This window comes from Schistocerca serialis, chromosome 5 (genome assembly GCF_023864345.2).
Source record: "Schistocerca serialis cubense isolate TAMUIC-IGC-003099 chromosome 5, iqSchSeri2.2, whole genome shotgun sequence".
Classification (NCBI taxonomy): Eukaryota; Metazoa; Arthropoda; class Insecta; order Orthoptera; family Acrididae; genus Schistocerca; species Schistocerca serialis.
In genome coordinates this window covers 90,924,195-90,996,283 of record NC_064642.1, presented here as the reverse complement: position 1 = coordinate 90,996,283, position 72,089 = coordinate 90,924,195, and positions in this window count along the sequence as shown.

Sequence of the window (72,089 nt, the reverse complement as noted above, 5' to 3'; positions counted from 1 at the left end):
CTCCATGTATCACACGTCCGGAATTGAATTAACGAAACAAAAATAACATCGTTGAAGTACTTTCTAGCTGACTATAACTCTGTTACTTATAAGTAGTGCTATTATATCTTGTGAAACACGTACTTAATAGTGAGCATGGCTTGATGTCATATGAATGGGAGATTATTTGGGCCCAGAAAATTCCCGTTGGGTAAGGTATCACATCCATGTTGCATTTTACACTTTGAATTACACGAAATTTCTGTCTTAATGAAGAAATGTCTTTCAATGACAAATTCTTAATCCCCGAGCAGGCATATGGTGCGCCAACCACAAATAAAATTGTTTTGCATCACTCCACTGTTTTTTCACAGTTACGAGGCCACACCTATTCCTTCATTACAGCGCCAGCTAAGACAGTGATAAATTACGTTGTCGTACGTCCAAGTGAGCAACAGATAATATAAAATACTGAGCGAGGTAGGTGAAACAAAATTTACGTTCCGTGCAAGAAAATGACCCAGATTACGAGCTAGCAGCACAATCCCATATTGAAGCTGTTGCCTACGAGATAATTAGTAATATAATAAGAGGTTGACTGAGATCTGACGCAACTGCCCCGTTTTATGCTTCAAGTGGGTCATTACTGTGGGGTAACACCTGCCCGTGACAACAGAGTGATATAAAGGAAGTTTATTTCATTACTGTTTAATTTAAGAGTGTCTTGGCTCATATTGCGTAAGTTTAGTTTATCCTTGTCTAATCAAACTAAGAAAAACAGTGATTTTCCTCAAACATGTTTACCTGGTGACATAAAGACAGATATTATTTACATGTGTACAAACTTCGCCGCGCGCCAGCTCGTGTTACGAAAAACGGCGCGTCTGCCCGAGAATTGATTTTTTTTTTCACCGATATAATCATCAAGAAATTCTACAGTAATTATCAATTACTTGTGGCATTGGCCTTCTTCATATCATGCAAATAAAGCAGTACATCACCCACGAAAATAATGAAGCAACCAGTTAGTCAGTTTCTTCGTCAGCTGTTGTTGAAGTTCTGTGTGATTTTGAACTGAGTTACGTGGTTCCCTCGTGGTGTCCTTATGAGTGCTCCGATGCTTTTTCTGTATTGTTTGAAAATGGCTGAACGGTGTTTCTATTGAAGTTTTAGGTGATCCAGACAACAAAAAATAAATTTTCGTAGACTGATATACAGAAGAACGTACTATGAAGCTAACTCTGTGGACCTGTATGTATAAAGGGCGAAGCCACCCGAAATACATCCAGAATGAATAATTGCATCGAGATGCGTTCTTCGCAAGGTTATAGCGGACGGTATAGCGTATTTCCTGATGTTCGCAAGTCTTTTATTATCGTTCATAGTCTCCGAAATATGACACCGAGTTGTTCGTTTTTCTAATGGAACTGTACACATTGTTCTGTGGAAATTAAAAAAAGCTTCTAAGAGAACCATAACGACCAGCATGTGTGTGACTTGATCAAGATAACAGCGCCGCAAACCGCTGTCCCACCTTCAGAAGAAGGTACGATATTGCAGTGCCTCTGTTATTCCCAATTACGAAACAATGTACCTTTGGACTCCGCCGAATATGGACTATCATCAACTATAGAAAAGAATGACGGCAACGAAAATTTTTGTGCCGGACGGGACTCTCTTGAGAGAGAATTCGGCGAGCACTGAAACGGTCGTTCAAGAAACACAAAATACTCTGTACACTCACCAAACTTAACACTTCCATACTTCTGTCTGTGGCGAAAATTAAACACGAGATCTATTCGGAAGCACTGACGACTCTCGAAGTAATAAAATACCTCTTGACACCACCCTGTGCTACCGTTAACTCCAGCCGAAATTAAAAGTGCATTGTTGTTTCTCCAGAATCACTTTACAGCAGCTAGCAGTGATCAAGTTCAACGTTTTGAGCACATGGTATAACAGCTGTGTTTGCCTACAGTTGGTACGACAGGACAGACAGACACACACACACACACACACACACACACACACCTCTTTCCCTGACGGCGCGAGAGTGATTTGCGGCGCTGTTATCTTGATACTATCCGATGAAGTCACACACATGCTACGTCACTGAAGTTCTCTCGAAAACATGTTTCAAATTCCACAGGAGAAAGCCTATAGATTCATTAGAAAACAAACAAAGTCGGTGTTGTCATTCGACAACTACAAAACGATGAAAATTACTTACGAACGTCAGGAAATTCGCCATATTGTACGCTGTATATTGGCGAAAACCGCACCTGGATATGTTTCTTCATTATGGATGTACACACTAAGACAGAAAAAAACGACCCACCACGAAAAATTTATCCGAATGGGGCGGAATTCGGTAGATGAGATATACATGTACAGACAAACAAACAATTTCAATTTCAGAAAATTTGGATATTTATTCAAGAGAAAGAGGTTCACAAACTGAGCACGTCAACAACGCGTTAGTGTGTGTGTGAATTCCTAAGGGACCAAACTGCTTAGGTCATCGGTCCCTCGACTTACACACTACTTAAACTAACTTTAACTTATGCTAAGAACAATACAAACAAGACTCGAACCTCCGGCGGGAACGCGTTAGTCCACCTCTGGCCCATATGCAAGCAGTTATGCGACTTGGCATTGATTAATAGAGTTTTTTGGTGCCCTCCTGAGGAATATCACAATAAATTCTGTCGTACTGACGCGTTAGATGGTTGGAGTGCCCTGCCCATACTGCTCCAAATGGTCTCAACTGGGGGGAGATCCGAGGACCTCGCTGGCACAGGATGGGTTTGGCAAGCACGAAGACGATCAGTAGAAACCCTCGCCCAGTGCGGACGGGTATTATCTTGCTGGAATGCAAGCCCACGGTGGATCATGAAGGGCAACAAACCGAGCATAGAGTGTCGTCGACGTACCGCTGTGCTGCAAGGGTGCGCATGAATCACAACCAAAGGCGTCCTGCTATGAAAAGAAATATCTGCCCAGATCATCACTCCCGTTGTCGGTCTCTGCGGCGGGTGATTGTCAGGTTGGTATCCCACTGTTCTCCGGGACTTCTCCAGACACGTACAAGGCATACATGTGAATGGCCTGGGTGGAACAGGAATAAGCGTCAGCACCCTGAAGCCGCAGGCTCCTCCACACTGCTCCAGACTCTTTCAACAAATATGAAGATGGTATCTGTTCTTTCGGACATATCTGAAAGAACTGATACCATCTTCATACAGTTAAGGCTAACCGACCATTGACCTTATTCTTCTGTGCTAGATGCACACTCATTGCCCGAACTCTTACGGGACTCGGTAAAATTGTTTGCCGCGAGTAATGAGTGTAGTGGGCAGGGCCACTACGAATGTAGTGTAGTGGGAATGTGGATCTCACGGGGAGCGTGCAAGGGATAAATTCCTGCAGTAGCTATATCTTCTGTGCCCTCGGTAGCTCAGATGTATTCCCAATTAAGTACGGCAATAATGGTACGGAACGGGATCAACTTTGACGGGACTAAAATGTTGCCGGCACGGTAGAGCAGCGTGCTCGCTCAGAGAGCTGGGTGCTCTCTGTAATAATAATAAAAAAAAAAACTGAGTGAAGGGATAAACAACGAACTTCAACGGATGTCATGTGACGTCCTCTACGACCAAACACAATGAACAATAAGGAACAAAATGAAAAAAAAAGATGGATAGAGCGTCTGCTACGTAAGCAGGAGATACCGGGTTCGAGTCCCGGTCGGGGCACACATTTTCAACTGTCCCCGTTGATGTATATCAACAGCTGTCGACAGCTTGGGGTCTTGATTTAATTATCATTTCTTTCAACAAAATTGCGCATACATAACAAAAGTAGAATCTCAAAATTTCATGCACTGGTTGAAGATCCACTGTTACACTAATGTGAACATAATCCTTTACATAAAAATTTGACCTCACTTAGAAGTTGTGAAAACAACAAGTACTGTACCATTTGTTCATCCCTGGGTTCGTATTTTTATTTTTTATGTCAATATTAGAGTTCCTTTAATACAATACACTCAGAAAATGACATGAATAATCCACATCTTAACATTAAGTACTTGGACATCTAACTATTCATGACTATATTATTACAAAAAGGAGTTTAGACGTTGTATCACACAAACAACGCCACCTCGGAAAATAACACAAATAATCCGCAACTTTGCAAATGTGTGGACATCTATCAATGACTTCTATTAGGGATAGGAGTTTACACAAGTACTACACAAATACGGCAGTAGGCACCATGATGGATCTCTCAAATTACTGGTTTCAGGCTTTATCTCCTGGGCTATCGATATCCTTAATTCATCTTTATCCCAAATTTTAAACAAAATTCTAGCACAGGATAGACCAATATTTGCTCTAGCATGGGGTACATAGCCATAATTCAATACTAAACCACAGTACGCCAACCCAACTATCTATAAAAACCAGCAAGATATGGCTGTATGCCTCCGTGACTATAACCACTGTATACAAAGCTCATGCATTAACCAAAAATTCATCTACACACTCCAAATTCTACAGAATTTCGACTTTTTTACATCCAATCATTACCATGTTTCTCATACATAAGTGTTCATCCATCCACAAAGCGCATTTATAATATTCAACACTGTCCATAATTTTTTGTACAAGCCATTTCACATGACTTGAAACAAAGACTTAGTACATGTATAAATCAAATAACGACTGCTTTAAGTACAGAACGGCTACACCCGACTCAACATCTTAAATACTGCATTATTAGTACAGTGCACTGGTATTCAATGAAGTAATAATAACACACATTCTTAGCTGGCACTTAACAGTGACCCATTACATTGATTTGCACCTTACCATTTGTTTCATTCTATAAACTCATTTGAGCACTGGAACTCGCAATGTTATCCTAGCTTTTTCTTGTATTGTCTTTCTGCTCGACAATTTACCACATAATCTTTCCTATCTTTGTCTCTACTCAATGGTGCTTGTATTTCCTGTGCCGCTATCATCCTCACTGGATTGTGGTCAACTGGTTCATCATCAACGTTACGTTCTTATGTTTCCTTGTTTCCTTAACATTTTGTAGCATAAGATTTATGTGGTGACAGTTAAGAACACTACTGCACCGCTTATTATACCGACATGCAGTTTACCTAGTGACGACAAGGTTTATTTCTGTCACAAGGCAGTCACGTATAACACTACTGCGGTTGAAAATTTGCCAATAATGGCCTATATTTACAACCGCAGTAGTGTTATATGTGGCTGCCTTGTGACAGAAACAAACCTTGTCGTCACTAGGTAAACTGCACTCCGATATAACAAGTGGAGCAATAGTGTTATACGTGGCGCCGCTTGACAGGACGTACGTTTTACTATCAGAGACAGCAAAAAATATAAATATTTGTTGTAAAACAAAGGTAGAACGAGGAACAAACGTCCAGCGGCACGAATCTGCAAAATATTAGAAGAAAGTGCACATAAAAATCTTCCTAGAACAGAGCGATAAAGATACCATTTCACAACAGAATATCAAAGATTGACAATAGGATGATAATTGGTCAAGACGAACGGGACGAGGCAGCACAGAATGCGGTAGGTGTCAGTAGTTCACTAGATCAAACAATAGATGGCCCCACAACACGCCAGAAAGCCTACACAGAATACCACACACATGTAAATGAGCAAATCAATATAATGAACACATCACAGACAAAGCAAAGTAGTGAAGAGGACGTGAGTAAGGATAGTGTATGTATTGACGAGTCAATGGATATGTTTCATTCGCCAAAAGTCAAAAGAGAAGTGTGTGAGCCACGAAAAGTAAAATTTGAAAATGAAAACTTATCAGGACAGGAAATCGAAAAATCACCAGATATGACAGAACTGTTAACAATGTTAGCCGCGCAGATTGGAGCACAAGGTCAACAAATTTCGGCACAAGGCCAACAAATAAACGCACAAATTGCAGAACAGGGTCAGCAACTTGCAGCACACAGTAGTAACATTAACTGTCAGATTAAATCACTTGAGAAACTGCAGAGTAACTAAATTGAAATGCAAGGGAACAAACTTAGTACACAAATTGAAGAGGGAAATTCAAGGGTAAGTGCAGTGAGTAATGAAATTGAACAATTAAAAAGTGAAATTAATGTTAATGGTAATATTGCCAATGTACAAGGGCAAATAAATGACAGATTTGACACTGAGATGATAAAAATTAATAATAACTAAAGTTGACAAAAAAGTGCTCTGTCTTAAATCCTAAATATTGACCGAATGCAACACGGAGTTTGCTCAAGAGAGACAATCGGTGGTGCAAACTGAAAAAGAATTATGTAAACAGATAACTACATGCAAAAAGAATTGCGAGCACCATACTTCTGAAATCCAAGGCAATGTGTGCGACTTGGAAATAAAAGTAAAGGAAAGGCGCACCAATGTTACCAAATGAGTGATTAGTATCATACAATTAGAGGGCGAAGAAACGTTCAACTCTGCGAAAAGACACAATGGATGGCGTCCTCTTGATTTTTTTAAGAACTTCGAAACGAATTTTCTGAATACATGACAGATCAGGAAAATATTAATGTAATGATTAGCGCCTTAGCAGACGATGCTAAAAGATGGGGGCTAAATTTGGAAACAGATAGGATATCTTTTGAAGAATTTTAACAGAAACTTGTCGAAGAATATTGGTCTGAACAGAAACAAGACTATCTGTGGCGCGAATTTTTAATGGTCAGGATGTATGATATTAGGGGCAGGCATTCTATGAAAGAATTCTGTGAGACCTGGTATCGAAAGCTTATTCATTTAAGATCGAGACAGACAGAATCAGAAATAGTATGGGAATTGTGGAAGAAGATTCGAAGAAGTATGTGGGAAGCAATCATAAAAGCTTCTCGTCCTTCTTAGGGAGGGTCGAAGACGAAGACCATTGCAAGAGAAATAGTGACGCCCTTCTGATTAATAATAATAGAACGAGAGAAATCCCCGATCAAAGTGATCGAAATGAAAATGAGAGAAGTGGTAGAGGATGTGGGAGTGTGGCATTCTGAGGCAGAGGGTTCGCACTTCGAAGTTTCCAAAACAGAGACGACACGGTAAACTAGTCCCACATTTATTACGGGCCAGATCTGTCCGGATAATGATATGAGGCCCAAACGCAGTAAATCATACTGGAATAATCAAAGTAATGAAAGCAAGCAAAGAGGCAACTATAAGAACCCCTCACTGGGTGACACAAGTAGAATAACAGATATCAGTACGTATGACTCATACCCAATGCGAAAAGTTAACAGGCGGGCATTTATGCTCCGAGCGCCAGAGCACAACGAATTCCGATAGGCGGGCAGCTGGCCGTTGCACGACTGACTTAGCCGCAGCGGAAAGCAGCATGCAATCAGACACTTTAGTAGACATGTTTCGGCGGTTTATGACCCCAAAAACTAACAGAGTTGGAGTATGTCGATTAAAAGTAATAATAAGAAAGATATTGAGCAAGAAAGAGTTGTCAAAGGGCGAAGATGAGCATAATAAAATAAGTGAAATTGAAAATATTTATATGGCCAGTGATATCACAAAGGGGGAAGTACTAGAAGTAGAGGCGGAATCTATAGGCAGAGAGAAAGTAAAAACAGGAAGCGCTGCTGCACAAAGTACGTGTGCAGCAAATATTAAAGAGGTAAATGTTGGAAATGAAGGCACTGTGGAAGAGTCACGAGTTGTCATTATGGTGAAAATGAAGGGAAAAGTAATAAAATGGTTAGTATAAATAAAAATAGGTTGTAAGTTGAGATCCTCTATAGTATAAATGAAGTAGACATTGACAATAATCTTGCACAATTAACTGGTGGTGACAGTGAGGAAGGAAAGGAGTCAGAACACAGCATGCGAATTACTGAAGTGCACAAAAATTATACAAAATATGAAAATAAAACCGAAGTTATTCAAAGTGGCACTGAAACTTTGCCTGTAACCAAAATTCCACTGCATTATCCGATAGCCAGTCAGAAAACCGAAGTTAATGAAACATCAAATGATGATTGCCTCGTTTAAAAGTTGCTTTCTTACTTGAGTCAGAGTGTGAAGAGGAGATTAGTAATAATTTGGATGATGAGGATGAATTCTTGGGAGTGAATTAAAATGAGTATACGTTTACCAAAAGTGGGTATGAAAGAATAAGTGAAGTCTTTTCAAAACAAAACCCAGAAATTGAAACAGTACCGAAAAAGAAAGAGCCACCGGATAATGCGGACCTGGGTATGATTTGCAAGAGACTCCAGATTATACTATACTGGGGGCAAGCCTTACTGTTATGAAGGAATTTGAAATTCTGAAACCAAAAGAACCACCTAACGAAATGATAGCAGAACAAGAGTTGTTGAGGATCTCCAAAAAGGTAGAGATCAAAAAACCACAAAAGCCACCTGATGATACATTACGATGGCAAGTGTTGGAGAGGATTGTAAACGATGTAGAAAGCAGAAGACCAAAGAAGTCACCAGATACAGGTATTTGATCAGTGAGTAACAACTTACCGTCACCATAATCACAAAGTTTGGGGCAGGTTTGTTACAGATTTTGAGAACATTATGAATACTGTCTATCATAAAACCACAGGGTTTACACCTGAAGAAATCCTGTTAAATCATAAAAGTAAAAGTGTTATTGAAGAGGCTTTGCGATTTCCACCCATTGCAGGAATTGACTTGAATCAGAAAAAAGAGTTAGTTAGAAAAGGAATGAAAGAGAAAGCGGCTGCCAGGTCTAAAAGGCATGACAAGGGCCTTAAAACAACTAAATTCAAAATTGGTGATTATGTTTTAGTGAAAATGCATGAAAAACCCAGCAGAATCAACAACGAAATTTCAAAATTTAAATACATTTGTAATGGTCCGTTTGAAGTGCAAGGAGCTCCACATGCGAATGCTTATTTTATTGCGTACACAAAGACCAGAAAATCCTTGTGGGTTCACAACATTGTTGACCTAAAATTGTATCTCCGCAGAAATAAATAATACAATGTAGCCTCAGGGGACGCGCATTCTTTGCATTGTCAGGTTTCTGATGAACACCAGGCGTCCTGAGTTGTTGGCAATACTACTTCCTTTCCATTTCGTGTTGCCAACCTAAACCTTCATCATTCAGAACTATTGACTATCATCTTTCCTTCTTCCCTATTATAGTAAAAAGGAGTAGAGAGTTATAATATGGATAATCAAATATAAAACTTGCAAGTCTCTTTTAATAATCTCTTGCCAATGTCTGTTAGAGTAGGAGTTTGTAAGTAAAGTAAAAGGTGGACAAACAAGGAAAATAGATGACTAAAACACTAATCAGGAAGTATGAAGGATGTTTGTAAAATAAGAAGAGAAGGATGCCATAATGTGATTAATAGGAAAAAATGGTTTTGAAAATGATGTTTGTGTCAGAGGCAGAGGAAATGTGGTGGCCAAATCTTCAATCATTGTGAACTCCAAGCTGAAATAAATATTCAGTAGAGTTGTTCTAATACCGGATGTGCCTTTCTTTTTTGGTTAATGTCTTGATCTCAATGTCAAAACTATAATGCCTAATTTGAAAATTTATTACCAGGTGTTACCATGTTGAAAAGAAATGCGTTCTTACCAGGTGTTCAATACCTGTCTGTAAGTTTCAGATTATACATAACAAAATAATGCAATATATTGTACAAAATGTGCAACTTAACTGGATATGATGTATACATAAAACTGCAATTATGAAATACTGCAGTATGACGAAATAAGCTGCCTGAAAATGTGTTGTTAGGCAGTTGAACAATAATGAAGAAAATGTATAAAGATTGCCTTAAACAGTGCAATCACTAACAGAGTAATGCCTGAACAACTAAGCAGGCAGCAACAAGGACTTGCCAATCTGGGACAAAGACGAAAAAGGCTCAGCGTAGACTGCCATACATCAAGAATGGGCAGTGTGTGAATTTGTAAAGGTTCTTTAAGTATTGTTTTTGTATGTTTTTGATTGTGTCTAAATATATACATACATAGACTGCCAAATGCTATTGCAGGCAGCAAAATAACTTGAATTTTCTTGATTAATATTGTGTGTATTTGTTATAATTTTTCAAAACTGGACTGACTATTCCTACAGAAGTCAGTGAAAATTAATGTTAGACTCAATGTAACTGTATGTATTCCCGTGTAGTTAACAAAAATGGACTGTCTGTTTTAAAATGAATCCAGTAAAATAAGGTTAGGTCAAAAGAAAAAAATTTTAATATAGCTGTTGGTTTGTGTAATTAACTGAAACAGGTATGAACTGCTAGTACTAAGAGTAGTATTGGAAAAATCTTTTCTGGAGGAAATTGACAATGTAATTTTAGAATATAAAGAATAAACTGTAAAATGTTTTTGTGCCAGTTCTATGTATACATTTGTATATGTGTATAGGTGTAGATACAAAACTTTCAGTATTTCAGCATTCTCTGAAAAGTGTAAAATGTTTTGTGCTATTGTTAATGTATGTTCTTGTAAGTGCATATATGCTTTTCTCTAGAATGCTGTACCATTTTTTCGAGTTATGTAAGTGATATAGCATACTGTCTATTTATTAACTTGTAGAGTGAGGATGAACTATTCTGTGCATGTAGACTATTACTGCATGTATCTAGTTTTGAGAGTGTTGTGTATAAAGTGTTTGAGTTCTTAGTGTGTTTATTGTATTTTTTTACCCAATGGATGGATGAATATTTTTGTAGCTGACACCACTCAGATGTTATGGATGTTTTACTGATGTATCCCAGATGGGAAACCTCAATAAAACATGGGGCATGTGTAACACTACAATCAGTATTGTTAATTACTTGTACTGACTAATTTTGCGTAATGTCAAGTGTATATTCTTTATTATGAAATGTCTTTGATCTAATGTAAAGAAGTGGAAAGGTAGTGCAACATGTATACTCTTTGAAAGTTCAGTTCTTTGTATTATTTGGAGGGAAGTGGTATTTAATTATGTATACTTGTGTTGACTTCTTAATAGGTTTAAAAAATGAAATTTTTTAAAATATGTTTGCTGGCAACTATGTATTAACTGGTTCATACATAGGGACTTTGTATTGTATAAAGAGAAAGCCAAAGTAGTTCTCCCTCTGCAACGGGAGTGAGTTGGCGTGCTAGGAAAAGGTGGATGTGGCGCTCAGTCTGGGTGGCATGTGAGAGATCACAGTAGTCAGTCAGTAGCAAATAATTGACGAGTAAACAGCGCAGGTGCCGAGTGAGGCTTACAGTATTGCAATTGCAATGGAATGGTCTCTGATTTAATATGCAGCTGTAAAACGGTGCTCTCGATTTTGGAAAAGCTCTAAAAATGATGTTAAAGGGCCAAGAAGAAGTAAATATAGCTTATTATTGCCAATGGAAAGACCACCTAGCCGCCACATGCTCGCCACCACGATTGTACAACCACTTTGTCGCACATACGAAAGATTTGATCTGTGTTACTGTATGAACCGGTAATGTTGTGTTTGGTTCTGTGAAAATATAATACTAATATTCAAAAAGTGTTTGAACAATGTGTCCATCGTATGCACTTATCCAAGTAGGATCCTCTCCTTTATGTGATAAGATCCGAGAGTGTCTTTTGCATTAAAAAGCATTAACAATTTTGCAGTGCATATTATTGATGTGTGGCAAAGTTTTATGTCAGTACACTTAATGTGCTGGACAAGAATTACTTGTCTCTCAAACATACCGGGCGATCAAAAAGTCAGTATAAATTTGAAAATTGTATAAATCATGGAATACTGTAGATACAAAGGTACAAATTGACACACATGCTTGGAATGACGTGGGGTTTTATTAGAACCGAAAAAATATAAACGTTCAAAAAATGTCCGAAAGATGGCGCTTCATCTGATCAGAATAGCAATAATTGGCATAACAAAGTCAGACAAAGCAAATATGATGTTCTTTACAGGAAATGCTCAATATGTCCACCATCATTCCTCAACAATTGCTGTAGTCGAGGAATAATGTTGTGAACAGCACTGTAAAGCATGTCCAGAGTTATGGTGAGGCATTGGCGTCGGATGTTGTCTTTCAGCATCCTTAGAGATGTCGGTCGATCACGATACAGTTGCGACTTTAGGTAACCCCAAAGCCATTAATCGTACAGACTGAGGTCTGGGGACCTGGGAGGCCAAGCATGACGGAAGTGGCGGCTGAGCACACGATCATCACCAAGATCTTTCACGCGTCTAGCAATATGGGGTGTTTTTTCGGTTCTAATAAAACCCCATGTCATTCCAAGCATGTGTGTCGATTTTTACCTCTCTATCTACATTATTCCGTGGTTTATTAAGTTTTCAAATTTTTATTGATTTTTTGATCACCCGGTATAATAGAGATTATCTATGTTTGAATATTTTGAAACTTAATTAAAGAATGAACTTAAAAATCAGTTTAGGAAAGAGTATTACTTGGAAAAGAGTGTTCCAATTTTTCTGCTTTAAAGTTGTTTTCAAAAACTACTTGCTTCACAAAAAAATGGTTCTGAGCACTATGGGACTTACCATCTCAGGTCATCAGTCCCATAGAACTTAGAACTACTTAAACGTAACTAACGTAAGAACATCACACACATCCATGACCGAGGCAGGATAACCTGCGACCGTAGCGGTCACGTGGTTCCACTCTAAAGCGCCTAGAACCACTCGGCCACACTGGCCGGCACTTGCTTCACAAGTGGTATCATAAAACACTTAGTTTTGAGGATGTTTGAAGTAAAATTTTACTGGAGATTGTCTCTGGTTTTGCAGAAGGTTTGTCAGGACAAAGAGTGCAAAAATAGTACAAAAGTAATGGTCTCAAATGGAAGACTAATCCAATTATACCTTAATGTTACATGATTTTGAAAGTGTAATTATTTTTGATGTTACAATGAAAGGGATAGTTTGTGGGACCACATTTGTTTTCCATCATTACAAAAACGATAAATCATATTAGTAGGTTTCTAGCTAACGAATCTTAAAGTGATTACTGGGAAGTAAAGGTATAGGGTTTGTATACCTTGCCTCCTCTCGTGAAATCTTCTCGGGTGATCAGCCGAGTAAAGGCGTCGTCTTCTCGCAACGTTTCGAAGGGTTTCGTACCCATCATCTTCAAGCGAAGTGTCGAGATGCTGCTGCTGCTCACATCTAATACTTTCCCCTCTTTGGGGAAGTGTGTGTGGGGGAGTTTGTAGTCTGCTTTGCCGTGTATCCCCAGACAGGGCACGCATACTCCATTACTGGCCGGATCAGGGCCTGATAAACATTTACTGCTACTGGGCAGGGAAGGGAGCTGGTTGTGTTCAGGATAGGATATAGGATGGACATTCTGGCGCAGGCCTTCCTGTGGACCTCGTCTATGTGGGGTTTCCACGTACGACGAGAGTCCAAGGTTACGCCAAGGTACTTGGCGGTTCTGCGCCAGGGGAGTTGGATTCCATTTAGGTGAAGGTGGAGGGGGGGACGTTGAGGAGGTTCGCGGGTAATCAGCATTGCCTGCGTCTTCTCGGAGTTGATCGTGATGCGCCAGCGACGGGCCCAAGTTTCTGTGTCATCTAAAACCTTTTGTAGCCTACGGATGACCAGGTCCTTGTTCGCATTTCTCGTGTAGAAGGCTGTGTCGTCAGCGTACTGCGCAGTGTGCACCAGGGGGGCCGTCGGAGTATCCGCAGTGTACAAACCGTACAATACGGGCCCCAGGACCGATCCCTGTGGCACCCCGGCACGAATACGCCTTCTGGTGGAGGTGGCAGTTTCTACTTTGACGGAGAAAGTCCTATTCGTGAGATAGCTCTTAATGAGCTGAACTATGCTCCCGGGAAACCCTTGTGTGTACAACTTGTACAGTAGCCCTCTATGCCATACTGAATCAAAGGCTTTGGCTACGTCTAGTAGCACTATCCCGCAGTAGCCTCTGTGGTTGAAGCCCTCTGTGGCTGCTTCAACCATTCTCATGACCTGCTGTGGGGCAGAGTGGTTCTGCCGGAACCCAAATTGGAAATCCGGCAGAATTTGCTCTCTGGTAATGTGTTCTTGTATGGGTCTTAGCAGGAGGCGCTCATAGATCTTGCTGAGTGTTGGCAAGAGGCTAATCGGCCTGTAGTGCTGCGGGAATAGAGGGTCTTTCCCTGGTTTGTGTATCGCGACCACTTCCGCATGTTTCCAGCAAGCTGGGAAAACACGGGAACGAGTAATCTCGTTGAGGACGTTCGCGAGGTGTGTGATCGCTGTGGGTGGGAGTTTTTTGACTAACTGGTTTGTGACACTGTCGTGCCCTGGCGCCTTTTTTGTAGGGAGGGACCTAATTACTCTTGCCACGTCCTCGGGGGCAAAAAGTATGGGTTCGTCCTCTGGGTCCTCCTCAGCATTGAGGAAGACGGCCAGTTGACGACTGACTACCTCTTCATGTTCTTCATCCTGGGGTTCTGCCGCTTGGAACTGCTTCTCAAAGGAGTCGGCGAGGGCGTTGGCCTTTCCAGCATGGCTGTAGACCAGTCCCCGCTCGCCATGCAGTGGCGGCATCCTAGCGCGTCGTTTTGTGAACTGTTTGGTTGCTTGCCATAGTGTATGATCGTCTACTTTGAGAGATGTGAGGCGGTTTTGCCATTGCTGGTTTCTGTGCTCATTGAGCGCTACCTTCAGCTCTCTCTGTAGACGATTGAGCAGCCTCCTGGTGGCCTGATTTCTGGTGATCTTCCACTCTTTTGCCACTCTGTTCTTGTGTCGAATTTGAGCTAGCAAGTGTTCCGGGAGCTGGATTTGCGGCGGTGGGGCATCCCTTTGTGGAGGGGTGGCTTCTGCCGCTGCCTGCAAGATGGTGCCTGTTAGGTCTTGTAGCGCTTGTTCTACTGTTTCCGCAGTGGGTGGCAGAGCGCGAGCAATATCAGAGGCGACAGTTTCTTGGTATCGCTCCCAGTCTGTTCGTTTGTACGACGTCTGGTACCGTGGGAGTGCTACCCATTCTCCCACATCGACCTCCAGAATCACTGGGTTGTGGTCGGAGGACATTCTGTTGATTGTCCTTGCGGCCACGAACCCTGCGATCCTCCTGGTGAGAGCTATGTCTAACACATCGGGCCTGCTTCCGTTTTTCGGAAAATGTGTGGGCTCGATTGGACCCCATGTTTCGAAGTGGTGGGCACGCGCTAGTTGTTGCAGTTTGGCGCCTGCTCTGGAGGTTACTCTAGAATTCCAATCGGGATGTTTGGCATTGAAGTCTCCCCCTATTATGAGTTTGCCTTCAATTTGCCCTAGAGCAGCTATGTCTCCCTCATCTATCTGGTCATGTGGGGGTCGGTAGACTGCAACAATTGTTAGGGGTCCAGTGGCAGTGGTTACTTCCACCGCCACTGCTTCGATTTTGTTGGTAGCTGGTAAGAATACCTGGTGGTGGGGGATCCCTCTTTTTACATATATGGCCACTCCTCCGCCTTGGGTTGGCCTGTCTTTACGGTAGCTAATGTAGTTGGGAACTGTCGCTTTTACTCCCGGCTTTAGGTGGGTTTCCCCCATCATGCATATGTCGATGGAGAACTCCTTCATGAGTTCTCGGAACTCGACCTCTTGATTAACAATGCCGTCTGCGTTAAAGACGCACATTGTCAGGCCTTGAATATTTGGTCGTCTATTCATGATGGGGTGTCGATACTACTGAGGAAGTCGCAGAGGGGAGCGACTGCTGGACTGTTGCCTGAAGGGCGACGAGGATCTGTGTGTTCTGCTTCTGGGCTTCCCTGAATTCCTTCATCATTTCCATGACGAGGTTCATGGTCTGCACCATTACGCCTAACAACTGATCCATGGGGGGAGAGTGTGTGTGGGGTTCCCTGGGCCTTCCTCCGTCATGGTGGACCTGGTCGTTGTTGCTATGTGTTTCCCGGTGTTGTTCTCGTGATAGTGTCTGGTGTTGTGATGGTTGGGCTACGCTTTCATGGCTCCTCGGTGGAGAAACCACTTCCGCATAAGTCGCCCTCGGTGTGTCCGGCCTTGGTTTTACCCAGGCCTTGTCCGTGTGTGTTGCCATGGTTTGTTTTCTTGTGTGTCTTGGTGGGTTTATGGTGTTTTGTTTGCGTGTGTGGGGGGCGGCCTTTGCGCCCTTTGCCTGTTGTGTGTGTCGTTTGTGGACCTCACAACCTTGGTAGCCCGCCGTGTGGTTTTTGCCACACAGCGCGCACCTTATTTGTGGGTCTGTGTGGTGAAGTGTGCATGTTCTTGTGTCGTGGGCCTCGGCGCACTTCCTGCACCTTACTGGCATGGTGCAGTAGGCGGCGATGTGGTTTAGGCCCTGACACCTGAAGCACTGCACCGTCTTGTTCTTGCGGCGCAGCGGTTCGGTGGTGACAGGCACTGCCAGAACCATCTTTATCTCCCTTTTGTTCTGGGGGATGTCCGGGAGTGTGGCCTGGTATAGTGGCCACTTGCTGTTTATGTTGCCCATCTGTTGGACCCCCTTGACGACGTACCCCTGGGCAGTCAAATCTGTTTTGATTGCCTGGGGGGACACTCGTCTTGGCAGGTCTCGTATTACGATGTCTCTCTCCTAACTTTCTCAGCTGCCTCCGTAGGGAGGCCGCGCATGGCTTGCTCGATGCTGCTGATAATGTCTCGCTTAGGTAGTGTCCTGGGTACTGGAGCAAAATTAAGTCCTCTCGACAGCACTGATATTGTGGTCTCGTCCAGTTCTTTGCCTGCCAGATTGATGACAGTCTTGGCATTGGTTGTGTGGTCGGCATGTTGCCGGGCTCCAGACAGTCTGGTGAACTTGCCACATTGTTTTTCCGTGGTTTTTCTCTTGTGGATCTCACTGCTTGCATATGTGTATAAGGACATACTTGGCTCAGTCAAAGACCACCTAGGACTGCAGACTCCGGGCGTATACAGTATTGAATGTGAATGTGGTACGAAATACATCGGACAAACGCAGCGCTGCATCACGCAGAGGCGCTCGGAACACATTAGAAATGTACGCCTTGGTCAGACAGAAAAATCGGCGGTAGCGGAACATAGCATTAACGAAGGACACACCTTCCTCTTTGAGGGTACGAAGAAGCTGTGTGACGCTAAAGGATTTTGGGATTCAGTTTTCAAAGAGGCTGTAGAAATTCGGTTGAACAGCAACCTGATCAATCGAGACACTGGTTTCCAACTTAGTACAGCTTCGAATCCCGCAATAACTAAAATTAGAAGAGAACGCTCCGGCACGAAGACGGTAGCGGCCACAGACGTATCAGGAACCGGCAGGGGCTCGACGCCCGGTCCGCGCAGCGAACCCTCCACCACTGGCGCGGCGGCCGATTCCGCAGGTACCTGATTGGTCGGCGCCCGGAATCAGTCACTGGTCCAGGAGCCTTTATAGGACCGCGCAACACCGTCTCTCTCCAAGAGTGGAAGATCACCAGAAATCAGGCCACCAGGAGGCTGCTCAATCGTCTTCAGAGAGAACTGAAGGTAGCGCTCAATGAGCACAGAAACCAGCAATGGCAAAACCGCCTCACAGCTCTCAAAGTAGACGATCATACACTTTGGCAAGCAACCAAACAATTCACAAAAAGACGCGCTAGGATGCCGCCACTGCACGGCGAGCGGGGACTGGTCTACAGCAATGCTGAGAAGGCCAACGCCCTCGCCGACTCCTTCGAGAAGCAGTTTCAAACGGCAGAACCCGAGGATGAAGAGCATGAAGAGGTAGTCAGTCGTCAACTGGCCGTCTTCCTCAATGCTGAGGAGGACCCAGAGGACGAACCCATACTTTTTGCCCCCGAGGACGTGGCAAGAGTAATCAGGTCCCTCCCTACAAAAAAGGCGCCAGGGCACGACAGTGTCACAAACCAGTTAGTCAAAAAACTCCCACCCACAGCGATCACACACCTCGCGAACGTCCTCAACGAGATTACTCGTTCCCGTGAGTTCCCAGCTTGCTGGAAACATGCGGAAGTGGTCGCGATACACAAACCAGGAAAAGACCCTCTATTCCCGCAGCACTACAGGCCGATTAGCCTCTTGCCAACACTCAGCAAGATCTATGAGCGCCTCCTGCTAAAACCCATACAAGAACATATTACCAGAGAGCAAATTCTGCCGGATTTCCAATTTGGATTCCGGCAGAACCACTCTGCCCCACAACAGGTCATGAGAATGGTTGAAGCAGCCACAGAGGGCTTCAACCACAGAGGCTACTGCGGGATAGTGCTACTAGACGTAGCCAAAGCCTTTGATTCAGTATGGCATAGAGGGCTACTCTACAAGTTGTACTCACAAGGGTTTCCAGGGAGCATTGTTCAGCTAATCAAGAGCTACCTCGTGAATAGGACTTTCTCCGTCAAAGTAGAAACCGCCAGCTCCACCAGAAGGCGTATTCGTGCTGGGGTGCCACAGGGATCGGTCCTGGGGCCCGTATTGTACAGCTTGTACACTGCGGACACTCCGACGGCCCCCCTGGTGCACACCGCGCAGTACGCAGACGACACAGCCTTCTACACGAGAAATGCGAACAAGGACCTGGTCATTCGTAGGCTACAAAGGGTTTTAGACGACACAGAAACCTGGGCCCGTCGCTGGCGCATCACCATCAATTCGGAGAAGACGCAGGCAATGCTGATTACCCGCAGGCTCGGAAGGCGCGAACCTCCTCAACGTCCCCCCCTCCACCTCCACCTAAATGGAACCCAACTCCCCTGGCGCAGAACCGCCAAGTACCTTGGCGTAACCTTGGACTCTCGTCTTACGTGGAAACCCCACATAGACGAGGTCCACAGGAAGGCCTGCGCCAGAATGTCCATCCTATATCCTATCCTCAACACAACCAGCTCCCTTCCCTGCCCAGTAGCAGTAAATGTTTATCAGACCCTGATCCGGCCAGTAATGGAGTATGCGTGCCCTGTCTGGGGATACGCGGCAAAGCAGCACCTGGACAAACTCCAGAGGCTGCAGAACCGCGCCCTCAGAAGGGCACTGCATCTACCACTCGGATTCCCCATAGACGACCTGCACGCCGCAACCGAAATCCCACTCCTGAGAGAGCGTTTCCAGGATCTGGCAAGGGCCTTCTACGAGGGTTCTTCCAGATCCGAAAACGCACTCATCCACTCCCTAGGTCGGTATGACATGTCCCGCGATAAGCACAAGCGCCCTATGACGATCTTCGACGACTAAGTCGAAGAGAAAATCCCAACACCCAATCCATCATCCTGTTCCTTCCCATATAACACCAAACTTCTCGCCTACCTCAGGCAAGTACCAGACACACTCACAACAATCATCACAAATCACAGACACCAAAAACTATAGAAAAATCACACACACACGTTCACAGGGGAGTAAAAGCCGAAAGGCTACAGACTCCCCCTCACACTTCCCCAAAGAGGGGAAAGCAAAAGATGAGTGCAGGCAGGCAGCATCTCGACATCACCATCAATTCTGAAAAGACGCAGGCGATGCTGATCACCCGTAGGCTCGGAAGGCGCGAACCTCCTCAACGGCCCCCCCTCCACCTTCACCTAAACGGAACCCAACTCCCCTGGCGCAGAACCGCCAAGTATCTTGGCGTAACCTTGGACTCTCGTCTTACGTGGAAACCCCACATAGACGAGGTCCATAGGAAGGTCTGCGCCAGAATGTCCATCCTGTACCCAATCCTCAACTCATCCAGCTCCCTTTCCTGCTCAGTAGGAGTGAACGTGTACCAGGCCCTGATCCGGCCAGTCATGGAATACGCGTGTCCTGTCTGGGGATATGCGGCGAAGCAGCACCTGGACAAACTCCAGAGGCTGCAGAACCGCGCCCTCAGGAGGGCACTGCGTTTACCCCTTGGATTCCCTATCGACGATTTGCATGCTGCTGCGGAAATCCCACTCCTGAGAGAGCGTTTTCAAGACCTGGCAAGGGCCTTCTATGAAGGTACTTCCAGGTCGGGAAACGCCCTCATCCACTCCCTAGGTCGGTACGACATGTCCCGCGATAAACACAATCGCCCCATGACGATCTTCGACGACTAAGTCGAAGAGAAAAATCCCAATACCCATTCCCAAATCCTACTCCTACCCAAAATGCTACAACTATCTCGCCAAACCTCAGGCAAGTACCAGACTCACACAGAACAAACATCACATCTCACAGACATCAAAAAAGTACAGAAATAATCACACACACAAGTACACAGGGGAGTAAAAGCCGAAAGGCTACAAACTCCCCCTCACACTTCCCCAAAGAGGGGAAAGTATTAGATGTGAGCAGCAGCAGCATCTCGACACTTCGCTTGAAGATGATGGGTACGAAACCCTTCGAAACGTTGTGAGAAGACGACGCCTTTACTCGGCTGATCACCCGAGAAGATTTCACGAATGGAATACGCCGAGAAAGTCTCAAATTACATTTACCTTGCCTCCTTATTGCTTTTGTATAGAAAATGTGTGTATTAATTGTACTTGACTATTATCATGTGCTATCTTATCTTGTGTGGGTTGTGAAGAGCAAGTTTAGGTTATATTAGCTAAAGGCAAAAGTAATGATTAAAGTAAACAAGAGAAAGGGCTAATTTATAAATCTTGTGACTGCTTTACTGCTAAAGTGACAACTGCTGCTACTCACTATGTGATTTGTCAATTTAGGTGTGTTAATTGCACTTCACAGAACAGTACTTACTAAAAGTTCGTTTTGAATGAGTAAAATTAGGTTCTTTACAAATAATGGTTTTACGTTATTGTGCCTAATTACGTTGAAGACGAATGTTAAGATTCCTCGTCTTTAATCTCACAGTCTTTGAAATCAAATGAATGATTTTATTACCTTCCTCTTCCTCGTAAATTTTGAGTGTCTTGAAATTTACATGCTGCTGTACTTCAATCACTGGCAAAGGTTAGCGGTCGCCTCAAAACAATTATCCGCTGAAATTCATTATCATAAGTCGTCAATACGATTAATCTCACTGTTTTATATATTTTATCTTAATTCTTTTATTGGCTATGTAGACTAGTCTGGGGGTACGATGCTTTAGGTCCGGATCATAAGTTTTCCTAACAGGTTTCAGTGATACATGTGTTGCATTACAGTTAAATCAACATTTATTTGTTAGGTTACGTTTTGTCTCTTGGATTATTATTGCAGAGTTAATAAACAGGTTGCATTCATGATTCCAGCATTTGTAGCTTCATAGTTAACAAATCAAATCATCTTGCAGCATACAAACATCTGCATAACACAACATCTGATCATGACCACTTCATGTTAAAGCATACAACATTACGCTTTACGCATTACGCTTTAAATTTAAATATTTTTACACTTTACATTAGGTCTTCCTTGAAATAAATAAATATTTTGTTTCTTACATATATTTATGAAACATGGACAAGTAAAGAGTTTGCATTCTAAACAAGAAATTATAGCTTTTTAGTACAATTTCAGTTACAATAGATTTGAAGTAACATTTCTGTAACATGCAATTGCTTAAGGTTGGTGTTGCAAGATTCTAAATGCAAAACACACATAGAATTTATTGAATGTTAAAATCTCAATGGGATTGCTTCAATGTACGTCAGATTAATTTTTTTAGTTTTCGTTTCATTAAAGAAACATCATTCTTCCTCTGATGAACCCAATATACTTCCATAAAAACCTCAACTTCTCAATACGTAGCTCAACAGGCGATTTTTTTACTTACAAAGTTAGGAATATTTGTTTAGGATAAAAAAAAACTATTTATCAAGTAACATAACGGTCGAATATTGTCATTACTTAAGTTATGAAATAGCTGATTTTGTTGTATTTATTTTTAATGTTTACGCCTCAAAAGAGGCAAGCATAATATTGAATATATGTATATATACATTTAATTGCGATCAATCACTTATTAAATATTTCTTTACCTCCATTAATTCGTTGCCGAGCCTTTTTAATAACTTTTATGGTGAAGCATGCAGAAGATGAACATGAAGAGGCTCGAAGACTAGTTAGAGGAACTAAAAGAATATTTCGTTAGTGACCAGTCGCACTTGTATGTGTCTATATTAAATTAATATACAGTCATAGTGTTCTACAATATCCACAACAGTGACCTTCATAAGTAAAATACATGATTCTAATTTGATTTTTATGCAGAATGCATTTCCAGTAGAAAATTTAGCAGTTGTGTATCCACTTATTTTATAATTCGTGCGTGAAATTATTCCAGAAATCTTCCTGTTCATAGACATGCTACTTTAAAATCCGGCAACTGTTGATACATCTACTGAGGTTCAGTGTAAAACCGGCAGTAAAGCGAGCCAATCAGATAACAAATGGCAAAAATAAATACAAAAGGTTGTTTGTGGTATCTTGGCAATATTTAGTGTTCTATCACTACTCTGCGTTGCAGATTGATGTCGTACAGCATTTCGAATCCAGCAGTTTATGATTATGCGTGAAACTGTAGACCCCAGGGCCGACAAATGAATGTTCGTTCTACTGCGATAAATGACACAAAGGCTCGTATTAACAGCGCAAACCGACAAATAGATAGAAATATAAACGAATGACAGACATTTACTGTGGACTTCTGTATCATTAACAACTACCACGAAACAATTTATATTTTATGGCCTGTCATTCAGGAAGCTGCACGGTGTAATAAAATGTCATTTGGGACATTAAAATTCATGCAGTCCTGACGCGAGAGCTATGCAATGACCTCGTATTTCAGACTGTAACGAAACAATTATTCTCCAGTACCCTTTCCTTCACGCCGAGCCTACAGCAGAGATGTAAATGCGGCAGACAGCTTGCTGTGTGGCGCCATTCCGAGCGCTGATGCTAATGCGGACACGCATCGGAAGATGTTCGCTTCGGTCAACACAGGTGTTGCGACGGCGGGGCAGCGGCCTGCAATCTGAAAGACATTCACACGGAGCGGCGGCGGCCGCAATTTCACGGCAGTTACAGCGGTAGAAATGTAACCACAGGATGGGCGGGCGACACCTCGCGGCCATCACGATCGCACCGGCCGCCGAACGTCTCGGTAGCACTCGGTGTGTGCGGTCACGTAACGCTGCCGCAGGCGCCGAGGAGATGGAGCGCGGAGGATGGCGGAGACGTGGCACATACGCGGCGTAAGGCGGGCAAGAAGAGTTCTGCGACTGTGAAGTGCGTATAAAGAAGAAAGCGGACAGACTGATCTAGTCCGCATCGTGTGTCCACTATACTCAGCAAACAACTGTACAGTGTGTAGCAGAGGCGCCTGCAGAGAGTCCCACAGGATTCAGTTTTGGGTCCACTGTTATTCCTTTAACAGGGCTTTCTGAAAGCTGTTGTTCAATTACAACTTACGTTGTCCACAGGCGGCTATACAAGTCTGAAACCGCTTAGTTTGTATGGAAAACATTTTATACAAATCTTCAAATGAAAAGGCAGTCAGTGTTGCAGGTATTTATTTTAAAACTGACCGGTTTCGCGCAAGTGGCGCGTCTTCAGAATGTCTCTAAATTAACAAAAACGTATACAGGGTGCTCCATTGATAGTCACAGGGCCAAATATCTCACGAAATAAGAATCAAACGAAAAAACTACTAAGAACGAAACTCGTCCAGCTTGAAGGGGGAGACCAGATGGCGCTATCGTTGGCCCGCTAGATGGCGCTGCCATAGGTCAAACGTATATCAAATGCGTTTTTTAAATAGGAACCCCCATTATTTATTACATATACGTGTAGTACGTAAAGAAATATGAATGTTTTAGTTGGACCACTTTTTTCGCTTTGTGATAGATGGCGCTGTAATAGTCACAAACGTATAAGTACGTGGTATCACGAAACATTCCGTAAGTGCAGACGGTATTTGCTTCGTGATACATTATCCGTGTTAAAATGGACCGTTTACCAATTGCGGGAAAGGTCGATATCGTGTTGATGTATGGCTATTGTGATCAAAATGCCCAACGGGCGTTTGCTATGTATGCTGCTCGGTATCCTGGACGACATCATCCAAGTGTCCGGACCGTTCGCCGGATAGTTACGTTATTTAAGGAAACAGAAAGTGTTCAGCAACATGTGAAACGTCAGCCACGACCTGCAACAAATTATGAAGCCCAAGTAGGTGTTTTAGCTGCTGTCGCGGCTAATCAGCACGTCAGTAGAAGACAAACTGCGCGAGAATCGGGAATCTCATAAACGTCAGTGTTGAGAATGCTACATCAACATCGATTGCACCCGTACCATATTTCTGTGCACCAGGAATTGCATGGCGACGACTTTGAACGTCGTGTACAGTTCTGCCACTGGGCACAAGAGAAATTACGGGACGATGACAGATTATTGGTACGCGTTCTATTTAGTGACGAAGAGTCATTCACCACCAGCGGTAACGTAACTGGCATAATATGCACTATTGGGCAACGGAAAATCCACGATGGCTGCGATAAGTGGAACATCAGCGACCATGGGTTGTTAATGTATGGTGCGGCATTAAGGGAGGAAGGATAACTGGCCCCCATTTTATCGATGGCAATCTAAATAATGCAATGCATGCTGATTTCCTACGTAATGTTCTACCGATGCTACTACAAGATGTTTCACTGCATGACAAAATGGCTATGTACTTCCAACATGATGGATGTCCGGCACATAACTCGCGTGCGGTTGAAGCGGTACTGAATAGCATATTTCATGGCAGGTGCATTGGTCGTCGAAGCACCATACCATGGCCCGCACGTTCACCGCATCTGACGTTCCCGGATTTCTTTCTGTGGGGAAGGTTGAAGGATATTTGCTATCGTGATCCACCGACAACGGCTGACAACATGCGTCAGCGCATTGTCAATGCATGTACAAACGTTACTGAAGGCGAACTACTCGCTGTTGAGAGGAAGTTCGTTACACGTATTGCCAAATGCATTGATGTTGACGGACATCATTTTGAGCATTTATTGCATTAATGTGGTATTTACAGGTAATCACGCTGTAACAGCATACGTTCTCAGAAATGATAAGTTCGCAAAGGTACATGTATTACATTGGAACAACCGAAATAAAATGTTCAAACGTACCTATGTCCTGTATTTTATTTTAAAAAACCTACCCGTAACCAACTGTTCATCTAAAATTGTGAGCCATATGTTTGTGACTACTACAGCGCCATCTGTCACAAAGCGAAAAAAGTGGTCCAACTAAAACATTCATATTTCTTTACGTACTACACTAATATGTAATAAAAAATGGGGGTTCCTATTTAAAAAAACGCAGTTGATATATGTTTGACCTATGGCAGCGTTATCTAGCGGGCCAACCATAGCGCCGTCTGGTTTCCCCCTTCAATCTAGACAAGTTTCGTTCTTAGTAGTTTTTTCGCTTGACGCTTATTTCGTGAGATATTTGGCCCGGTCACGATCAATGGACCACCCTGTATATTACAGATGTTGTGACCTCGAGCCTGTCAGACCCCTGCTAAGCAACTACTGACTTAAGAAACTTACAAAAAGAACTATCGAGAAGTAAACATCGAACAGAGCATAATCGCACTCGACAAATATAAATCCGAATGCTTGAAAAGGTATATAAAATTGTGTAAAAATTACTTCTAAGATAGATAACTATAGCTCGCGCACAATACGGCGGCCAATGCGCAGTGACTAGTTTTCGTCCAGAGTGCTGGCAGAATTCATTCCTTTGTTCGGAAGTGGCGGCCAACAAGTGTTTTCCACCTTTCGGCCAGTTAGCAATGACAGAATAGAAGTGCACGCCCTGCAATTGTTCTCAAACGATTTTATAGAAAGTATTCAGTAAATAAAAATATCATTTGTGCATTACTTATAGCTTCATATGTCAGGTTCATGATTATGTGCCAAATCATTTTGTTAATGGTCATAGTTATTGTGATATTTACGAGGAAGTAAAATCAAATTAAGCAGAAGGGATAGATAACATTCCATCAGAATTTCTAAACTCATTGGGAGAAATGGCAACGAAGCGACTATTCACGTTGGTGTGTAGAATGCATGAGTCTGGCGACGTACCATCTGACGTTCGGAAAAGCATCACCACACAACCCCGAAGACTGAAAGAGCTGAAAAGTGAGAGAAATATCGCACAATCAGCTCAACAGCTCCTGCATCCAAGTTGCTGATAAGTCCAATATACTGAAGAATAGAAAAGAAAGTTGAGAACGTGTTACATGACGATCAGTTTGGCTTTAGGAAAGGTAAAGGCGCCAGAGAGGCAATTCTGACGTTGCGGTTGAAAACAGGCCAACGAAAAATTTTTTTCAAATTTTTTTAGTTTGATAGCTGATCTTTATAGATTTTTATGAAATGTTTGTTTTGTATCACCCATAGTTTTCGAGTAATATGCTTTTTATTATATAGTATAAAGATGCTATGCTATACGGTAAACGGGGAAATTAATGAAAAGCTTTGTTACAATATAAGCATCGTTTTTATTTACAGTAAGATACTTAAAACAATGATATGTGTTAATAGAGGTTTCACTTGTCAGCTGGAATTGGTTTGTATGTTCTTTCTCTTTTTTCTTTGAAGATTCTTGTGTAGCTTTTTCTACGATGAGTCGCTTGCTGAACTTCTCCGTGAAGTGACGAACAGTAGTCGCCCATCATGTTCGTGTTCCAGTGGCCTTGGTATCGTTTTTCCATCACTTTAATGTCCTGATGAAAATGCTCTCCTTGCTCCTCACTAACATCTCCCATATTGTCTGGGAAGTAATCCTGGAGAATGGTCAAAAAGTAAAGTTTCAGGCTCATTAAACATCCTAAAATTTTAAACTTCTTTACCATTGTAGCTATAATAGAAACATATTCTGGGTCTTTTTCATGCCCTAAGAACTTTGTAACTGCTTGAGTGATACCCATGCTTCTTTCTCATTTAAGGTCATTATGAATTCAAAGTTAACATCAAACATCAATTTTCTAATGCCAGGTCCGACAAAAACGCCTTCTTTTAGTTTAGCTTCTGAAAGGTGTGGAAACTTTTGGCAGAGATACTTAAAACATCGTCCATCTTTAGGCAAAGACTTTACAAACTGTTTCATTGGGCCTAACTTTATATGTAGAGGTGGTAGGAGTACGTTTTTTTTGATCTACAAGGTTTTTGCGTAGAATGTTCTTATCACCAGGTTTTAAAGACAGGCCAGGTCTTTCTGCACAAGAAACATGGAAATTTTGTAAGGCCACCTTGCCGACCCAGGAGCACGCATGTTACTTTTAGATCGCCACATATAATCCAACCATGAGCAGAATAGCCTATCTTATTCAGCACTATTTCTAGTTTTTCATAGCTTTCTTTCATATGGCCAACAGGTATAGATGCAAATATGTTACCGTTGTGGAATAAACAGCCTTTAAACTAGTTTTGAATGAATCAATAAACAGCCTCCAATCTTCCTCTTTGTATTCAATACCAAACTCATTCATCAGACAGGGAATGTCTGAGCAGTACACTAAATCACCTTCTTGTTCAAAAAACTTGGAAAATTGCTGATCTCTCTTTCTATACGTATATATATCCTGGTTCCAACTGCCAATAACTTCTTTTCCTTTTGTCTAGAGCCAAGCAATTCAGCTTTATCTTTCGTTAAGTCCAGATCCCTAACCAAATCGTTAAGCTCGGTCTGAGTAAACAATTTGTGCTCTAGACTTTCAGTATTTCAATGGAATTCATCAACATCTGGTTCATCTAAATCACATTGCACATCAGAAAATACTTCTGTAGGATTAGAATTTAAATCATCTGGTGGTTCAGGAACCAGCAGATCTACACCATGCCCTACTGGTCGTATGGCGGACGGAAGGTTAGGGTAGCTTATTACCTTCTTGTTTTTCGAATTATGACCAGTAATATCAACACTGCAAAAGTAGCAATCATCAGAATGATTTCTTGGCTCCCTCCATATCATAGGAACAGCAAAACTAAAGACTTTATTCTCCTTTTTGGACCATTTTCTCAGATCTTCAACACACACGTAACTTATGCGACGCCCAAGATTTATTTTGATCACCAAGTTTCGATCTACAGTATGATAGATAAATCTTTTTCTCAAATCTGTAATGTTTCTTTGGTGTCTTTTAATCACAAATTCACCACAAATATAACAAAAACTGTCAGCAGAGTTTTTGCAACCACGATTAGACATTGTACTGAGCACATGTACAGGAAACGGGGAAGTGAGGTTAGGTTGACAGTAAACGGAACACTATCTGCTAACACAAGGGTATATGGAAGGGACAGGATGGTAGGACATCTGTTGAGACATCAGGGAATGAGTTCCGTGGTACTAGAGGGAGCTGTAGAGGGTAAAATCTTTAGAGGGACACAAAAATTGGAATACATCCAGCAAACACTTGAGGACGTAGGTTCCAAGTGCTACTGTGAGTTGAGGAGGTTGGCACAGGAGAGAAATTCGTGGCGGGTCGTATCAAACCAGTCGGAAGACTGACAACTAAAAAAAAGAAACAACTCACTGCACGACATTCGGAAAAGTGTGCAATGAAATTAGAGGCCGCTTTCATTTTGCGTTTGGTGCAATTTACATAACATGTTGTTGCATGTGAAATTTAAATAACATACTGAATTTTTCTTTAGACTTGGGTAGAGGTATCAATCTGTCACCAATCTCGAGAAAACTGATACGATGTAGCATCCTCATCTACAATCGCGCCGCGCCAGCGATAAAGCCAGAGAGAAATATGCACAGCATTCCCTATATTTCATAAACGGCTTCACATATCGAAATGATATTTTGGTGAGTAGTAGCAAACAAAGTGGAGAGTATTTTACTATATCGTTATTACGTAAAACTTCATTATCTACCGTGTTATTTCAGTAACTACAGACTTTTTCAGTGAAAGAATGTAATTTTTAAGGGCCATCCATAGCTGGTGGAACTAGAAATGCCATGGATTTTGCAACAACGTAAGTGAAGGCATTACACCTTTTTTGTAGCGAGGATGTGGTTTCTCATAAGCTACTGAGCCTATTTTTCCTCAGTTCATCACTTAATAAACTTAATAAATCACCGACTCCGAATAAACTTAATAAATCACTGACTCTCGCAACTGCCTCCACACAACATGTTAGTGAGATGAGACTGTGTAAACTCCGCAGTGTTTAGGAAAAAGAAGCAACGTTCAACATGGCAACCAGAAAAAGCTGTAGGTTTTACTCATAATTCCCCAATCATGACGCTTCTCTGAAAGTAGAAATCGTTAACAAGCCAGACGAAAAAAAATCGCTGCATTTTCGGCGGAATTCTTTTTCGGTACTAACGAAAGCAGAAGTCACAGTAGATGTTTTTGAATGGTCACAATGCAAGTGTGGGCGTGGAGGGGCCCCACTTAATATTTACATAAGGTGTGAGTGTAGGCTTCAGTTTAGAACGGCACTTCCCCTCCAATGCTCCCTATTTCCCCTACAACGTCTGCCCATAGCCCGTAGCCATCCACCCCCCCCCCCACCCCTCCCCCGCACTATCACTCTCTCCATGCATGCCCTGTCATTTGAGCATCTGCCGGCCACGACATTCTGCGCGGACTACGTTCGAATAATAGACTTCCCGTGCTTATGGGTACAAAGAACCTAACTGGGAGTGTTCTCCGATCGCTGGTAAGCACATCGCATCCTGTGCTCGACCACCACGGCCCTCGGGGTCACAGCACAATTTTAAAACATTTGAAGATGGGAATGTAAGATCCCAAAACCAGTCGTGTTCTAAATAAAAGAACCTTAAAAATGTAGCGGTATTTTCAACCTCCGGCATAATGCTGAGTTGTGGATGTCCCTCAGACAGGATCCTTTCTTTCATGATTGATCAGTTGCTCAAAACATTATTATACAGGTACATAAAGCAGTTGGAAACTGACACTAAGTTGAATTAATCACGGGATGAATTGGCAGAGATATATGCAAAGGAAAAACCAACAAGTCGCAGACGAATGAAATAATTTATGGTGAGACTGAATTCATTATTGTGCTTTACTGCTTGAAGAAGTGAATGAAAGGTTGCGATTTTTTTTTATTTAATCAACTCAGCAGTACATTACTTTTTTAGTTACTCACATACTTTCATACAATACAATATACTTAATATCAACAAATCTAATAACACGAAGTTTAGCTTGTCCACGATGGACTAACTTGTTACATGCGTAATGGCCTGTTCCATTATTGACGTAGAAACAATCAGTATCTTGGCCATGCAGAAGCAGTTTTAATATCATCCATTAACGGTTAATGGTATTTATTACAAAAGAAGCACTATTGTTATTTATTAATCTCTAAATATTGTGGTCAAAACTTGAATAAAACAAAAAATGGCAGAGGCAAATTCTGTTATAACTTGTGGGGAAGAAAGTATCGCAGTAGAAATTAATTCAAATATGGGGCTTATTAATGCTGTTGCGTGTAAGGCCAATACGCGCTCTGGAAGCGACTCATTTCAGTCAGGTATGCAATCAACAACGAGTAACGAACAGATCGCCAATGTAAGGGTTCTACGTTGTAATATCCACGTCTATATTTTATTCAAAACAATATTGACGACTACATTGTATGTGGAATGTGACTAAACTTTGATCCTGTTCTCGTAATACCAATAAAAAGGATTTCATCGTTCGTAAAATAATAAATAATTATTGTCAACGACATAATTTAATATTTGTAAAAGTTATATTTCAGACAATACTCATGTAAAAAGGTGATGAAAATCTCAATGTTTTGTTATTTATGATTTTTGTGGAAAAATCCTTTTTGTTGTTCGAACTGTTGCACTCACAGGATGTGACTGATGTCTCGTAACACAGAGGTCTGTAAAAAACGGCATCATGATGCTAACCGATATTTGAAAATAAGAGTTTATGTGTTATTGAAACGGATCTTCTTTGTTTGGAGTTTTATTTCATTGTAATTCTCCTTCTGTATAAATGTTAAGTTTACTGCTCAGCTACAAAAGAGCGCAGCCTTTAGCGCTATTGATCTACAGCGGAGATTATTAGTAAATGGAGTAAAACACAGCCTGAACCAGAATCGATGAGTGATTGTCTTATGTTAGCGGCCATCTTAGTGAAATATTGCAGCGGCAGTTTTAAATTGATTTTCTATACATACATAAATGTTGTTGGTCGTAATTGCGATAATAAGTGTGTATTGGTGGCCGAGGACCCACTCTGAGGTAATAAATGCCTGTTAGACCGTGAATCCATTGAACCTCTATGAATGCAAACAGTATCTTAAATAAAAATTCTTATCTGCTGATGATGAAGTCTGGTTATTTCGTAACAACTTTTATGAAATATTTTGGCAGGAAAATACGTTAGTGTTGTGTACGTATGTATTGTGTGACAAAACTGTTCATTTGCTTAACGAAAAGTGTTACTACCTTGAATAACAGTAGCGTTAAATTCGAAAAACGGTGTGCAACTAGCAAAGAGTATTTTAAACAATAGCACTGAAATTATTAAAAATCATTACTCTTCTTTAGTTCAGATTGCTTATCATACATTTTTCTTGTTTACTGGTTACACATCTTTGCTTCTGTGAATGAATTTAGGGACGTTTACACTGCTTGACAGGCAACATTGCTACACATTCCCTTGCGTTGATTTATTTAACAAAACAAAGATCATTAGTTGGGAAAAACAGTAATTAAATAAAACTTCATGTTACATTAATAGTAGGTAAGTTTTATTGTAACTTTGCAGAATTTGAAAAACACACGCAAACAACTACATCACATTGCAAGTGACGGCAGTCCTAAATATCAGTAGTATATTTTCAAATATAATTTTTCTGGTAGATATTTTGCTATTATTATTTGTATATGTTTTAGTTGTAAGATATTTTGTGGGATTTATTGTTATTGTCACTGATATACTTTTGGGCAATATTAGTATCAAACATGGTTAGACCGAAGATGCAAGTAAAGTCGAATGAGCATGCTGATGAATAAATGGCATCAGAAGCTCAAATAGATCAACCTTTGCAGTGCAAGTCCTTGATGATGTAAAAATAGATGATAACGATTTATTACCTGATATTTCGGCCGAAAATGAAACTGCGGAGTTGTCAACACAGACAGACATTCCTGCAGTTAAACCTTTAAACACAGACGGACATTCCTGAATTTAAACCGTTAGAAGTGAATGATGATATTTCTACCGGCCAAGGGGCATAAATTAGCAGTTCTCGAGCTCTACCACTACCGGATGTTAAATTGCTAGCATTATTATTTGAAAAGTTTAATATCGTGGAACAGGAAAGCGCAGGCAAGAAAAGGCTATAAAAGAACAAGAGCGTGATAGGAAATTCACGGAACAAATAAACAATATCTTTATCGAACGAGATAGGGAAACTAGACAGAGAATTAATCAGGTGTTAGTCGATCGCGATACAGCAATTACGACTCATTTTAACAAAGAAACCAATCCAAAAATGACTTGTATTAAACCGTTGGCAAACATACCAACTCAATTGAATAATCTTCAAACTGAAGTAGATAAGTTGGAAACACATTTCAAAGCTTTGACTACTACTGTGGAGTCAATACAGAATGATATCCACACAGAAGTACCGAAACAAGGAAGATTGTATATGACGCAGAGATATATAAACAGAAGACAGGCTGTTTGATAAAATACTTTGAAATATACAACCTCTGACAATAAACTTCGGTGAGTAGTCATGTAACATTAACCTAGGTGAACTATGAAATACAGTTACCTTACTGTTCTTCGAAATAGTTATCTCCCGCAACTATGCACCGCTGAGCTCTGCGATACATGTCCTGGAAAATTTGCACGAAGTTCTCCTTTGGGATGGTGTCCAAAAGCGGCATCACGTTTCGTTGGACGTCAGGAATATCGTCAAATCTCTTTCCTTTCAAAGCGAGATTGAGTCGAGAGAATAGGAATAAGTGTGGAGGATTGAGATATAGGAAGTTTGGTGGATGTTCAAGTTGCACCAACCCCTTTTTTGCCAGGAACTATTTGACGATATTGGCCGTGTGTGGGCGAGTGTTGTCCTGAACAAAAAACCAAGAACTTGTTGTGCATACTGGGGTCATACCCTGCGTAGACGTTGCACGAAAGGGTCATAATTTCAACGTACTGTGCAGCGTTCAACGTCGCTCCCTCAGGTAGAAATTCCTTGTGGCTAATACCTTGACCATGGTAAAAGCCGATGAGCATCGTTTTGATGTGTTATTTTTCGGCCCTGACCTTTTTCCGACGAGGTGATGTCGGAGAACGCCACTTCATGCTTGACCGTTTCGTTTCAGGGTAGTATCGGAGACACCAGGTTTCATCCTCAGTGACAATACGGTTCAAGAAACTGGGTGTCGCATCCACCATTTCGACAAAATCCTGTAAAGCTTCTAAACGTTCCTGCTTCTGATCGTCAGTCAAGTGATGTGGCACAAGACGACAACACGTTTTCCTCTTCCACAACTCCTGTGTAAGGATTTGTCGCACGGATTCACGGTTCAACTGCACTTCATCCGCTATCATGCGCACAGTTAGTCGACAGTCTATCGTGATTAATGTCCTCACTTTCTCAATGACGGCGGTCGCCGGTCGTCCGCTACGGGGATTGTCAGAAGCACTTCCCCGGCCTCCTCCAAAACGGGCGAACCACTCGTACACACACTTCATGGACAGTGCTTGATCCCCATAAACATATACCAGCATTGCATGCGCTTCTTTCGGTATCTTGCCAAACTTAAAACAAAACTTTAAACTGATCCTTGCCTCGTTCATTGCCTTGTTCTCAGTTCAGAACCAAAGCACTAAACAAGCACTTCGTCCAACAGGTCTAAAACGGAACACACACAATGCTCAACTGAACTACAGTGGAGGCAGGTTGTCAACACCGGCCATTCGCCGGTGCAGCGTTGTGAGTCGCCAGCGTTGCCGGATCGACCGTTCTGACTTTATACACCGAACTTTATAGTCAGATTAATTAATTACGACAAGGAACTGGGATGGACCAGTAACCAAACGGGACATGTTACGAGTATTGAAGGCTAGATTGCCAATAAATGTTAAAGAGAAACTGTTTAACGTCATAGATACTGACCTCAAGGAATTTTTATCTGTGGTAGACTCGTTAGGCTTGGTCCAAGAAGACGCCAGAAAGAATTCTGATGCAATAAATAGTGCCAACTGTTCGAACAGAAATCGTTCCTGGAATGGAAGCAATGGAAATAGTGGCGAAAACAGAAACAAAACCCATGGCAAAGGAAAGTATAACAGTAAAAATCATTACAACCAAAAATCTTATCACCTTAGTAGTAACAATAATCACCAGGAAACCGATGACTACCAGCATTCAAATGGTAATCAAAGCCTATATAGTAATGAAAATGCCAACATTAATAATAATTCTAAACTTAAAAGACGAAATGAAAATAAACCGAAGAGTCCATACAAGGATAAACCAAAAATCATGCGTGGTGACAATGAATATTGGCAGCAACCAGGGCCAAGTCATTGGCAGCCGCAACAAATTTTTTTGAATCCGGATCAGCCAGTAAATTACATACAGACCTATACCAGCCGAATAACCAGTATCCACAATGGTGGGACCCGAGTGGACTACCACCGACTGTAGAATCACAAAATGTGAAAACAGTGGAGGTATCCTCGGACCCGAAACAGGATATACCAAAGTCAACAAACTAATCTCGGTCCCTGTAGGCCTTCGGCATGAGATCGACACCAAGAATGAAGGCAAAAGGTCCTTGCAAGAAAACGTCAATGTGATTCTCTATCAGTATGGTAAGAAAATCGAAGATGAACTCTATCAAGAATCTACTGTCGCCGGCCGGAGTGGCCGTGCGGTTCTAGGCGCAACAGTCTGGAACTGAGCGACCGCTACGGTCTCAGGTTCGAATCCTGCCTCGGACATGGATGTGTGTGATGTCCTTAGGTTAGTTACGTTTAATTAGTTCTAAGTTCTAGGCGACTGATGACCTCAGAAGTTAAGTCGCATAGTGCTCAGAGCCATTTGAGCCAATCTACTATCTGTGATAGGGAAGGAAAAAAGAGTATTCAGGCAAGTGTCAATGGAACCATCAATGGTGTAGCAACCATTATCCTCCTTGACACAGGTGCGAGAGTATTGGTGATGAACGCACAATTTTTTCAAGAAGGTAACGCAAATAAAAAGACTGCTGATTTTGCCTGTTATGAACTGCAATGTTATAGGAGGGCCGGGAAAGAAGGCACAAATTGTACAGTACCAGACACAGGTGGAGATTTCCTTTGGAAATGATAGCGTTATATGCACATTCCTATTAATGGAAAACTTATCAATACCGATGTTACTGGTCCTGCAGTTTTTATGGGACAGAGAGGATATAATAGATCTCGCCCGGGGAATATGTGTAGTCAAGTACCGGCAGTGACTAACAATGTTGAAGCTGATTCGGGAGTTAGGTGCGAGCCTTCCGCTGACAAGAGGATTAGACATCTGTCGGCAAACAAAAATGTTGGTGTTACAATATGATCATCCACAAAAGTGTCATACTAACCGAAAGAATGATGTACCCAATACCTTGAGTGACATTGGTGCATCAATAGAGGAGAAGGTGAAAGAGGCATCTTTCATTGACGCTTCACAGGCTGGACAATTAATAAAATTGCTATCCAGACCCCATGAAATATTTATAGATCGACCAGGTATCATAAAAGGTTATGTCTATGATATGAAAGTCTATCCATATGAGACCTATTACAGAGTTTCATATTCGGTACCCTGGATGAAGAAAATGCCAATTATTGTACGAAGGACCATTCAGAATAATCTCAATCCCACATTATGGATGTTATTTACTAGAAGACGTCAGTATAGAGAATCTAAAGGGACTGTATTGTCATAGAGACATTAAGAAACATTTACAGTAGGAAATCACTTTTGTGTCACTGTAAAGAGAATAATATGTCCCGTGCAAATGCACGGTTGCGCAAATATAAATATGTAAATAGTAGTTATAGTGAAAATGTCATCATAAGTAATTTCATGAATTCATATGTACTAATCTGTAAGCTTACATGTCAGTAGTTACACTGTAGTATTCATGAAGTGTAAATCCCGTAAGGGGAGAATAATGTTTTTACGGTAAAAATTTTATTTTGAAAAAGTCATTTACTTGATAGAGGTTCGTGTTAATGCAATCTCAGTACACATACTTTTCTTATCTTTTCTATGTAGGTTGTAGAAATTGCCAATCACCTATGTGAACGCACACACGTGACGGATGTTAGTTGCGTGTTAGCTCACGTGTTTTCCTTCATCCGCATTTGCTCTTTACGGAGCATTTGATTTTTATGTACCGTTTTGGGTAGGGGAGCGAGTGGCTTGTTGTAACAGTTTTCATGAAAACTAATATATCTTGAGATCCATTAATGAAACTGCTACTAAATAAAGATGGATGGATGCTGTAACTCTTTCTCTACCAAATCAAGTAAAAATAATACCATAACTATTGGTCATTATTTTACAATCAATTATTTGCTAGCCGAAGTGCGGTGTTACAACTTACCTCGTGCTTGGGGCAAGTTGTAACGTCTACTGGGGCAAGTAGTAACTACAAAAAAACAACAATAATATGTCTAATCATTTATTCTTTGTTTATTGTTAACAAAATTGACATCTTTTTAAAGTAGGTATTATGTAATTCTTATCAAAAATCAACTTAAATACACTTTTTAAGTAATCAACACCTAAAAATTACGTAATTAACAGTTTTATTTAGTTAAACACTACTTATAACCATCATGGCACTTTTCAATCACAGTAAGTAATTAAATTATTTATATCTAAGATTTGCTTCGTAATTATCTTTTTTTAATGTCTATCCAACGAAGTATTGCACTTACATATGAATCAACATTTGGTGGGTTTCATTATAATTAAATTCAGTCTTCTTCTGAGCTACAATATCTATAAAGAGAGACTTGACATAATCCGAAAGTCTGACTAGCTTTCCGAATACTGCATTTTTTTCCTACAACTTCAGCTGCCACTAACTCGTACACTTCTTGGTTTTGTGTTGCTCGCTCTGACTTTCTTTTATACACCCTCATTCTAGAAGAAAGGAAAAAAAATAAATAGGTATCTACATCATAACGTGGGGCATGTTGTAACACGTTACAACAAGCCCCAGGATTTTGTTACAACTAACCACATGGTATGATTTTTAACATTTACCAAGACAACTATTTAAACAATTTATCAATCTGAGAAACTGTTACACATTATCATAGATAGATAAATTTGAATGTAAATAAGATATAGACAGTTTGCAATCAGTCGATAACAATAACGCAAACCAAAATGTTACGACAGTACAATTTTATATTACCTGGCAAAAGTGAAGCGCTTGCACACTTCCGCTCACTGCGCCGGCCGGCGGGACACTGACTATGGCAACATGATGCGGCGCGGTTTATAGGTCAAATCGAGTCAAAGAAATACGCTAATAAAGTTTAAGATCCTAGTGAAAAGAGCCTGTTACTACTTACCCCTGTTACAACAAGCCCCTCGCCCCCTACGCTTTCCTTAAATGGTTGTCTTTGCCGTTTTCTCTCGTGAGCTTTTCTCTTGTTTGATAAACCGAACATGGCCATCTGTCCCATAATCTGGTAATAATTCTAACAAGCGTATGAATGAAGAAGTATAAATGAATTTAAATAAAGTGTATGCCATCAAATATGGAAATGTGCTGGTATCTACATAGTTGAATGAGATCCTTTGGTCAGAACAGAGTAGAGCATTCCAACAATTGTCTTGTCATATTTCTTTTGACAGTATATGATCTTTGTTATCATGTTATTACAAAATGGAACAATGTGAACATGAACGAAAATCATTATTTTGTAAAGTGTCAACTGTATAGAAGATTGTCTGTTGTGTGGTGCATGAAACACTAGCAGTAATCGGGACAGTGAAGTGTGTATCCCAAGAACTATAAATGTCTAGTGGACAAGTGATAAACTGCGTTTTCTTTTAAGGAAAGCGATGAACAGTGATTATAGCTGTAATCAGCGACGATATGAGCGCTAATAGAGTGTTGATGTTAGCAGCAATGACATGGACGTTGAAAAACTGTTAACAGCATAAAAATTTATATAAAATTTCAGACCTTAAATAAAGCTGTTACGACTCACCTTCGCGTGTCAAATGTTATGAGACACAGCCAGCCGCGCGGCAACAATATACTGCAGCGCCTCGCACAAATGTTTGCTTACCACAGAAAATAAACAAGACTGAACCAGACTGAAAATGGTGCAGTGTCATACTTATGCGTAGCAAATTATGGTTGCCAGTGATTAGATTAGATTTGATAAGATTAATACTAGTTCCATGGATCATGAATACGATATTTCGTAATGATGTGGAAGATTCAAATTTTCCAATACATGACAGAACTAAGTTAATTTAACTACATAATAAAATTAATATAAAAACCTTTTTATTTTTTGTTTTTTTGTTTCTTTGTTTTTTTTTCTTAATTTATATCAAAAAATTCCTCTATGGAGCAGAAGGAGTTGTCATTCAGAAATTCTTTTAATTTCTTCTTGAATACTTGTTGGTTATCTGTCAGACTTTTGATACTATTTGCTAAGTGACCAAAGACTTTAGTGCCATTACAATTCACCCCTTTGTGTGCCAAAGATAGATGTAATCTTGAATAGTGAAGATCATCCTTTCTCCTAGTATTGTAGTTATGCACACTGCTATTACTTTTGAATTGGGTTTGGTTGTTAATAACAAATTTCATAAGAGAGCATGTATACTGAGAAGCTGCTGTGAATATCCCTATATCCTTAAATAAATGTCTGCAGGATGATCTTGGGTGGACTCCAGCTATTATTCTGATTACACACTTTTGTGCTATAAGTACTTTATTCCTCAGTGATGAATTACTCCCAAATATGATACCATGTTCAAGCAACGACTGAAAACAGGCGTAGTAAGCTAATTTACTAAGATGTTTATCACCAAAATTTGCAATGACCCTTATTGCATAAGTAGCTGAACTCAAACGTTTCAGCAGATCATCAATGTGTTTCTTACAATTTAATCTCTCATCAATGGACACACCTAACAATTTTGAATATTCTACCTTAGCTATATGCTTCTGATTAAGGTCTATATTTATTAATGGCGTCGTACCATTTACAGTATCGAACTGTATGTACTGTGTCTTATCAAAATTCAGTGAGACTCCGTTTACAAGGAACCACTTAGTAATTTTCTGAAAGACATTATTGACAATTTCATTAGTTAATTCTTGTTTTTCAGGTGTGGTTACTATACTTGTATCATCAGCAAAGGGAACTAACTTTGCTTCTTCATGAATATAGAATGGCAAGTTATTAATATATATTAAGAACAACAAAGGACCCAAGACCAACCCTTGTGGAACCCCTTTCTTGATAGTTCCCCAGTTTGAGGAATGTGCTGATCTTTGAATATTATGAGAACTGCTTATTTCAACTTTCTGCACTCTTCCAGTTAGGTATGAGTTAAACCATTTGTGCACTGTCCCACTCATGCCACAATACTTGAGCTTCTCTAGCAGAATTACATGATTTACACAATCAAAAGCCTTTGAGAGATCACAAAAAATCCCAATGGGTGGTGTTTGGTTATTCAGATCATTCAAAATTTGATTGGTGAAAGCATATATGGCATTTTCTGTTGAAAAACCTTTCTGGAAACCAAACTCACATTTTGTTAGTACTTCATTTTTACAGATATGTGAAGCTACTCTTGAATACATAACTTTCTCAAAAAATTTGGATAAAGCTTTTAGAAGGGAGATTGGACGGTAATTGTTGATATCAGATCTATCCCCTTTTGTATGCAAAGATTTAATTAAGCTCACAGGCACATGCTTCTATATGTTTCTCTACACAAAACTTTTTTGTTTCTATACTTTTTGCACAACGATAACTTTTGACATATATGGCAACTCCTCCTTTCTCCATATTTTCTCTAATTACATGTGCAGAGAGCTTATATCCACTTACATTTACCGTATCCATATCAGTAACAATGTGATGCTCAGACAGGCATAGTATATCTATTTCATCCTCAGTTTCTAAATCTTCTAAACAAACCAGAAGCACATCTATTTTATTCTTCAAACTCCCAATATTTTGATGAAATATACATACATTATTTTTAATTATACTTTTATGAGAACCTTTCCTTATTCTAACATTTGCAGTACTCTCCTGTCTGAGTTTCTCATTGTGCTTAGACCTAGTTCCTATACCAATGGCCACATGGTGTTCAGAGAGGCAGATTATGTCAGCTGGGTTGGGTGACTTTAATTCATCAATGCAATTACCTAGGACTGAGATATAACTTGGAGATAAAATTTCTGGTGATTGGTGAAAATTTATAATTGACAGCTGTGATTGGTGATCCAATGTGCTAGAATTATGCAGTTTAATTTCTTTCCTAAACTGAAGATTTGATTCAATCCTGACCTCTCGTAGAACTTGACATTTTTCTGTCTTACCTATCCTAAAAAAGGTGCTGCTCCAACACCTGTAACCACTGGTATTTTACCATTCATGGCAGTGCCTCCCCCCTTAAACTTCCTGCTATTACCCCAGCCAGTTTACCCTTCCCTTTCCTGTTGAGATGTAGGCCGTGCCTGGTATAGTCCCACCTACTGAAAGAATCAACAGGAACCACACCAATATGAGCCCCTTCACCTGATCCAAGCAGCCGTTCCAACTCCAAATTAACTCTCCCAACAGAAGAGTTCAAATGAGGCTGGTCATGGCGTCTCAGGACAGATACAAACTCAACACTGGTGTGTCTCGATGCCGACACAATCTTTACCAGGTCACGCTCTATACTGTACCCAGGATCTCTGTCGATACTGTTCCCTGGCCCTCCTACAATAACCACGGTGTCTTCCCTGGTAAATCCTTTACAGAATGAACCTAAATCCTCTGTCACCTGTTCCAGACTAGCACTTGGTTTGAAAAATTTGTGACCTGGTATTCTGGTCCTAATTCCTCCTGCAGAAGTTGGCCTACACCTCTGGCATGAGAACTGCCTAACAACAAAACTTCCTTCCTTTTCGATGACTTTGCTACATTCTTTTTCAATTTCCTATTGAAAGCTTGTTGTGTCCTGTCTACACCTACCTCTGCTTGAGGCTCATCAGTTTCTAACTCGGGCAACAGGTCAAACTTATTTTAGACATTCACCACAAAACTGTCAGACTTAGTTTTAGGCCTGTTCCTTCTGTTACCTGTTGCCACTTCCCGCCTCTCTTTGCCCGTTCTCCCTCCTTAACCTGTCCAGATCTTCCCTAGCCTTATCTAGCTCAGCCTGAAGGGCAGCAATTTTCCCCTCCTGTTCCACTATCTTCCTATCTCTGCTGCAAATACTACATAACCACTGATGAGCCTGATCCACTTTCCCAACACCCACGCCACTGCAGTCCCCCCAATGAAAAAAACTACTGCATCGATCACACCAAACCCCCGAACTAACAATTCTACGACAAGTCAGACACTTCTCACCATGGCAAAAATAACACTTTAGCCAGAATAAATCAATTACATTACCGAAAATCAAAAAAGGCGTTACAAAAATTAAGCCTATTCACAAATGTATATAAGAAAGTTTCTGATTTAATATTCCGCTGTTTTTCAGAGATCTGTATTAAAACAATGAAGGTATACGCTATTTATTATATATTTCACTCGATGGAATGAAAAAAAGGACAATTAAACGAGATACTTTAAGTTTGATTCTCCAAAAACGTTACGAGAATTCGGCCTATAAATCACTACATTCAAATGAACAGTGTTAAGATGCAGATCATCGTCCGAAAACAAACGGTATGGATCCGTGCGAATGAAAGTGAACTTGAAACTACCACTTCTTCCACAGGAAGTATTTAATAATTACCTTGTTACTGATACCACTTTTCAACATTTCATGTAGCCATCTTGTACGAGAGGGACGTGGAACGAGCGAAACAAGACCTGACGAAATAATACTTCCAGACAGTAACAGTTCCAGACCAGGGTGCGGCTGACGGCAGCTGATGCTCCATCCACGTGGTCGGGAGCATCCAACAGTGGTCTCTATCTACCTTCGATCCAGCGGCTCGAAGCGGTGGTGGCTACACGACGTTGTCGGGGAATCGTGATATGAACTTTTGTTATTTTGAACTACATGAACTATTAACTGTTAAACCCCACTGAAGGAATATTTTGACCTCAGATACAACTAAACATAAACATAAATTTTCGTGTTCAAAAATATCTTCTGTTACAATCATGTCAAGTTGACACATAAGAGTAGGTTACTGTATTCTCTTCAAGCAACTTGTACGGTTTTGTTCCCAGTTTTCAGGATCCAGTGAACCCAGATTGGGGGGGGGGGGGATAACTTTATCCGCCCCCCGCCCCCACACCTATGAACCATGGACCTTGCCATTAGTGGGGAGGCTTGCGTGCCTCAGCGATACAGATAGCCGTACCGTAGGTGCCACCACAATGGAGGGGTACCTGTTGAGAGGCTAGACAAACGTGTGGTTCCTAAAGAGGTTCAAATGGCTCTGAGCACTATGCGACTCAACTGCTGAGGTCATTAGTCGCCTAGAACTTAGAACTAATTAAACCTAACTAACCTAAGCACAGCACACAACACCCAGCCATCACGAGGCAGAGAAAATCCCTGACCCCGTCGGGAATCGAACCCGGGAACCCGGGCGTGGGAAGCGAGAACGCTACCGCACGACCACGAGATGCGGGCTCCTGAAGAGGGGTAGCAGCTTTTCAGTAGTTGCAAGGGCAACAGTCTGGATGATTGACTGATCTGGCCTTGTAACACTAACGAAAACGGCCTTGCTATGCTGGTATTGCGAACGGTTGAAAGCAAGGGGAAAGTACAGCCGTAATTTTTCCAGAGGACATGCAGCTTTACTGTATGGGTAAATGATGGCGTCCTTTTCGGTAAAATATTCCAGAGGTAAAATTGTCCCCCATTCGGATCTCTGGGTGGGGACTACTCAAGAGGACGTTGTTATCAGGAGAAAGAAAACCGGCGTTCTACGAATCGGAGCGTGGAATGTCAGATTCTAACATTCTGCATGGTGTCTGTTTGTTCTGTATCGTGTCTCCCTACCACTTTCGCACAACGACGCTCTGAGCCTGTTTTTTTGGGAATTGACTAGTTTGAACCTGGGACCTGTTGCTGGTAGGGAGACGCCAGACCACACATGACATGTAGAGTTCAGAAGAGTTCAGTGAGACTAGCGATGATATAACCAAATACTTAATGATTTCAGCGTCAGCTCCACTGCACTCCCTGTAAAAGAATCTTAATACTAACTAAATTTAGTGGAAGGGGTTCAAGGCTTTCCTATTTTTAATTAGCTGGTAAAATAACGTCGAAAACGCAGTTAAGTTTACCATTGGAAATTTTATTCTACTCTCAAAACATTGATAAAAGGAAATGTTTTAATACAGGATGGTAAAAACCAACTGCGTTCAACAAAAATGTGAACGAATATTCCCTGAATGGGTTTCCAAGTTCTACAATGGATCGAAGGATGACCTATGCCATATCACATCTATAATCTAGGTTTAAATTAAGTTTCACAAAAGAGAAAACTATCAAAATGGTCTACAGTGACCCTCAATTATCTTTAATTACTTATCTAACTTGTCGTAAATTACAGTGGCTGACGTGGCTTCTCAATAACTATATAACAGAAATATCATCGCGTTTCAGATTTTTACTTCAAGTGGCAAATGTGAACACCATGAGCTTTAATTGACGATCGACACTAGTATTACGCAAAAAGGGGGTGTAACAGATGAGACTTCTGCAGTTCTGAGTGAAGCTTTATGCGCTGTTATGTGGCATCACGTGCGTTCATTACCTTGTCGGTGTTCGTCAGGGGGCGGCGGTCAGCACAGCTCCGCTCACCTCGCCGTCTCGGAAGCATCTCTCTCCTAACTTCTCCTTACTACAATTTACCAAAGTTGGTTTAAAAAAAAACTATATGGCTGTGTTTTCATCAGACCAATCAGTGTCTCAATGTTAACCTTAAGCTCCGCCTACAAAAATTCTGTCTATTCAATGGGCAAAGTTATACTTTTCGTGCTGGGGCAATGTTTTTAAAGTTTGCAATGTAACAGAGACGCGAAAAAGTCTCATGCTAAAACTTGCAGCTCATGTGGTCCTTTTAGTGTTATCGTAAGATCTATACTGTTCTTCTGGAGGGCTCTACCTTTTAACATGGGCTGAGGGGTGGTCCTAACGTAACAGATACGCGAAAAAGTCTCACGCTAAAATTTGCGGCTGGGGTCACCCTTTTAGTGTTATCGTAAGATCTATACTGTTCTTCTGGAGGGCTCTAGCTTTCAACATGGGCTGGGGATGGTCCTAGCGGTTAGCTGGCGACGTGGGTGTCTGTCCCTTATCGTATGGCCTTCTAACTTAACATGGTTCTGCTCTCAGCTTCTGTTCTCGTTTCTCCCCTCGGAACTGCGTCTGTCTCACGGTGGGGAGGTATGACATGCATTTAGGCATTCTTATGTTTGTCTGTGGTATTCCATTTGCTCACTCGTTACTCATATTACTTTGGTTAATTTAGTGTCACTGTTTATTCGGAGCTATGTGACATACTACTGGATTTGCTTATCATGTCAGGGTTTTCATGGAAGGTGTTGGATTTGCCTGACACCTTACATACCACCAGCCTTCGAGCTTAATTTTTGTACTGAAGTTAGGCAATGATTGAATCGTTGTCGAAGCCAGTCAAAAATTATTCCGTTATCTAAATTTTGTTGCCTACTGTTTAGCCACGTAATTCTGTTCTATGCTATTTTGTATTACTAATTTATATTTTTATATTCTTCTACATTATTATCAAAAATATGTTTATATTGACAAGGGAAGAATATTTCTATTCTATTGTAATTATTATTTTTTAATTATTTTCTTTCTTTATTTAATTGTGAATTTTGTTTTTTAAAGAAGTTTGTTATCGAAAGTGAGGTGTCTTTCCCATCCATTTTCTTAGAAATATTGTTTTTATAAATGTAGTAATTAAGTAAAATCGATTCCTAACACATTTTCTAAATATCATGTACAAGTAAAATGTTTTTGTTTCTAGACACTCATTTCAACTTTGTTACACTAACAAATAAGAATTATTTCCAAGAATTGCTTTGACAAAGAAATATACATACACAAGTATTAAGATACTATCCTAACAAATGGTACAAATGTTAAAAAAAGGGAATACATCCAACAAGATAATTTCTTATTCTTTGTTTTTATAAGGAGAAAATAAGTAAAATATAGTTATTCTTTTATTTTTATGAGGAGAAAATAAGTGGCATATAGTTTTAGTGTTTATAGTGCCTTACTTTTGTTCTTTATATACTGTCCATTTCAGAACTAATGACTTATTTTTATCGATAGTCTATTTTTTATTTAAGTCCATAGTCAATGACTGTTATTTTGTATTTTATTAGCTGCCTGTTGTGCTTAACTTATTTAGTTTTTCACACGTTTCTTTTGCGCAATTGCTACATCACATAATTTTATTTCACACATTCACACAATCCTATGAATGTTTAAGCATGAGGTTGGCGTATGTTTTTTTCATGAAGGTGACGGACTTCAGTGTGATGGATGTGGGCAAGTATTTGATGTACAGCTTCGTTCGTTGTTCCTTGTTGGCTTTGCAAGTGTGTGTTGCTGTTGTGGAGGTCCCATAATGGAATGGGGCTGTGAGTGCAGAATCTCGTGGTTTACTGGTTTTGTATGCGTGAAAGTCATCGTTATGTGTCGCTGAAAGAAGTCGTTTCTCGTTGTATTACTTCGCAGACGACTACTTTACAATAGGATAGGGATTTGGGAAGGTATGTCGTCTATTCTTCACTCATCTTCTTTCTTGGTCTCAATCTTGCGAATCTTCAACTTCTATTCTTCCTGCTTTTTCTCTGCTTCTTACTTGCTTCTTGGTTCTTCTCTGGGCAGGGTATGGAAATATTTATTGATAACTAGTCGCTTTCTCGTCTTAGTAATAGTTTGATAAATTGTTTGGGAGTGTCATTTTTACTTTGTGGAAGTTTTCTTCAGTTTCGTGCATCAGTGTGCTTTTACACATTTTTTTTGCCAGTGGTGGCTTGCCCAAGTGGTCTTCTCATCGGGCTGTTTTTTGCTCGCTCTGCTGAGTTGGGGCGTTCGGAGGCCCTTCTGGCGTTCGGTGTCCTGTTGTGTCTCTGCAGGGTTCCGCCACTGTGTGGTTCCATGTTTTGTCCCAGCAGGGTTCCACCACCCTGTGGTTCAGCTTGGCAGCAGATTTATTTACTGCCCACTTCGGCTACAAGGGCCTTCCATTGGTCTCGCTCTCCTTTCCCTTCTCTCGACGCTTCTGCCTTGTAGGAATCGTGTCTTGCTAATTACGTCCTTTCCTTTCTTGATACTTTTCGGGTTGCAGCTTGTGGGTTGTTGCATCTCGTCCTTGCTGGAGTTTTTACAATGGTTCTTAAAAAGTTTTACTTATAATCATCTAACATATGTCTAGTACCTACATTGTTTTATGCCTTCTTAAAATCTTTACAAATTTCGGCACCCTTTCCACGTTACAATTATAAGATATTTTGAGTCTTAATGTGTACAAGAATCCTCAAATTCGTTTTTTATTTTTGTGTAGTGTCGTGTGTATAGCATTTTAGTATTTCATGCTGTTAGACTATCTACGCTTTATCCCTTCACCTTAATCTATGGTACTATTGGTGTTATTTTTGTTTTTGTTTTCATTGAAACTACTTTCTTTTTCCCACCTTCCTCTCTCTTCATTCTTCTTTCTCCTGACGATCTTATCTGCAACATAATCTTGAAATATTGTGCTGATTATTTACCAGTAATAAAATTAATCTTCAAACTTTTTGATATGGCTCACATGGTGAAGTCCTAAGGTTTTGCCTGTTTTTGGGTTCATTAGTTCCACAGCATTATCATGAGCAATTCGGCTAATTATGACAGGTCCTTTGTATGCAGCATAAAACTTATATATTTTGTGTTTCTGTTTGCTGTGGAGATAGTGTGTTTTTACAAATACTTTCTGACCTACTGAGAATGTTCTTTTAATTGCTGTTCTATCTCCTCTTTCTTTTCTTTTAATGGCTGCCTTTCTGCTGTTGGAGAGTGCTGTTGCTATGACTTGTTTGTGCTGTCTACGTGGTACAATAGGAAATCTAACATTTTCTCTGATTATGTTTGGGGGTTCAATATTTTTAAGTACAGTAACTGGAGGTAGTAGTGTAGTGCTATGTGGCATTTCATTTATTACTTCTTGAAAATCTTTAAGGTATATATCCCAAGTGTTGTGTCTTTTGCCTGCATATAACTGGCATAAAATGCCCATGTCCTTCATAGATCGTTCTGCTGGATTTACGCTAGGTTTGTACTTAGATATGTAGATGGGTTTTATTTTGTGTTGTTTTAACGTGTTCTGCCACTGCACTGATTTGTATTGTGGGCCATTATTCGAAATTATTCGTTCCACTCGACCTACTTGTCTCAGGAAATCTTGTCTAAATGATTTACTTATAGTAAGACCTGTTGCCCATTTTAATGGTGTCAAGGTAACATATTTAGAAGTAAGTTCCAAAACGACAAATATGAAAATATATCCATTTTTTTGTGCATTGGAGGGGCCCCATCAAATCTGTTGCAGCTATTTGTTTTAATCTTTTAGGGATTATTGGAAACATAGGTGGTTTGGTTTGGAAAGTGACGTGTTTAGCCCTCATACATTTTTTGCATTTGACTAATACTGTTCTAATTCGTCTTTCCATATTAGGAAAACGGCTTGTTTGTTTTATTTTTAAAAAACATTTCTTTGGTCCAAAGTGGCCATTACTTAAATGTGTATACCATATGTACTTATTAATTAGTTCATCTGGGATATAAATTAACCATTCAATTCGTTGCAACATTTCGTCTAAAAATAAAACATTGTTTATTACGAGATAGTGCTGTCGAATGTCTGGAAAATCCTTACTTCTCCACTTGTGTTTGATTCCTAGTATTTCAGGATCCTTGTCCCGTTCATTGCCTATGTTTTTCAATGCTGTCGTAATGTAGTTTTGGAAAGGTACTTGTTTCATATAGTACATTGTAAACTGGTCTTGTGCTGCTTCCAAACCTATGTTTTTGGATGCACCCTGCGGACATCGTGATAAAGCATCTGCTAATACATTCGCTGGTCCTGGTATGTGTGTAATAGTCAAGTCAAATTCTTGTAGTATTAACATCCATCTGGCTAACCTCCGATGAGTTAGTTTGGCGGATAACAGAAATTCTAATGCTTTGTGGTCAGTGTATACTTTTGTTTTTCTTCCGAATAGGAAGTATCGAAAACGTTGGGAACCCCATACAATGGCCAATGCGTCCAGCTCCGTGACTGAATAGTTTTTCTCGCTTTTTGTGAATACCCGACTGGCAAATGCATTTGTTCTATATGATCTTAGCCCTGCCTGTTCGTATTCTTGGAATAAAACAACTCCTAAACCTGTTTTCGCACTATCAGTGGCCATATAAAAATTTTGTGTTAGATTAGGATGTGCTAAAATCGGTGCTGTTGTTACCGCATTTTTCACTTTTAAAAGTTCTTCATTGCCTTGTTGACCCCATACCCATGGCGTGTTTTTTCCAGTCAATGCACATAGGCATGGTGTTGCGAGGGGGTCGATCCAAACAAATTTTTATAGACTCCTGTGAGACCTAGAAATCCTCTGAGAGTTTTCTTATTATATGGAGTACAGAATTCTTTGATTGCAGTTAGTTTTTCCGGGTCGGGCATTACCTCTTTCTCGGAAATTATGTGTCCTAGAAATTTGACCTCTCGCTTTCCAAATTTGGATTTTGTTATATTTACGGTGACCACATGCTCTTTCATGATCTGTCAAAACTGATTTAATGTGTCGTTGTGATGTTCCCAAGAGGGTTCCGCTATAATCACATCATCAACATAACAAGTAATTTTTTGAAAAATGTCAGGACTGAGTATAGTATTAAATCCCCTAATAAACGCTGCTGATGATATGTTTAAACCAAATGGCAATCGTTTAAACTGGTAACATCTAGCGAATACGATTAATGCTGTAAATTTTCTACATTCTGGGGCCAATTCTATTTGCCAGAAACTACTCCGCAAATCAGTTGATGAAAATATCTTAGCACCGTGGAAGTTTTGTATCAATTCCTCTAATTCTTCTGGGCGATCTGTCTCTGTGATTGTGTTGATCTGTCTGGAATCGAGCACCAACCTGATGCTCCCATGTCGTTTTTGTACAATATGGAGCGGGCTGTTATATGTGGAGGTAGCTGGTTCAATAATATCGTCATCTAACATGTTAGATATCTCCTGGAATACTTTATTCCTGTAGCGTAATGTGATTGTATAGGGTGGCACTCTAAATGGTTTGTGCTGTTTTACTTCAAACTTGTACTGAAAGTGTTTAATACTGCCAGTCTTAGGTAAAAATACCTCTGCTTTATCTCGTAAAACACCATCTAATTCTCTTTTACTGTGTTCTGAAATACCTTGAACTTCTTGCAATTTTTCGTCGATTTCTTTATGGACTTCTAACATGAGTTGAGGCGATTCCCCCTTTTGTGGATACCATTCTAATTCTTCATCCTCTTTATCTCGCATCATTCTTAATTGTTTGTTTATAATTGGTATTTCTCCTAATTTTAGCTTTTGCTTAAAGAGAAGTGTGACATTCCCGAATCTTACACTACCTTTCCCCATATCTATTATCGCTCGTCTCTCATTTAAAAAATCTGCACCTATAATGAAATCTACAGTTAGTTTAGGTATAATCACGAAGTTGGCTTCGATCTTTTGACCTTGACACGAAAGAGTTAACCTTGTTTGTCTCGTAACTTCCGCAGCATTGTTTCTAATAGGACCTCTTACTTAAATCTTAGATGTTTTCAGAACTGGCAATTCCTCATTGGCATTACACTGCATAAATAAATTTTCTGAGATCGCAGTCAGTTCACTTCCGCTATCAATTACAATATTGACTGGGATATGCTTTACCATGGCCTTCACAATTGGTTGAATTTGAAAGGGTTGGTTCTCTTCTTCTTCTTCTTGCATCAACGAATCCTCCACTGAATCTTACATGAGTCTTTTTAGGAATTTCCCTTGTGCATTCGAACTTTCTGTAGGATAAGCTTCGACTGCTACTTCTCTCTCTTTTGTTTCCTCTTCTCTATTTCCTCCTTCATTTACGCTTTCTTCAACATTCTCTACTTTTTCCTCATCCTCGTCTATCTTCTCCTTCTTCGTCGCTACTTCCACATAATCGCATCTAAATGCTCTATTTATCGCTTCATAACTTCCTTCATTATATACGTTGGGTTGTGTGCCCACTCGTAACTTATTTTCAACTTGTGTCGACTGCGCATTATCCTCATTGAATTCGCTTTCCCTGGTTTCCATCTCAAATAGCTCTGCAATACTCATTACTTCGTCCTTTCCTCCTACATTCGTTGTGTATGCCTCTGGTAATTCATCTTCCTCGTCAGTATTCTCCCAATTAATTTCGTCCCAACACGATATTGTTATTTTCCTGTCTTCGTTTTCATCTGGTCCCTGAGGTTTTGTTTCTTCCTTCTTCTCTTCTCGTGATAAGGTATTTACATCTCTGTTCAAGGTGCTGCAATTGTCCTGGGTCGGTGCGTCATTCTCTTTGGCATGGGCGCTTAGCTGTCAATTCGAACGTTTTTCGGGGTTTGGTGGTCTTACCTCCACCTCTTCTATCTGTATTCTCTTTTCTTGTTCAGCTTGTTGATAGTGTTTTCTTTGTTGATAATTTGTCGGTCTACTGGTTCTCCAGTACCCGTTCCGGTTGTCGTTATTCCCTCTGTAATAGTTGTTGCCGTTCCTCGGTGAATTATAGTTATTGCCATATTCTCTTCTAAATCCATAACCGGTTCTTTGTTGAAATCTATTGTAGTTTCTTGGTGCGAAGTTATCACATGGTTCGTAATTATTGTTTCTTCGTACTGTGCCTTGTGGATTCCACTGCTTTTTGCTTTCGTTTTCACGTGCACTTCGTCATTTTCTTGCGTCATCTTCCGAAAACATGAACTCTAGTTGCCTTAGAATACCTTTAAATGCTTCGACGTCATTGCCTCCGCGACCTACTAATGATTGCTGGTATTTCATTGGTAATTTCATCGCGCATAATTTAATCAACTCTCCGTCACTGTATGGTACGTCTAAGCATTGATTTTTCTTTGCAATTAATTCGAAAAATTTCACGGGACTCTTCTCTCCTGAATTTTCAAAATATGGGTTCTGTAACAATTTGTACTTCACTCTGTTCTGTGCTTCGCTGGACCAATATCGTGAGAGACACTTCTCTCTGAAATCTTCGTACGATCGGCATGTCGCTGCAACATTCTGCATGGTTTCTGCGACTGTTCCTGACATGCGTTCACATATAAAGTCTAATTTGTGTGCTAGCGTCCAGTGTTCTGGTAATCCTACCCGGAATTTATCAATAAAAGTTCGTGGATGTAATGAGTTTCCTTCTCGAACGTGTTGAAATTTTCTGACTGTGAGGAAATGATCGTTGTCGTGCTTCGTCACAGTTCCATATGAAATTCGCGATTCTTCGCCACTTTTGTTTCTGATCATTTCTCCCGTCGTTCTTTCCGGTTGTGGTAGATCCATTGGATATTGTCCACTGGAACTTTCGCCTACCCTTGCGTAGTATCGTTGGAGTGGTACGCAATAATTTTCTTCCATCGGTTGTGAACGTGTAGTTGAATGCATTGCACTGTACTCTTCGCGACCTGGTTTTCCATTGTCACGTATTGGTTGGGTATCTTGTCTGGCTAACCTTGCCGCTTCATTGCACGATCCAAATTGTCTTGAAACATACATTTGTGGTTCCGCATGTGTTTGTGGTGACGTTTGTTCATCAAGAATTTCGAAACGTGTTTGTTGCTGTGCAGGCTGTCTGATTTCACGTATGTTACTTTCCGCCTGTGATTGTAATCGCAAATGCGTAATATCTTCGTTAATTGCTTGTTTTTCCGGTGCTGTTACAGATACGGATGTTGTTGCAGACTCAGTGCTTGTTCGATCCTGTTCACTACGCTCTTCAATGGTTTGCAACAACTCTGTTCGCAATTTCTGAAATTGTCGCTTCGTTTGCACTTCTATTTTGACCATGCGGTTATCATTTCTTTTCAGCGCTGCTTTTGTGATACGTATGTGTAACACACTGTTTTCAACAATTTCACGCGCTGTACCTGCCGCTTGTACCTTGTGAATGTCTGTTCTCAATTGATTGTGACCAGTTATTAAGTTTCCAATCACTCCTCGAGATTCTTTTGCCACGTCTTCAATATGACTTAGGTGTAACTGATTTTTTTTTGTTTTGTTCTTTAATCGCACGGCTTTGTCTCGTGGTTGCTGCATTCTGAATTTGAATTTGGTTCGCTATGTCTTTATTTTGCCTTGCCATGGTTTCCGTAATTTGTTGTAATAATTCTGCCAGATTGGTGGGTCCTATTACGTTTTCTTCCGACGTCCTACGCTCTGTGTTTTCGCCGAAGTGTTGGTTCGCAACCGATTCCATTGAACTGTGCTGTGACACGTTTCTGCTCGCATTCCTTGTACTCTGTGGTGAGGGATCTCCGATTACTTGTACTATGGGTTCTACGTATTCAAGACGCAAGTTAGAATCCTCATCGACTGTCTCTCTACTTTCCTGCTCCTCTGTCGTATGCTGACTTACGTTTTCTATGCCTTGACGTACATTGTCCTCGTTATGGTGCGTTATATGTCCTATTTCTCGCGATACTGCATCGTCTGTTGTACTGTCCTCTATTCTCTGTACATTTTCATGCTGGGTCTCTACCTCAATTCGGTTAAGTTCTCGATTTGCCATTGATAATCTTTCCGAATCCCTTATTTTCTGTTTTACAAGCAACTCACGCGCCCTACTTCGTGTCAACATGCGCTCATACGATCTCACGTGTTTCATAAACTTTTTGTTCACACGACTTGACACTTATTATACCCAAGACTGACAATCCGTTCACTCACTTGTTGGGTCAGAACCAACTTGTCAACGACGTATCCGCCACCTGTGCGCTTGCATTGAGGAGAAAACTTAATTCTAACAATTTTTAAAATTAATAACTTAATTATGCTATTGTCTCTGCTAGAATGTCTCACTATCTATCGCTGCAGCTACTGTTTTCAATTATTTATGTCTTCCAAAAAAAAAAAAAATTTTATTATGTAAATTATTTAACAGGATATTTTTCTGACCTAGTTAGGCATGCGGTCGACTTTCAATCATGGTATTTTACCATCCTGGCAGGGTCGCCATTTTCTAACATTCTGCGTGGTTTCTGTTTGTTCTATATCGTGTCTCCCTACCACTTTCGCGCAACGATGCTCTGAGCGTGTTTTTTAGGGAATTGACTAGTTTGAACCTGGGACCTGTTGCTGGTAAGGAGACGCCAGACCACACATGACATGTAGAGTTCAGAAGAGTTCAGTGAGACTAGCGATGATATAACCAAATACTTAATGATTTCAGCGTCAGCTCCACTGCACTCCCTGTAAAAGAATCTTAATACTAACTAAATTTCCTGGAAGGGGTTCAAGGCTTTCCTATTTTTAGTTAGCTGGTAAAATAACGTCGAAAAGCAGTTAAGTTTACCATTGGAAATTTTATTCTACTCTCAAAACATTGTTTATAAATTGCACTATTGATAAAAGGAAATGTTTTAATACAGGATGGCAAAAACCAACTGCGTTCAACAAAAATGTGAACGAATATTCCCTGAATGGGTTTCCAAGTTCTACAATGGATTGAAGGATGACCTATGCCATATCACATCTATAATCTAGGTTTAAATTAAGTTTCACAAAAGAGAAAACTATCAAAATGGTCTACAGTGACCCTCAATTATCTTTAATTACTTATCTAACATGTTGTAAATTACAGTGGCTGATGTGGCTTCTCAATAACTATATAACAGAAATATCATCGCGTTTCAGATTTTTACTTCAAGTGGCAAATGTGAACACCATGAGCTTTAATTGACGATCGACACTAGTATTACGCAAAAGGGGGGTGTAACAGATGAGACTTCTGCAGTTCTGAGTGAAGCTTTATGCGCTGTTATGCGGCATCGCATGCGTTCATTACCTTGTCGATGTTCGTCAGGAGGCGACGGGCAGCACAGCTCTGCTCACCTCGCCGTCTCGGAAGCAACTCTCTCCTAACTTCTCCTTACTACAATTTACCGAAGTTGGTTTAAAAAAACTATGTGGCTGTGTTTTCATCTGACCAATCAGGGTCTCAATGTTAACCTGAAGCTGCGCCTACAAAAATTCTTTCTATCCAATGAGAAGCGTTATACTTTTCGTGGTGGGGCAATGTTTTTAAAGTTTGCAACGTAACAGAGACGCGAAAAAGTCTCATGCTAAAACTTGCAGCTGGTGTGGTCGTTTTAGTGTTATCGTAAGATCTATACTGTTCTTCTGGAGGGCTTTAGCTTTAAACATGCGCTGGGGGGATGGTCCTAGCGGTTAGCTGGCAACGTGGGTGTCCGTCCCTTATCGTAGGGCCTTCTAGATTAACGTGGTTCTGCTCTCGGCTTCTCGTTTCTCCCCTCGGAACTGCGACTGTCTCACGGTGGGAAGGTATGACATGCATTTAGGCATTCTTGTGTTAGTCTGTGGTATTCCATTTGCTCACTCGTTACTCGTATTACTTTGGTTAATTTAATGTCACGATTTATTCGGAGCTATGTGACACACAACTCGATTTCCTTATCATGTCAGGGTTTTCATAAAAGGTGTTGGATTTGCCTGACACCTTACAAGATCGCTTAATCGGGCAGGTAGGTTAGAAAATTTAAAAAGGGAAATGGATAGGTTAAAGTTAGATATAGTAGGAATTAGTGAAGTTCGGTGGCAGGAGGAACAAGACTTCTGGTCAGGTGAATACAGGGTTACAAATACAAATTCAAATAGAGGTAATTCAGGAATAGGTTTAATCATGAATAGGAAAATAGGAATGCGGGTAAGCTACTACAAACAGCATAGTGAACGCTTTATTGTGGCCAAGATAGATACGAAGCCCACACCTACCACAGTAGTACAAGTTTATATGCCAACTAGCTCCGCAGATGACGAAGATGATGAGATAAAATAAATTATTCAGATAGTGAAGGGAGACGAAAATTTAATAGTCATGGGCGACTAGAACTCGATAGTAGGAAAAGGAAGAGAAGGAAACGTAGTAGGTGAATATGGAATGAGACTATGGAATGAAAGAGGGAGCCGCCTGGTAGAATTTTGCGCAGAGCGTAACTTAAACGTAGCTAACACTTGGTTTAAGAATCATGACAGAAGGTTGTATACATGGAAAAAGCCTGGCGATACTAGAAGGTTTCAGATAGATTATATAATGGTAAGACAGAGATTCAGGAAACAGGTTTTAAATTGTAAGACATTTCCAGGGGCAGATGTGGACTCTGACCACATACTATTGGTTATGAACTGCTGACTAAAACTGAAGAAACTGCAAAAAGGCGGGAATTTGAAGAGATGGGACCTGGATAAACTGAAAGAACCAGATGTTGTAGAGAGTTTCAGGGAGAGCTTTAGGGAACGATTGATAAGAATGGGGGAAAAAAATACAGTAGAAGTAGAATTGGTAGCTTTGAGAGATGAAATAGTGAAAGCAGCAGAGGATCACGTAGTTAAGAAGACGAGGGCTAATAGAAATCCTTGGGTAACAGAAGAGATATTGAATTTAATTGATGAAAGGAGAAAATATAAAAATGGAGTAAATGAAGCAGGAAGAAAGAACTACAAACGTCTCAAAAATGAGATCGACAGGAAGTACAAATTGGCTAAGCCGGGATGGCTAGAGGACAAATGTAACGATGCAGAGGCGCAGATACTGCCTACAGGAAAATTAAAGAGACCTTTGGAGAAAAGAGAATCACTTGCATGAATATCAAGAGCTCAGATGGAAACCCAGTTCTAAGCAAAGAAAGGAAAGCAGAAAGATGGAAGGAGTATATAGAGGGTCTATACAAAGGCGATGTTCTTGAGGACAATATTATAGAAATGAAAGAGAATGTAGATGAATGTAGATGAATGTAGATGAAGATGAAATAGGACATATGATACTGCGTGAATAGTTTGACAGTGCACTGAAAGACCTAAGTCGAAACAAGGCCCCGGGAGTAGACAACATTCCATTAGAACACTGACGGCTTTGGGAGAGCTGGGCTTAACAAAACTCTACCATCTGGTGATCAAGATGTATGAGACAGGCGAAATACCCTCAGAATTCAGGAGGAATATAATAATTCCAATCCCAAAGTATGCAGGTGTTGACAGATATGAAAATTACCGAACTATCAGTTTAATAAGCCACGCCTGCAAAATACTAACATGAATTCCTTACAGACGAATGGAAAAACTGATAGAAGCCGACCTCGGGGAAGATCAGTTTGGATTCCGTAGAAATATCGGAACACGTGAGGCAATACTGACCCTACGACTTATCTTAGAAAATAGAAAAGTCAAATCTTCGTTTCTAGCATTTGTAGACTTAGAGAAAACTTTTGACAGTGTTGACTGGAATACTCTCCTTCAAATTCTGAAGGTTGCAGGGATAAAATACAGGGAGCGATAGGCTATCTACAATTTGTACAGAAACCAGAAGGCAGTAATAAGAGTCGAGGGGCATGAAAGGGAAGTAGTGATTGGGAAGGGAGTGAGGCAAGGTTGTAGCCTATCACCGATGTTATTCAATCTGTAAATTGAGCAAGTAGTAAAGGAAACAAAAGAAAAATTCGAAGTAGGAATTAAAATCCATGGAGAAGAAATAAAAATAAAAATTTTGAGGTTCACCGATGACATTGTAATTACTGTTAGAGACAGCAAAGGACCTGGAAGGGCAGTTGAATGGAATGGACAGTGTCTTGAAAGGAGAATATAAGATGAACATCAACAAAAGCAAAACGAGGATAATGGAATTTAGTCGAATTGAATAGGGTGATGCTGCGGGAATTAGATTAGGAAATGAGACGCTTAATGTAGTAAATGAGTTTTGCTATTTGGGGAACAAAATAACTGATGGTGGTTGAAGTAGCGAGGATATAAAATGTAGACTGGCAATAGCAAGGAAAGCGTTTCTGAAGAACAGAAATTTGTTAACATCGAGTATAGATTTAAGTGTCAGGAAGTCTTTTCTGAAAATATTTGTATGGAGTGTAGCCACGTATGGAAGTGAAACGTGGACGATAAATAGTTTAGACGAGAAGAGAATAGAAGCTTTATAAATGTGGTGCTACAGAAGATTAGATGGGTAGAACACATAACTAATGAGGAGGTACTGAATAGAATTGGAGAGAAGAGAAATTTGTGGCACAACTTGACTAGAAGAAGGGATCGGTTGGTAGGGCATATTCTGAGGCATCAAGAGATCACCAATTTGGTTCAAAAATGGTTCAATTGGCTCCGAGCACTATGGGACTCAACTGCTGAGGTCATCAGTCCCCTAGAACTTAGAACTACTTAAACCTAACTACCCTAAGGACATCACACACAACCATGCCCGAGGCAGGATTCGAACCTGCGAGCGCAGCGGTCGTGCGGTTCCAGACTGTAGCGCCTAGAAGCGCTCGACCACCCGGCCGGCACCAATTTGGTATTGGAGGGCAGCGTGAAGGGTAAAAATCGTAGGGGGAGACCAAGAGATGAATACACTAAACGGATTCATAAGGATGTAGGTTGCAGTAGGTACTGGGAGATGCTTGCACAGGATAGAGTAGCATGGAGAGATGCATCAAACCAGTCTCTGGACTGAAGACCACAACGACAATAACAACAAGTTTATCCGGGAAGTCTCCACCTCATTTTCTAAGACTTTACAGTTACTGAAGTCATTTACACAATCACATCGTCACTAATTGTGTCATGAGTTACTCAGTCTTATAGCTCAACATCTGCATAATCAGAACAGTGTGTTAATGAAGAGAAAGTGAACGAAAGGAACATTAATATGGTGGTCTCATAAAAAGAATTAAATATATGCAGTACATTAACTATTTTCTTTTCAGACCAAGTGGCTATGTAATACACACGCCTATATTTTATTCAAAACACTATTCACGAAAGTATTGTATGTGGAATGTGACCAAACTTTCATCCTGTTCTAGTAATACTAAAAAAAGGATTTCAGCATTTATAAAATAATAAATAATTATTGTCAACAACATAATTTAATACTTGTAAAAAACATATCTCAGACCATAACCATGTAAAAAGGTACTGAAAATCTCAATCTTTTGTTATCTATGATTTTTGTGCAAAAATCCTTCTTCTTTTTCGAACTGTTGTATAAATAGGGTGTGACTGATGTCTCGTAACATAGAGGTCTGTAACAAAACTGTACCATGTTGCTAACCGATATTTGAAAGTAGAGTTTATGTGTAATTGAAATGAGCTTTCTTTGTTTGGAGTTTTATTTCATTGTAATTCTCCTCCTGTATAAATGTTAAGTTTACTGCTCAGCTACAAAAGAGCGCAGCCTTTAGCGCTATTGATCTACAGCGGAGATTATTAGTAAATGGAGTAAAACACAGCCTGAACCAGAATAGATGAGTGATTGTCTTAGCGGCCATCTTAGTGAAATACTGCAGCGGCAGTTTTAAATTGTTTTTCTACACATACATAAATGTTGTTGGTCGTAATTGCGATAATAAGTGTGTATTGGTGGCCGAGGACCCACTCTGAGGTAATAAATGCCTGTTAGACTGTGAATCCATTGAACTTCTATGAATGCAAACAGTATCTTAAATAAAAGTTCTTATCTGCTGATGATGAAGTCTGGATATTTCGTAACAACTTTTATGAAATATTTTGGCAGGAAAATACGTTAGTGTTGTGTACCTATGTATTGTGTGACAAAACTGTTCATTTCCTTAACGAAAAGTGTTGCCACCACGAATAACAGTAGCTTTAAAATTCGATAAACGGACTGCAACTAGCAAACAGTCTTTTGATCAACAGCACTGAAATGATTAAAAATAATTTCTCTTATTTAGTTCAGATTAATTATCATACATTTTGCTTGTTTACTGGTTATAAATGATTACTTTCGTGAATGAACTTAGTGACATTTACACTGCTCGACAGGCAAAACTGCTACACGTTCCCACGTGTTGATTTATTTAACAAAATTTCGATCATTAGCTGGGAAAAACAGTAATTAAATAAAACTTGATGTTACATTAATAATAAGTAACTAGTTTTATTTTAATATTTCTGAAATAGTACAACACAACACACCCAATTACACCACGCGCCACAACCTTCAGCCGACCCTTGCATTCCCGCCAGTACAAGCTTCTGGTGGAGTCGACGTTCGACAAATGTCGCAAAGAATATTAGGTGATTTGAGCATTCTGCGTACCAAAGATGAAATGACCACTCTCTGTAACAAAGATGAAATGCCCAAGGTTAAAAATAAAGCTGCTACAATGATATCAGATGAAATGACTTCAAGGTTCGATGAAGCAACGAAAAATAACACAACCCATATTTCAGAGCTTTCCTCAATTGTATCTGATTTGTAGTCACGGATTAGTGACATTTCCCTAGATACAGAGCAAATACGCCAAGAGAATAAAAACTGGAAGCAACAACACGAAACGTATGCCAGCAATATAATAAAATTTTCAAATGTCTACTAATAAGGACAAGCTCACTGGTGAAAATACCACACTTCATAACAATGTACATACATTTCAGTCTAAAGTACAACGTTTCACTTCAGGACAGGCTAATAGTTTAAAATTACAGTTCGATGACCACATGCATATCTTAAGCAGTAACTATTCCGCATGGATAGATAACAAAGATAAACACTTTGATAAATGTATTAGTGAAGAGCTACTGTGAACGGTGCAACGGTTGGTGAATGAATACTTTACAAGCAATGAGGTTGCAAAAAATAAACAGATTCATGAATACGAACAACTTAAACAAACTTTGGACAAAGATCTGCTGTTTTGGCTACAAAATGTGTCTCCACAATTGTCTAATTTTCAGAAGGAACTACGACAAGTACAGAAAAATGTAAAGCATTTCTCACCCATGGTTGCACCCACACATGAGAGTGCTATTAACGCGCGAACTGCACGAAATTTTGGTAGTTAAAATATGCTCAGTTGCCCACCAATGACTTATCGTATAATCCGGGGGCAGTACCTAACTTGTCAGCGTTATTATTCTAGTAAAATTGCCAGTTTACTAGAACACTGTCAGGTACACATTCCGGAGAAAAAGCAGTTCACCCTGTTATTTTTCTTAAATCAACCTTGTGTAGGGCTTGGACTGACTGGCAAAAGGTTAATTATGTAGTAAGCTACATACAGGGTGAGTCCACCGTATGGGTAACCAAAACCGTGGGCAACTGTATCGACTACGAATAGTTTGAACGAGCTTCCCGAACAAATATTTTTCAGGATCGGTTCAGGTGAGGTTGAGAAAACATGTTTTTGAGCCAGAATTCTTTAATCTACGGCAGGGTAGCCTAAGACGTAAATCTGAAAAGTATATAAATGTGATCCATTACTGGGACGATCCTGTCTCTAAACCGTATGTATTGTGGATACTACAAGCAAAATAATCGTTCGAGATCCGTGAAAGCACACAGAAATTCCGGGGACGGATTTAGAATAATTTGTCTGTATTCGACTCACTGGATTTAGTCCAGGAAGATCCGAGTGAATCGCGAATTCGAAGTTGCTTCCTCGTTGCGAAGGCAAATTTGCTGAGTACGTGGTCTCCTTGACCATTTAGCTAGCAGAATTCGTGATATTCGTTGTGTCAGTTAAACTCTCACGGTGATAGCTGAAATTCACAAATTGCGGGACGAAGTCTTGGCTCTGCAGCAGCAGATGTTATCCCTGAGTTGGTGTGATGAGGAACAATATTGACACCAATATCAATGAGGGACAGCATGAACTGGCAATCTGAACCTGTTTTGAAATTTGCCAAATCCGCTAATGGCCATTCTTAAAGGGGAATCGAGTTTATCTGTTGATAGTTTTGATCAATTAATTGAATTGTGGTGTTTGTTGGTTAAGTTGAATAAGCAGTCTAATGCGTTGCAGGTGCACCATAGCGTGGAACTGCATCTCATTTGTCCGCTGGTTATAGGTCTTCTAGCCAGAATTATTGCTACAGCATTAGAGAATAACGTAACACTGCAGAATTTCAGGAATGGGCTTTCGACTAAGTGTCTTGGTACTCGCGAAAAGAAAGAAATAATAGATAACCATGTGTATCGAGTAGCAGGCAAAAAGAAACTTTGGCTCGTTATATTAATGAAGTGCGTCGTGCTATCTTAGCTATTGTCGTTGTTGTTCTGGTCTTCAGTCCTGAGACTGGTTTGATGCAGCTCTCCATGCTACTCTATCCTGTGCAAGCTTCTTCATCTCCCAATACCTACTGCAACCTACATCCTTCTGAATCTGCTTAGTGTATCGATCTCTTGGTCTCCCTCTACGATTTTTACCCTCCACGCTGCCCTCCAGTGCTAAATTTGTCATCCCTTGATGCCTCAAAACATGTCCTACCAACCGATCCCTTCTTCTAGTCAAGTTGTGCCACAAACTTCTCTTCTCCCCAATCCTATTCAATACCTCCTCATTAGTTACGTGATCTACCCACCTTATCTTCAGCATTCTTCTGTAGCACCACATTTCGAAAGCTTCTATTCTCTTCTTGTCCAAACTGGTGATCGTCCATGTTTCACTTCCATACATGGCTACACTCCATACAAATACTTTCAGAAAAGGCTTCCTGACACTTAAATCTATATATCTTAGCCATGTGTGCTCAGATATCCAAAGCTCAAGCAGAAGCTAATATCTTAGAAGGCATGAGGTTGGAGGACAGGTCTAGGATCCGGTTTTGTGATAAGCTGTTATGTAGTGTTCAATCACATAAATTATTCGTTAGTATTTAAAATGTGTATTATGGCGACAGTAAGCTGGGAGAACTAATGTAGGCTGTTTTCAGAACGAGTGAATAATGTTGATGTTCCACATGATCAGTCGCCTACAGCTGTTATAGGGGTATGTTACCGTTGTGGTAAAGTAAGGCATTTTGTTAAGGATTATCCGGTTCCTAAGAGTAGGTGTGGAAACAGCTGATACCAGAGGAAAGAGATACCTTCGGCATAGCGCCAGAAGCTCCCAGCAGGTTGTCGTAAGGTGTGAGCTGTAAAGTGTGGGTGGTTTCCGTTTATGTGTGCCTTTTACTGACTACTGAAACTGTATGTGCTCTGGTGGATTTCAGCGGTAATGTGTTCCTTCTTAATTATGCCTGGTATAAAAGTTACAGGCAACTACCCAGGTTGCCTGGATTAAGTTTGGTTAATCGGTTGTGTCTTTCTACTGATAGTTGGTCCCTCTACGTGGTGGACCAGGCTCAGTTTGAATATCCCAAGTTTTACATGGTCCTTCAAATATTTGGTTGTGAAGAGGTTGTCTGCTAAGCTTATTCTAGGTTGAAATTTTTTGCAGTTAACTAAGTGTTTGATAGATTATGCTGGTTGTCAGTTTGGCTTTAAGCTCAGGCCAGTGGAAAGTCTTAAAATGTGTTCCCGCGGTGGAGGTATGAAAGCGTGTAGATTGAGCGTTTAGGCTGTAAGGTGGCAGCTTGAATGAATGTTAATTTCACACCTTATATGAGATTTTATACTGCATAACAAGTACAAGGATATCTCACCTGCAATACTTTGGTGGTAGTCAGCAGATTTGAATATGAAAATGTACAGCATGTAATGCAGAGGGTTCACACTCAATTCGCTGGTATTAACACACCAGACCCAAAAAAGCTGCTGGAAGAAACATTTTAGTTTTGAGGAGGCAGACTCGAGTTGTGCCGTCATGGCCCACATACACCGGAAGGCTCCTAACAGGAAGTTGGTGACCCACAGGGAGAGAGACAATGAACATGCCAGGCGACACATCGAGAAGAGCAGCAGCGCTGCTTGCAATGGAGATATTATGTAGAAAACTGAAAACTGCATTTGGGAATTTCCAGCTGGATACAAACAGGCCAGCAACGCAGCTGATCATGTGAAAGACCCGTGGTACGCTTGTAATGTACACGTGTAACTTTTGGGCGTCAGATGTAACCTCCCCACAAAATTTTATAAGAATGACAATATTATTTAAGAATGCTAATGGACATTGCGCTAAGTGTAACCTCTCCACTGAAATTTTAAAGACAGAAATAATAAATGAATGGGAGCCAAACGTAACCTCCCTAGCAATTAAATTTAATGACAATAAAAAATGAGAATCGCAATCTGACCCAAGTATAAGTTCGTCACGAAAATAATAAAAGTCATTTCAGTGTTAAGAAATCAAAGTGATAATGATAATTCGATTTTACCGAAATATCGGTCTTTGCCCTGTGCAAAAATCAGAATTAAATTCTTACCTCATTGTAACTGCTAGTCAAATTTCTGCTCTTATTCTTGCGCACGGCTTGGAGGAACTGCATTGCAAATAATAATATTCACTTTTTTTAATTATTTAACTGAAAACTGAAACTTTTCTTTAAGGGAAGTGGAACAAAATAGTTACTTCAATTTAAAAATTTTTTTATGTAAAATTGCTTTTGAAATCAAAATTATTATTGGGGGCACTTGTTGAAAATTAATTACAATAAATAAACTTTACATTATCTGATGATTATCTTAAGTAACAGTATACCTCATTCAGCATCTTGACCAGTGTTGCCGACAGACTACATCACACAACCGCACTGGGCTGCTACTACTGACCGACTGCTCTGCATGACGACCACCAGCGTACCGCTCGCAACTGTACTGCACGACTACTACTAACAGACTGCACTGGCCTACAGCTACTCGCGTACTGCTCTACATGACGACTACTAGCGAACTGCTCGCAACTGTACTGCACGACAACTACTAACAGACTGCACTGGCCTACAGCTACTCGCGTACTGCTCTACATGACGACTACTAGCGAACTGCTCGCAACTGTTCTGCACGACTACTACTAACAGACTGCACTGGCCTACAGCTACTCGCGTACTGCTCTACATGACTACTACTAGCGAACTGCTCGCAACTGTACTGCACGACTACTACTAACAGACTGCACTGGCCTACAGCTACTCGCGTACTGCTCTACATGACGACTACTAGCGAACTGCTCGCAACTGTACTGCACGACTACTACTAACAGACTGCACTGGCCTACAGCTACTCGCGTACTGCTCTACATGACGACTACTAGCGAACTGCTCGCAACTGTACTGCACGACTACTACTAACAGACTGCACTGGCCTACAGCTACTTGCGTACTGCTCTACATGACGACTACTAGCGAACTGCTCGCAACTGTACTGCACGACTACTACTAACAGACTGCACTGGCCTACAGCTACTCGCATACTGCTCTACATGACGACTACTAGCGAACTGCTCGCAACTGTACTGCACGACTACTACTAACAGACTGCACTGGCCTACAGCTACTCGCGTACTGCTTTACATGACGACTACTAGCGAACTGCTCGCAACTGTACTGCTCGACTACTACTAACAGACTGCACTGGCCTACAGCTACTCGCGTACTGCTCTACATGACGACTACTAGCGAACTGCTCGCAACTGTACTGCACGACTACTACTAACAGACTGCACTGGCCTACAGCTACTCGCGTACTGCTCTACATGACGACTACTAGCGAACTGCTCGCAACTGTACTGCACGACTACTACTAACAGACTGCACTGGCCTACAGCTACTCGCGTACTGCTCTACATGACGACTACTAGCGAACTGCTCGCAACTGTACTGCACGACTACTACTAACAGACTGCACTGGCCTACAGCTACTCGCGTACTGCTCTACATGACGACTACAAGCGAACTGCTCGCAACTGTACTGCACGACTACTACTAACAGACTGCACTGGCCTACAGCTACTCGCATACTGCTCTACATGACGACTACTAGCGAACTGCTCGCAACTGTACTGCACGACTACTACTAACAGACTGCACTGGCCTACAGCTACTCGCATACTGCTCTACATGACGACTACTAGCGAACTGCTCGCAACTGTACTGCACGACTACTACTAACAGACTGCACTGGCCTACAGCTACTCGCGTACTGCTCTACATGACGACTACAAGCGAACTGCTCGCAACTGTACTGCACGACTACTACTAACAGACTGCACTGGCCTACAGCTACTCGCGTACTGCTCTACATGACGACTACTAGCGAACTGCTCGCAACTGTACTGCACGACTACTACTAACAGACTGCACTGGCCTACAGCTACTCGCGTACTGCTCTACATGACGACTACTAGCGAACTGCTCGCAACTGTACTGCACGACTACTACTAACAGACTGCACTGGCCTACAGCTACTCGCGTACTGCTCTACATGACGACTACTAGCGAACTGCTCGCAACTGTACTGCACGACTACTACTAACAGACTGCACTGGCCTACAGCTACTCGCGTACTGCTCTACATGACGACTACTAGCGAACTGCTCGCAACTGTACTGCACGACTACTACTAACAGACTGCACTGGCCTACAGCTACTCGCGTACTGCTCTACATGACGACTACTAGCGAACTGCTCGCAACTGTACTGCACGACTACTACTAACAGACTGCACTGGCCTACAGCTACTCGCGTACTGCTCTACATGACGACTACTAGCGAACTGCTCGCAACTGTACTGCACGACTACTACTAACAGACTGCACTGGCCTACAGCTACTCGCATACTGCTCTACATGACGACTACTAGCGAACTGCTCGCAACTGTACTGCACGACTACTACTAACAGACTGCACTGGCCTACAGCTACTCGCGTACTGTTCTACATGACGACTACTAGCGAACTGCTCGCAACTGTACTGCACGACTACTACTAACAGACTGCACTGGCCTACAGCTACTCGCGTACTGCTCTACATGACGACTACTAGCGAACTGCTCGCAACTTTACTGCACGACTACTACTAACAGACTGCACTGGCCTACAGCTACTCGCGTACTGCTCTACATGACGACTACTAGCGAACCGCTCGCAACTGTACTGCACGACTACTACTAACAGACTGCGCTGGCCTACAGCTACTCGCGTACTGCTCTACATGACGACCACCAGCGTACCGCTCGCAACTGTACTGCACGACTACTACTAACAGACTGCACTGGCCTACACCTACTCGCGTACTGCTCTACGTGACGACTACTAGCGAACTGCTCGCAACGGTACTGCACGACTACTACTAACAGACTGCACTGGCCTACAGCTACTCGCGTACTGCTCTACATGACGACTACTAGCGAACTGCTCGCAACTGTACTGCACGACTACTACTAACAGACTGCACTAGCCTACAGCTACTCGCGTACTGCTCTACATGACGACTGCTAGCGAACTGCTCGCAACTGTACTGCACGACTACTACTAACAGACTGCACTGGCCTACAGCTACTCGCGTACTGCTCTACATGACGACTACTAGCGAACTGCTCGCAACTGTAATGCACGACTACTACTAACAGACTGCACTGGCCTACAACTACTCGCGTACTGCTCTACATGACGACTACTAGCGAACTGCTCGCAACTGTACTGCATGACTACTACTAACAGACTGCACTGGCCTACAGCTAATCGCGTACTGCTCTACATGACGACTACTAGCGAACTGCTCGCAACTGTACTGCACGACTACTACTAACAGACTGCACTGGCCTACAGCTACTCGCGTACTGCTCTACATGACGACTACTAGCGAACTGCTCGCAACTGTACTGCACGTCTACTACTAACAGACTGCACTGGCCTACAGCTACTCGCGTACTGCTCTACATGACGACTACTAGCGAACTGCTCGCAACTGTACTGCACGACTACTACTAACAGACTGCACTGGACTACAGCTACTCGCGTACTGCTCTACATGACGACTACTAGCGAACTGCTCGCAACTGTACTGCACGACTACTACTAACAGACTGCACTGGCCTACAGCTACTCGCGTACTGCTCTACATGACGACTACTAGCGAACTGCTCGCAACTGTACTGCACGACTACTACTAACAGACTGCACTGGCCTACAGCTACTCGCGTACTGCTCTACATGACGACTACTAGCGAACTGCTCGCAACTGTACTGCACGACTACTACTAACAGACTGCACTGGCCTACAGCTACTCGCGTACTGCTCTACATGACGACTACTAGCGAACTGCTCGCAACTGTACTGCACGACCACTACTAACAGACTGCACTGGCCTACAGCTACTCGCGTACTGCTCTACATGACGACTACTAGCGAACTGCTCGCAACTGTACTGCACGACTACTACTAACAGACTGCACTGGCCTACAGCTACTCGCGTACTGCTCTACATGACGACTACTAGCGAACTGCTCGCAACTGTACTGCACGACTACTACTAACAGACTGCACTGGCCTACAGCTACTCGCGTACTGCTCTACATGACGACCACCAGCGTACTGCTCGCAACTGTACTGCACGACTACTACTAACAGACTGCACTGGCCTACAGCTACTCGCGTACTGCTCTACATGACGACTACTAGCGAACTGCTCGCAACTGTACTGCACGACTACTACTAACAGACTGCACTGGCCTACAGCTACTCGCGTACTGCTCTACATGACGACTACTAGCGAACTGCTCGCAACTGTACTGCACGACTACTACTAACAGACTGCCCTGGCCTACAGCTACTCGCGTACTGCTCTACATGACGACTACTAGCGAACTGCTCGCAACTGTACTGCACGACTACTACTAACAGACTGCACTGGCCTACAGCTACTCGCGTACTGCTCTACATGACGACTACTAGCGAACTGCTCGCAACTGTACTACACGACTACTACTAACAGACTGCACTGGCCTACAGCTACTCGCGTACTGCTCTACATGACGACTACTAGCGAACTGCTCGCAACTGTACTGCACGACTACTACTAACAGACTGCACTGGCCTACAGCTACTCGCGTACTGCTCTACATGACGACTACTAGCGAACTGCTCGCAACTGTACTGCACGACTACTACTAACAGACTGCACTGGCCTACAGCTACTCGCGTACTGCTCTACATGACGACTACTAGCGAACTGCTCGCAACTGTACTGCACGACTACTACTAACAGACTGCACTGGCCTACAGCTACTCGCATACTGCTCTACATGACGACTACTAGCGAACTGCTCGCAACTGTACTGCACGACTACTACTAACAGACTGCACTGGCCTACAGCTACTCACGTACTGTTCTACATGACGACTACTAGCGAACTGCTCGCAACTGTACTGCACGACTACTACTAACAGACTGCACTGGCCTACAGCTACTCGCGTACTGCTCTACATGACGACTACTAGCGAACTGCTCGCAACTTTACTGCACGACTACTACTAACAGACTGCACTGGCCTACAGCTACTCGCGTACTGCTCTACATGACGACTACTAGCGAACCGCTCGCAACTGTACTGCACGACTACTACTAACAGACTGCACTGGCCTACAGCTACTCGCGTACTGCTCTACATGACGACCACCAGCGTACCGCTCGCAACTGTACTGCACGACTACTACTAACAGACTGCACTGGCCTACACCTACTCGCGTACTGCTCTACGTGACGACTACTAGCGAACTGCTCGCAACGGTACTGCACGACTACTACTAACAGACTGCACTGGCCTACAGCTACTCGCGTACTGCTCTACATGACGACTACTAGCGAACTGCTCGCAACTGTACTGCACGACTACTACTAACAGACTGCACTAGCCTACAGCTACTCGCGTACTGCTCTACATGACGACTACTAGCGAACTGCTCGCAACTGTACTGCACGACTACTACTAACAGACTGCACTGGCCTACAGCTACTCGCGTACTGCTCTACATGACTACTACTAGCGAACTGCTCGCAACTGTACTGCACGACTACTACTAACAGACTGCACTGGCCTACAGCTACTCGCGTACTGCTCTACATGACGACTACTAGCGAACTGCTCGCAACTGTACTGCACGACTACTACTAACAGACTGCACTGGCCTACAGCTACTCGCGTACTGCTCTACATGACGACTACTAGCGAACTGCTCGCAACTGTACTGCACGACTACTACTAACAGACTGCACTGGCCTACAGCTAATCGCGTACTGCTCTACATGACGACTACTAGCGAACTGCTCGCAACTGTACTGCACGACTACTACTAACAGACTGCACTGGCCTACAGCTACTCGCGTACTGCTCTACATGACGACTACTAGCGAACTGCTCGCAACTGTACTGCACGACTACTACTAACAGACTGCACTGGCCTACAGCTACTCGCGTACTGCTCTACATGACGACTACTAGCGAACTGCTCGCAACTGTAATGCACGACTACTACTAACAGACTGCACTGGCCTACAGCTACTCGCGTACTGCTCTACATGACGACTACTAGCGAACTGCTCGCAACTGTACTGCACGACTACTACTAACAGACTGCACTGGCCTACAGCTAATCGCGTACTGCTCTACATGACGACTACTAGCGAACTGCTCGCAACTGTACTGCACGACTACTACTAACAGACTGCACTGGCCTACAGCTACTCGCGTACTGCTCTACATGACGACTACTAGCGAACTGCTCGCAACTGTACTGCACGTCTACTACTAACAGACTGCACTGGCCTACAGCTACTCGCGTACTGCTCTACATGACGACTACTAGCGAACTGCTCGCAACTGTACTGCACGACTACTACTAACAGACTGCACTGGCCTACAGCTACTCGCGTACTGCTCTACATGACGACTACTAGCGAACTGCTCGCAACTGTACTGCACGACTACTACTAACAGACTGCACTGGCCTACAGCTACTCGCGTACTGCTCTACATGACGACTACTAGCGAACTGCTCGCAACTGTACTGCACGACTACTACTAACAGACTGCACTGGCCTACAGCTACTCGCGTACTGCTCTACATGACGACTACTAGCGAACTGCTCGCAACTGTACTGCACGACTACTACTAACAGACTGCACTGGCCTACAGCTACTCGCGTACTGCTCTACATGACGACTACTAGCGAACTGCTCGCAACTGTACTGCACGACTACTACTAACAGACTGCACTGGCCTACAGCTACTCGCGTACTGCTCTACATGACGACTACTAGCGAACTGCTCGCAACTGTAATGCACGACTACTACTAACAGACTGCACTGGCCTACAGCTACTTGCGTACTGCTCTACATGACGACTACTAGCGAACTGCTCGCAACTGTACTGCACGACTACTACTAACAGACTGCACTGGCCTACAGCTACTCGCATACTGCTCTACATGACGACTACTAGCGAACTGCTCGCAACTTTACTGCACGACTACTACTAACAGACTGCACTGGCCTACAGCTACTCGCGTACTGCTCTACATGACGACTACTAGCGAACTGCTCGCAACTGTACTGCACGACTACTACTAACAGACTGCACTGGCCTACAGCTACTCGCGTACTGCTCTACATGACGACACCTAGCGAACTGCTCGCAACTGTACTGCACGACTACTACTAACAGACTGCACTGGCCTACAGCTACTCGCGTACTGCTCTACATGACGACTACTAGCGAACTGCTCGCAACTGTACTGCACGACTACTACTAACAGACTGCACTGGCCTACAGCTACTCGCGTACTGCTCTACATGACGTCTACTAGCGAACTGCTCGCAACTGTACTGCACGACTACTACTAACAGACTGCACTGGCCTACAGCTACTCGCGTACTGCTCTACATGACGACTACTAGCGAACTGCTCGCAACTGTACTGCACGACTACTACTAACAGACTGCACTGGCCTACAGCTACTCGCATACTGCTCTACATGACGACTACTAGCGAACTGCTCGCAACTGTACTGCACGACTACTACTAACAGATTGCACTGGCCTACAGCTACTCGCGTACTGCTCTACATGACGACTACTAGCGAACTGCTCGCAACTGTACTGCACGACTACTACTAACAGACTGCACTGGCCTACAGCTACTCGCGTACTGCTCTACATGACGACTACTAGCGAACTGCTCGCAACTGTACTGCACGACGACTACTAACAGACTGCACTGGCCTACAGCTACTCGCGTACTGCTCTACATGACGACTACTAGCTAACTGCTCGCAACTGTACTGCACGACTACTACTAACAGACTGCACTGGCCTACAGCTACTCACGTACTGCTCTACATGACGACTACTAGCGAACTGCTCGTAACTGTACTGCACGACTACTACTAACAGACTACACTGGCCTACAGCCACTCGCGTACTGCTCTACATGACGACTACTAGCGAACTGCTCGCAACTGTACTGCACGACTACTACTAACAGACTGCACTGGCCTACAGCTACTCGCGTACTGCTCTACATGACGACTACTAGCGAACTGCTCGCAACTGTACTGCACGACTACTACTAACAGACTGCACTGGCCTACAGCTACTCGCGTACTGCTCTACATGACGACTACTAGCGAACTGCTCGCAAATGTACTGCACGACTACTACTAACAGACTGCACTGGCCTACAGCTACTCGCGTACTGCTCTACATGACGACTACTAGCGAACTGCACGCAACTGTACTGCACGACTACTACTAACAGACTGCACTGGCCTACAGCTACTCGCGTACTGCTCTACATGACGACTACTAGCGAACTGCTCGCAACTGTACTGCACGACTACTACTAACAGACTGCACTGGCCTACAGCTACTCGCGTACTGCCCTACATGACGACTACTAGCGAACTGCTCGCAACTGT